Here is a 72089-nt window from a genome sequence, read left to right as displayed (position 1 = left end):
CTCCCTGCGCCTTAGTTTCCTCACCGGTGAAGTGGGAATCATAACAGTTCCTATTTCAGAGCCTTGTGAGGATTAAATGAATAATGGATGTGGAGCTTTCAAAGAGATCTTTGTCATAGCTCAATAAGTGAAAGATATTATATTATTATAATTTGAAACTATAATAGGAATTCACAGCTCACAGAGAACAAGAAGAGAAAATAGAGATGACATTAAACAAAGGATGGATAGAGGAAGGTGCTAGAACAGGCTCACTCCTACTTGCAAGAGCTGAAAAACAGCCTTTACATGTTTCATAGTTTGGCCTGGGTCACTCATGGCATCTATATTCATGGAACAGTAGTCTGAGCTCAGGTGCTAAGATTCAAAGCCTCACCTGGCTTTGAATCTTGGCATCACCTGGGTGTGATTGCAATCTCAACCAATCATTAATTCTAAGGCTTGGGCAAGTTAGTTAATTCTGTTCTTAAAAACCCAGGGATTAATGGGGGAAATGCTGGGAGCACAGGAAGCTACAAGATAAGCAGGTCCACTTTATTTGACTTCACATGCATTCTTAAAACACAAGGCAAAAAATAAAAGTTAATAAAATCCCACTCGAGGTCTACCTTGGGTTAGTTTTGGATCTCTCCTGGAGCACATTCACTGTCTCTGATTTTGTTGGATACTTGGGTGGAAACGGATGGAAGTGTGTCTGTGCACGGCATCAGTTTCTTCATTGGTCAGAAGAGGATGGTTGTCAGAATGAAATGAGATAATGGATATCAACCTCCTGAGAGTTATAGTTAGCTCTTCAGTTTTTAAGAATGTTTGTTGGGTCAATTTATGACCTAGAAACTTAGAGCTAAGTAAACACCCAACCTAGGGTCTGAACTTTGACCTCAGGCCTAAAGTGCTCCCTAAGACCCCTAAAAAGATTCACTACAGATAGAGATAATTTCATTGCCTGAAAGTGTACTTTTGCTGAACTTTATATAAATCAGCACATTGTTCAATTTTACTTTTATTTGATCTGCTTTAACAAAGGAGACATAGTAAACGTTTTATAATAGTCAATGAAACATTTTTGGTTTTTAGGAAAAAAAAGCAGTCCGTATCATCCTGCTAATTCACAATAGATTAAAAATGTGCAACATTGTTATTTTAGTTTTTTGTTTGTTTTACAAATCTGTGTATGAAATCATGCATTTTTTAAAAGCTTCAATATAACTTTTAATTTCTTTTAAAAACCCAACGCATATTTTTGTTATTTTCAAAAGAAGAATAAATCTCATAATACTTAGCTATACAGTGATACTCGAGCTATAGAGTTAAATTTAATCAGAAATTCACATTTTTACAAATTCATCTCCTTGGAAGCAGCAGGTATATCACATCATTGTATATTGTGTTCATGCTGAAAGTACATAAAATTAGCCAAGACCCCCGGAAATAAACCCTCTTTGTGTATATATGGAAGGCACCAGAAGAGAGTGAAAGCCAGTATTATCATTTTTTTTTTTCTTTTAAACTTTTTTGCTTTTGTAGGAGAACCAGCAGTGGAAGAAAAGATCATTTCCTCTGTTGACACTTTATGGGTTTCAGATTCTGTAAACTTTGGCATGTAACTTGACACTAAAGTTAATAAAATCCTGTTAGACTTTCCCTGCCCACCTTTCTGTGTCTATTTTTTTATTACCTCATCTTTTAAAACTCGATTTGTATTTGTATACATGTGCAATCCTCATTTCATTGTTTGGCTTTTTACATAGGCAATTTTCACCTACATCCTTTCTTTCCCTCACTTGGCAGCCGGTTGGGCTTCTTCCTGCCTTGAATACCACATTCTCTAGTTATTCAAGCTCAGTCATTAGCACCCTATCCTCCTACTAAAATTATGAATGAAAAGCCTTGTTGTTCTTTACAAATAACTCAGGCTTCCTCAGTCAGTCAAATTCGAATGGAAGTGACTGCCAAACAAAGGGGCGGGATGATGGACAGTCCTCACAGCAAGTGATCAATGCCCACAGGAAGTTTTTTAAGCCACAGTATAGGTAGAGAAGCTTGGGCGTTCCCCTGAGGACAAGCCTACTGAAGAGGGCTGGGAGGAGGGGCCTCTTTGTGTCTGTTTGGATTTTAGAAAAAACGTCCACAGAGCCCAGAGATAACAATGCACAGAGTCAGTTTTGCCTAGCAAGAATTTAGAAATCTTTCCATGGAGACATCCACACCTTCCAGTAATTCTGGTTTGAGCTGACACACAGACAAAAGTGAAGGCACCGACCATTTACTTGGTTTTGAATGCTGAACTGTGCAAGAGTGGGTTACAAACTTGGAGCTGCACAACTCCCGCTGAGAAGTTGCATTGTCTTGGGCCCTTTTTTCACAACAGGGGAAAAGGTAATTGACAGCCCGATTGTTTGGCTGGGACCCTTGCTGTTTTAAAATCCTGGAAGGCCCCACTCACACGTTGTCAATAATAGCTGTCGGAGGTGACGAGTGAAGAAGGGCTGTTCAGGAAACAGTTTGAGCCCTTCAAGTGGACAGGCCTCAGTGACTTCTCTTGCACTCTGGCTGCCACAAGCAGCTCATTCAAAAGTAACCTTAAAGCAATAAATCAAACTTGTTTCCTGAACTATACAAGGAACAGCTGGTTATTTTTCCTCACTTTTTTTTCAAAGACACACAAAAAAAAGGAGATTTTTACTACAGGAAATCAAGCATGTCAAAATTTGGCAAAGCAATTTGGATGATTTAACAGTTAAACACTTCTCTTTTTAATGTTATGCTTTCATCGGACTTTTTAATTTTAGCTTTTCATTTTTGCATTCTGCTTGCTGCAACCAGTGTCCCTCATCTGTTTTGCTTTGTTTTGTTTTTAACCCTCTTTCGTAAGGAAAATGAGTTTAGTACCCTTGTCCTTAGACTATTTGCTGTGTGATTTCTAATGGGTTGATCAAGTAGCCCCTACTTATTGTGCAGGAAAAATTTGTTTTCTTCCACAAGAGAGAGTTTGGTTTAGATCATCTACAGCTCCCATGTTTGTTTCTCTGGAGAGCCATATTTTTTGTAGTTCTGCTGACAAGGCAGTTTTTCTTCAGTTTGTTAATTTAGGAACCCCAAGCTAGTGCATATGTCAGAACTGAAGTAGTCTGTTTTTTTAAGAACATACATTTTGCATTTTATCCATCTTTTTGGGTCTCTCTTTGTATCTTTCTGTGTGTGTCTCTTTCCCTCCTTGAATATGTTTGCACTCCAGATTCTGGAAAAAACTGCCAATGTCTGATTGACCCTACCAATGATTAGAAATACAAGTATAAATAAGTTTTATGAAAATAATTCCCTTCTGTGATGAACTGTTTATTTTATATTTGCCTGGTATTTTGTACAGAAGTCCATTTTATGTGTAAATATTTTATGATCAGAGTTGTGTATCTTAGACATTAAGAACTAAGAAAGGTATATATAAGAACTAAGAAAGGTATATATTTCAGAATCTGTTAGATTTTAATGCTCTCTATTCCAGTGAATTTAAATATAGTTAAACAGTGAATCTTAAAATTGGGTATAAGGCAATAGGATATTTTTATAGCTATTTAATAAATTTTTTAAAAAGACTTGATTACAATTTGGCAATATATGGGAATTATAAATTATACTTTAGACATATGTATGATACATTTTTTCCTCCATTTGAAAAAGATATCCATTAATAATAAATACTTGTAATGGAAGTTATGTTTAGAGAAAGATAATGAAATTCACTTTATAGTTGAATTAGGTCATTGTGGTCTTCATTTTCTTTTGTATTTGCGGTAAAACGACAATGCCAAATAGCAGAAATAAATTCATTTTTGTGCTATATGTTTAGAGTAACACACTTTGTACTTATACCATGTCTTGGCTGATATATCTGTGAATCCAGCAGTGGGTGTGGTTTTCAAATAAATGTTTCTTCCATATATGGCTGATGTTCACACTGAGCCTATATTTATGTAACATTTCTCCCTTTTCAGCATTTTAAGCTTCAAACCTGTGTTACGTTACTGGACAGAATTCTTTGAGAACTGTATTAACATATTTCAAACAGTGGAATTAACTGAGGTTGCCACCATGTCAGAAAAGTGTTCCTTCAAAATTCACCCAGTAATTATATATACAGTTCATAAACAATATATTATCTAATATACAATATTAAATAATAATTCATATGTGGATTATAATATACAATATTATGTTTAAAATAGTATAAAATACCCAGTTCTGCAGATGACTCCTTTCTTTCCCATTAAGTCACGGTCTTTCTTTTGCTAAGTGATGCTCAGGAATTGATTAGGTAAGTGAACTTTAAACTTGCTGCTGCTGTCCTGCGGCCTCAGCAACTGCTTCCTTTGGTGTCTGTGGACTCTGGCCGCAGGAGGGGTGAGATAGCGAGTATAGACTGAAACTGCTCTGCACAGGCTTGCTTTTTGGCCTCCGGTTCAGCTGCCAGTCTCACAGCTTGCCCTGCGAATGGACTTCCTGTGCTGTCATTTACACTCAGTATCACACTAAGCGCTCTTTGTCACTCAGTCTTTGAGACAGAAGGGGGTGAGATAACAAATCTAGACTGCTTGTGTTGACTTTGTGGATAAAGTAAAGGGCTGGAGTCAAGAACCCTGAGTCTTATATCCTAACTCTGCCACTGCCTTTCCTGTGACATTGAGCCAGGCTTTTGACCTCCCCATTCCACAATTTTCTTCATCTATCAAATGAAGATCACTACACTGCACTCTTATTTTATCACAAATGTGTGGTTATTGAAAGATTTTCAAAACACTTAAAACCCTTACAAAATGAGAAATGAGATAAAGTGACCTCTTTCTGCTTTGGGGAGATGGGAAGGAAACCACAGCTTAATAAGGACTATGCTCCTGGAAATAATTCTCCCTATCCTGTAAACAGTGCTTTTCCTTTCTTCTACCCTTGTCAGTTTTTTTCCCCCTCATTTGTTCCTTTTCTTCTTTTCCTATCTAGCCCTCTCTTTTTTCCTCTACCCTTGCAATGTTTCCTTCCTATCTTTATGCAAACCTAGCTATGGTATCAAATTGGCAACGATGAAGAACTCCTGTAGTAGGCTGTGTGCAATGTGGGTGTTTAGAGACATGGAGGAAGACAAGGAGGGCACTTGGAGTGATGGGGATGGGCAGTGAGTCACTGGTAAGGATGTGAAAGCTGCGGCAAATTTACTGGAATCAGAAAGATGAACTCACACACCCAAGTATCAGTTGGCTTGATGGGTATCTGGGCCATGGGACCACTTATATGGAAGGCTTTTTTTTTGGAAGTGATGGGGTGGAATGGAGATAGGAGTTTGGGGAATGCCTGTAGTCAAATTCAAGCATTCTCTCAACTCTGATGGGATGGAGGACTCTTCTGGCTACATCTATGGCTGCATTCTTTTCTTTCTTTTTTTTTTTTTTTTAAATTCAACCATGCAAATGGGTGGAATGTAACTTTGAGTGGAAAGTGATTTGTTCTCTTACTTCAATGAAAATTTGTGAAATACTGTGATTTCTGAACAACGCACTTCAACATATTTCATTTTTTAAAAACTGAGTGGTTGAGTGTTGTTGCTGTTGTTTTGCTTTGTTTTTGTTTTGTGAGGTAAGTGGTGATACGAATTATAAATCAGAGGTTAATTGCTTAGTATTCCTCATTGCATTTTAAATAGAGGCCTGTATATTCTGGCTTGCTTATTTGTTTTCCCAGATCCAACCATTCATTCGTAGATATGTAGATTTTTCATTTGGAAGGCAATGATATAATTAGGGTGTTGGATGCTTTTGACTCTCTGTGCATAAGCTTTGAAATAAACATTGTGTTTATTTCACATGTTCTATTGAACAAACTACATACTTGCTAGGATATTTCATGCTGTTTTGCTACCAGTAGATAGGCTGGTTGAGTAATTTCCCCTCTCTTTTAGTAAACAAGCAAATTAAAAGATCCTACATAGGGAAATATATGTTTATATGCTTTTCCATAGGCTATTATGAGTACAGTATGAATAATACAGAGGACCTGAAAGGGAGGTGGGAGATTAACTTCTAAAATTTTTTTCAAATTTGTTTCTCTTTTTACAATAAACGTATTACTTATAAATTAAACCATTGATAAAGAGTGGTTAATACCGATTTAACAACAATAGTTAAATAGAACATTTAGCAGTCACAAATAAGATTTGTAGTTAAAAATGGTTTTGCCAATCAAAAAGCCACACAAAAAGAGAGTCTCTTGTTTTTAGAGCACACATACACACAGATACACACACAACAATGGTTGGTGCTCCCTCTGCTGGTTTCCCTGCAACAGTCATCTGGCTGACTTGGGATATGAAAAGACAGCAAAGAAAATTATGGTGGTTCTTTGGTCTTTAAATATCTTTCCTGCATACAAGTTTTATATCTGATTGGCAGAAAGTGTCATTGTAGTTTGTGAAAATGAATCCTTTCCTGACGTTTAATAGTGATACTGAAGTTGGTGTAGATAATTATAATAATTTTTAAAATGAATTTCTCCTTTCTTACATCATGTAGGCCATAAAACACAACGATTTTTAATTTAGTGTGAAATTTTGAGTGGAAATTAATCCTATATAGAACTATATATATATTAGTAACTGGATCTAATAATCAGATGGGTTTTTGAACATCAAATTCACACTAGTAAGCAAAACTGATTGTAGGAGTAGATACCATTGCTGGACAATTCCTTTTTTTTAAGCTCTTTGGTATGACATCATTGTAATCAATATTATCATATATGAGGGATATTTGGGAATTGCTTAGTTAATTTAATTAATCTTGATATCAAAACTTAAGAGTTCTTAGAATTCACTGAATTCATCAGTTTGTTGTCAGGATGTCCTGTCTTTCATGGTTCACAATATGTTGAGCCATATATATTGTTCATTTAACAAGTGCTTGTATTAAATCACCCCTAAGTCTTTATTATATTTTGCTTTATCGTATTTATATTCTGTGTCTTAAAGGTGCTTAATGTGAATATTCTGTCTGTACATGTTCAACTCCTTATACTTGCTTTTGCCTTTAGGTAGATGTCAGTTAAGGTAGTAGCTGATACATTATCTTAACCTATTTCCTCTAGGGAATCCATAAGCTTTCAAAGGAAACATTGTATAATGGTAGGTTTAATGACTTGTAGTGAGATAGAGTAGGCTGAAGAAAGGGAGCCTCTAGAAAATGTTCATGCACCTGGGAATGGGTTGGAGAATAGGAGAGCCCTCAGCAAAGGTGGTGAAGAAAGGGGTGCTGTCCAGCAGGAAAGAACAGGAATGGTATTTCCTTGATAGAGAACTGCTCTCCTCTTGAAAAGTCATCTTTGGTTTTACATATTAGGCTTCTCTATGCTATTTCTCTTGAAGAAAGAATTGTCCTAAAAATGCTCAGAAAACTATGAGGGCAGTTTTGCTGATGATGATCAAATTTATACTTAGAAGGAATTGAATGCAGGGAACTTTTCATTGAAGTCCTAGCTTTCTAAGATAGGCTACTTATAAATCTATTTCCTTACAAATAAATTCTTTATGACTTTATCAGTACTATGTAAATCAATTTACAATTAAATTTGTTTTTCACTTATTTTTAGTCACAATAGCTCTTTTTACAACCACACCTCCTATTGTTAGAAGAACTATTGATCAACAAAGGGTTCATGTGTCTGTAACACTCTTCGTCTTGGGGAAGCAGTTTGGAAAGAGGGAACCCCTTTGCTATTCCCCAGGAGCTCCACATGGAATAGATTATAGGGTTAGACGGATGCACATTTCTCCCACACTTCAACCGGCTCAAATCTGACACGAAGCAAGGCATCAATCTAAATCAAGTTAGGATGCATGTAAGGGATGGTGGATTGATTTCAGACCCTCTTTAATGGAAGGTGCCTTTTAGCTTTATTTATGTTCTCTGAGAAAGGAATGTGAAGTAAGCACGTTTTCCCCTGCCCTCCTTCCCCTCCTGGTCAGGGAGACAGAGATCCTCTAAATCTGCACTGTCCAATACAATAGCCACCAGCCACAGTGGCTTTTTTTTTAAATTCAATTTTATTAGGATATATTCACATACCATACAGTCATCCAAAGTGTACAATCAGTTGTTCACAGTACCATCATATAGTTGTGCGTTCATCACCACAGTCAATTTTTGAACATTTTCATTACTCCACCCCCCCCCAAAAATTAAGAATAAAAAATGAAAGTAAAAAAGAACACCCAAAACATCCAATTCCCCCATTCCCCCTATTATTTGTTTAATTTTGTCCCCCTTTTCTACTCCTCTGTCTATGCACTGAATAAAGGGAGTGTGAGTCACAAGGTTTTCACAATCACACAGTTACACTATGTAAGCTGTCTAGTTACACAATTGACTTCAAGAATCAAGGCTACTGAGTTGCAGTTCAACAGTTTCAGGTATTTCCTTCTAGCTATTCTATAGTACACCAAAAACCAAAAAGGATATCTATATAATGCAGAATAACTTCCAGAATGACCTCTTGACTCCTCCTGAAATCTCTCCACCACCGAAACTTTACCTTGCTTCATTTCTCTTCACCACCCCAGTCAAGAAGGCCTCCTCGATCCCGTGATGCCAGGTCCAGGCTCATCCCTGGGAGTCATACCCCATGTTGCCAGGAGGACCCATACCCTGGGAGCCATGTCCCACATAGGGGGGAAGGCACTGAGTTTACCTGCAGAGTTGGCTTAGAGAGAGAGGCCACATCTGAGCAACAAAAGAGGTTCTCTGGAGGCGATTCTCAGGCACAACCATAAGCAGGCTTAGCCTCTCCCTGCAGAAACAAGCTTCATAAGGGCAAGCCCCAAGACCGAGGGCTGGACCTTCCAAGTTGGTAGTCCACAATGCTTGTGAGAATACCAATAATTCCCCAAGTGGGAAAGCTGAATATTTCCACATTTTTCTCCAGTCCCTTAAAAGGGCCCTGCAAATGCATTTTTTTTCTCTGCCCAAATTACTCACCGGTGGCTTTTAAGCACCGGCAATGTGCTGTAATATATACTGGATTTCCAAGCCTTAGTTAAAAAAATATTGAAATAGCTCATTAATATCTTTATATTGATTGTATGCTGAAAAAATAATATTTTGAATAATTGTAAGACATTGCTAAAATTAACTTCACCTGTTTCTTTTTAGTTTTTAAAATGTAGCTACTCAAACATTTCAGGTTATTTATGTGGTTCACTTTATATTTCTATTGGACAGAATTGCTGTAGTCAAATAGTTCTTGCCCCTTTTGGAAATAAATAAAAGATGCCTTTGAGAAAGTTTAATCAGCTATAGATAGCTACGGTCAGTTCTGCTCTAACCTACCATTGTGTTCCTAAGAAGCCCTGTGCTATGCAAAATAGCAATAGGAACCATAGGGTTGGGATTAGGGGCAAACACTAAAACATTTCTTCAGTGACATGAAATAATAGGACCATAATAAAAAGGGTAGCACAGTTTCATCTAATGGTAAAAGTGAAGAAATACAGTATATCAGTGCTATAATAAACATCACTTTACCTTCAAAAATACTTCAGATTTGTTTGTGGAAGTGGGTGTTTGCTACACCTGCTCCCAAAAGTCTGTCTGCCTTGTTCCCATACCCTCCACCTTAGGCATCAACATTGGGTGCCAGGAGCAGCAGCATATTTTGAAAGGTTCTAGCCTACCTCTAACAGCAGTAGTCTCAGTCACACAGCAGCCCCTTTTGTTCCAGTGGCTAATCTTTTACTCATGCATCATCAGCCTTTCCCTAAGGACTTTGGTTTTTTCCAAGGTCTTAGGGTTACCAGGACTGTAAGGACAGGGAGGCCCAATGAGCAGTTTGTTGCGTGCGAGTGGAGTGAAGAGAGGGAATGTGTTTGGTGGGGGTGGGATCCACGGGGCAGAGGACACATATCGGGTATGGAGGCAGGGTGGGTGGATTCCATTTAGATTCCAACCTGGAATGATCTATCTATGCAAGCTTCTTCTAATCTATACCCAAATTGTCCAAGTAAACCTATTGGTGAATAGGATTATTGAGTTTGTTTCTAGCGACAGAAAAAAAAAAATGCTTGGTGAATACATAAATTCCAAGTAGCAGAGAAAAGGAGCAGATGCTGTCCTAATTTTATTCCCTCACTTGTTCTGGTATTTAGTCACAATTTGCAGAGTTTGGTTCCAGGGAATTCACAGAAATAGTGATTCTAAGTTATCTGTCAAAGAAAAGTGAATTGAGAGAAGCTTCAAGTCCTTAAGAACATTAAAGTAATTTTGAAAATTAAATCAAACTGTTGAAGGTAGTTGCCTATTAGATGTAATGATAATGATGAGGATAAGCTAATATCTATTGGGCCCTTGGTATATACTAACAAATATACCATGTGGTTTATTGGTTTGGTTTTTTTTAATGTTTGCAACATTTGAGGTAGATTCTACTGTTATCTCTTTTTACGGATGTAAATTCCTCAGCCAACATCCTACAGGTAGCAGTTAGCTGAGTTGGAACTTGAACTCAGGCAGCCTAAAGCCAGGGTTTTCTTGGGAACTGCTAGCTTTTGGTCTTATGGGAGGTATTCCTGGGGCTTTTCATATTTAAGCATCTTGTGTATTCCTATACTATTTAAATTTTGTGCAGTGAAATTCCATAACTTATTTTAAAAAAGGAGAAAAACACTGAAAAAAGGATTGGAAAAGGAGATAAAACATAGAAATAATTTTAAAAAGTGAAAATCAGCTTTTTGTCTTATATCCAACATTTTATAATGTGTGTATTTGGGTAGCATGATTTGACAATGTATTTACTTTATGCACTTGTGGAGGGGCTGTTGATACATGCGGGGGCTCACCAATGAGCTCCCTTTGCTGTCAAATGTATTGCACTATTGCCACTTTTAAATTATAGTAACAGTAAGTAATATGGTCAATTTAAAATTACTGTCCAATTATATAGAGGAAAAACTTAATATTAAGCTCTTAAATTGCAAACAAATACTATTTGTTAGTTTTCAGAAATGGATAGAATTAATAATTGTTTTCATATTATCCTAAAACTGTTTCATTTTCTAAAATTATTTTCCATTGTATTATCTTTGCTCTAGATTCTAATTTATATTGAGTATATTTAAAAAGATTTCATATTTATGTTAAATTTATTTTTAAATGCAAATGCAAATTTTTTTTCTGCGGGTAGCTATGGGTAATACCTCACTTGCTTTAGAAATCTATTTTTTCCTGATACTTGATTCTTCTTAGTACATTAGAAGTGTGAGCTTTTCAAAATGACAGCAGAAGACCCCAAGTTAATAATTTTCCCTCATACCCCTTGCCCTTTTATCTCTAATTTCAGATATTACATGACTTGGGACACGTAATTTCACAACCTTTTTTTTTTTTCAGCTTTTTTTCTCTGTTGTATGAGAGGAAATGAGAATATACATTCGCAATTTAGAGTTCCCTAAGTACCTCTGTGTGTGTGTGTGCGTGTGTGTGTGTGTGCGTGTGTGAGAAAGAGAGAGAGAGAGAGAGAGAGAGAGAGAGAGAGAGAGAGAGAGAGAAAGAGAGAGAGATGGGGAGAGAGAGAGGGAGGGAAAATTCCAGTAGAAACACATTTTCTCCTGTTATTGGAGAATAAGACTTATTTAAATACCCAGTGAGACACTCTCTCTCTCTTCCTCAGTTTCCTTTTCCAATTTTCATAGGGAAGAAACCTGTACCTGGTCTGCTCTCCTGCATTCCCTTATCTGGCTGCCCAGACATTCTTGGCTGCAATTCTCAGAAAGATGGTATGTCTGGGATGCCTTGGGGGAAGGTGCAGCTGCTCTCCCCTCTACTACTGGCCACCACTCAGCTCCCTGACGGGAATATTCGTGCATGGCTTCTGAAATGGTGTAACCCTACTCCTCTGCCAGCAGCCTCCTAGGCCAGGGGCCAAAGGAGGGAAAAGAGGAGGGAGTGAACCTCCTGAACCTCCCCACGGATACTTTCTTGCCCTGAATGCCTGAAGACAACTTAGTTCATTCCATAGTGTTATGGATGAAAACTAAAAGTGGTACATGCGAACTAATCTTTGATAAAGGCACATGCTTTTTCTGAAAAATGTGGCACTGCTAACTTCTGATACAATTTGAGTTTTCATGAATTAAAATCAAAGGCCGTGTGTTTGGGATATTTGGCATGCATTTTCCCTTTAAGTCTGGGAAATGCTAGCATTTCTCTCAGAGGCCCACTCTCTTTTCCAGTGTTGAACATGAATTGAGCCATTTCTTGGCTGCCATGGTATTACATTTTAGCTTATCGAGGGGGCCAGGAAAATGGTGCATTACTACACACTTCAAGGGACAAGGTAGTACAAAATCTGGTGATTAAATTGCAGTACCTTTTTTCACCTCTGACCTCCCTCATCCTCCTTCTCTGCCCCTCTACCCACCCCCACACATGCCACCCCCCAGCATCCTCCTCAGGGTCACACTTAGGGTGAATGCCCCGGTGGCATGGAACAATAGCTGTGGTGGGCATGGTGAAGGCGTAGGAATCCCAGCTCTTGTTCCTGTCCTCATCTCACTCACCCCTGTAACAATTCAGGTTGGGAGGGGATTGGGGCTTATAATTTCTTCAATATTTTAACTAATGACTTGCCTCATCTCCTTAGGGAACAAAGAAATAATAATTAAAAAAAAAAAAAACACAGCAACATCTCTAGCACCATCCTCCCATCACCCACAGAAGATCAGAATGGATAAATCAAGGGGGAAATGGTTTTACAGATCAGCTTCTGTTTGCAGTAGAGAAAATAAAAAGCCATCATGTTAATTTAAAGCCATCCAGGCTGTCAAACATTAGGATTATGTAATATAGAAGAAGGTACTGAGTCTTGGTGTATTTATTAAATATTTCATTCCACGTACTAACCATTGAATTCCCAGATTAGACAGAAAAATGTGAACTTCTGAGGTTCTATCTCATGGCAGATAAAGCTTGTGGGGGGGGCAAGGTGATTTACCCCTACACCTGGACCAAGCCTCCTCCCCAGGAGGATGGGAATATCCTGGCAGAATTCCAGGGGACTTTGTCCAGTTGTTGCTCTTCTCCTTTCTAGAGGGCAGTGAGAGGCCAATAAGGATACCGGGCCAGCCTGAAACTTAAGGCTCTTTTATAGCAGGCAGTTCATGGGCTTCTTTTTGTTCCTGAGACTTTCCAGTAAAAAAGTCTCCATTCTTTTATGGGCCCCACAGTCATGGGTACCACTGCAAATCACAGCTAAATTGAATGTTTAAAATTAGTCTTCTATGAAAAAAAACAATTATGAGGCAATCAGAGAATTTTGAACACTGACTGCATATTGGTGATAATAAGAATTTTTTTGTTAATATTTTAGGGGATACAAAGGTACTTTGATTATGTTTGTAAAACATCCTTATCTTTTATAGATATAAAGATAATATATCTATACATAATTACATGTAATAGGTTTAAATATTTTATGCACATCATGCTTATATTTAATATTATTTTATAGTAAATAGGTTAATTTAAAATATTCTAAATTATGTTATAAATATACTTACTATATACTTAGTATTTATAAACTTTAATGGATGAAGTACTCTGATATGAAGGTTTGTTTCATAACTATCCTGGTGCATGCCTTGGAGGTGGGGGATGGGTGGGGGTTAGATGAAACAAAATTACCATGAATTGACAATTATTGAAGCTGGGTGATGGATACAGTGAGGTTCAAGATTCTTTCAATTCTTATACGTATATTTAAGTTTTTCTCATAATAAAAAGTGATAAGAAATCGTTTTCTGTGTCCACTGTTTGCTGGAGATATGTGTGTGTTATAGGTGTGTGTGATGGTGGGGGGGCAGTATTAGGGGACACATGTTTTGGGGTAGATGATGCAGAACTAAGACAAAGAGTTTTTCTGAAAACTTAACATATCCATCAAAGGTATGTTTGGGATAGAAACAAGCAAGTTTTACTGATTGATTGATGAAAAAACATCCCATAATGAATAATTGCAAATTTTTCCTTTCTCCATCATTTCTCCAATAAGGAAGTAATGCATTCTAAAAGGTTGCTTCTTTCTGCATGTTACAATAGTTTGTCTAATTGTATTTTTTGATTGATGATACTTTAAGATTAATTCAAATAGCACTTTCTTTGTGAATTCTTGCTTAGCCCTTTAGGCTGAGTGATTTGTACCCTTTTCTGTGTTCTGCTTTTTAAATTCCCACTCTGATACTTCATTCAATTATACATTCATTCATTTATTCAGTTACTTAATCATTCAGTAAGTTTTGAGGTTCTCCCTGGTGTTGGTTACTGTGTTAGATACATATCTGCAATTATTTGTTTTCATATCTTTTTCCCCAATTGGACTGATCATAAAACCTAGAAGTCGGGAATTGTGCTCAGTCCTTACCTTTGCGTTGCCTATGGCATTGCCCAGCAAACAGTAAATGCTCAATGAATGAGTGTTAAATGAATAGCAGATTGACTAAATCTTGAAAATCGAAACAGTTGGTTTCTTGACAATTAATGAAACAGTCACCAATCACAGAAATCCTTTTGAATATAACCACACCCACTGATGGCAATAAATAGCTTTATTTCCATATTCTGATGATGGAATCAGATGACACAGATATGTCAATTCTTCTCGTTCATATAGGTAGATAAGTGATTTTAAAAACCTTGGAAGTGTCATACTTCTGTAATAAAATAAAATGAACATATATTGAAACTTTACTATGTGCAAGATAGTATTTTGAGTTCTTTATATGTATTAACTTAGCTAATCTTCACCACAGCCCTCCTTATTTGAAACATAAGAAAATTGAGGCACAGAAAGTTTAAATAATTGCCTCATGTCATAGTTAGTAAGTCAAAGAGCCTAGATTTTTTAAAAATTCATTTTTATTGAGATACAGTCACATACCATACAATCATCCAGTGTACAATCAATTGTTCACAGTACCATCATATAGTTGTGCATTCATCACCCCAATCTATTTTTTGAACATTTTCCTTGTACCAGAAAAAATGAAAAAGAGAATAAAAAATAAAAGTAAAAAAAACACCCAAATCATCCCCCCCACCCTATTTTCATTTAGTTTTTTGTTTCCATTTTTCTACTCATCCATCCATACACTGGATAAAAGGTCTGTGACCCACAAGGCTTTCACAATCACATTGTCACCCCTTGTAAGCTTCAAGAGTCAAGGCTACTGGGTTGGAGTTTGATAGTTTCAGGTATATATTCCTAGCTATTTCACTGCACTAAAACCTAAAAAGGGTTATCTATATAATGCATAAGAGTGTCCACCAGAGTGACCTCTTGACTCCATTTGGAATCTCTCAGTCATGGAGACTTTGTTTCATTTCATATCGCATCCCCCTTTTAGTCAAGAAGATGTTCTCAATCCCACGATGACAGGTCCAGATTTTTCCCCAGGAGTCATATCCCACATTGCCAGGGAGATTTACACCTCTGGGAGTCAGGTCCCATGTAGGGGAGAGGGCAGTGAGTTCACCTGCCAAGTCAAGTTAGCTAGAGAGATAGGGCCACATCTGAGCAACCAAGAGGCACTCAGGAAGAGACTCTTAGGTACAATTATAAGCAGGTTTAGCCTCTCCTTTGCAGTAATGAGCCTCATAAGGGCAAGTCCTGTTATAGACGGCTCGGCACAAAAACCATCAGTCCTCAATGTTTGTGAGAACATCAGCAACAATCCAGGTGAGGAAGCTCAACACCTCTGCATTTTACCCCGAAGAACCTAGATTTTGATGCAGTCAGTGTGACTGCAGAGTCTGCATTCTTAACTACTATGCTATACTATAAAGTATCAAAAGTAAGTGTGCCCCATTCTTATACATGCTTATGAATTCAGCTCCACTTTCTTGTGCTCAGAGGAGCACATCAGGCTCAGCCCTGACCTTTGGGATGTTAAGTGGAGTTTTCCCATGGGCCAGTAGTGTGCCAACCATATTATGGATATTATAAACATCTCTGTCCTCTTGATTTTGTATGTCTACTTCCAATCCCATATGTTGATACAGTATCCTGTGCCTGAAGAAAAGACTTGAAGAACTGAGAGAAAGCTTTATGGAAATCATATTCAAAGCATAGCAAAAACAAATTACATTATTCACCCATGACCTTAAGATACCTCATCACACATGGCAGGGTAGGAGTTCCAGCACTCCTTACTTTGGGAATTATTGCCCTTCGTTCCTCATTTAGAATACCCAAGAAGTAGTTAACCCTGGCCCAATCCTTTTCTTTTGAAAAGCAGGATGGCGTCTTCGGAAGGAGCACGACATTTTAAACTAGACTGTTAACAGTATAAATTGTGATTTGGTCACTTACTTTGTTTTTCACTTTGGGCTCTCTGGGCCCCAATTTCCTTCTGTGTAAAATCTGTATAATGCCTTCTTGGGGATCAGATGTAGTAACCTGTTTAAAGTGCCTTCGGCAATGATGGAGGCAGTAAAGTTAGTTCGACCTCCCTCTATTCAAGGATAGGTAAAAATTTCTATGATGACCCAAGGAAGATATTCTTCCCTGGGTCTTCTAGTGTGGGAATTCAATAAATTTCTCCAAGGGAAAGGAAATGCTAAAGGAGGTAGTTGGAAGTAGTTGAAATTCTAGTTTTAGGTGTACCATGGATTATGTAGGCTTTTCTAGGTTAGACTAGGGGACATTTATAGCTCTTTATTTTGGGGAATGATATTCAGTTTGGAAATAGGAAATAGAGTATCAGGGACTAACCATTGGGGACAGGAGATGGCAAGAGTTGGATGGAGAATTCAGGATTCAGTGTAATGATTACTGAATAAACCAATACAGAATAGCCAGTCACTAAGACTGAGTAAGTATTGTAGGGGTTTGAGGGATGACCACAGCTCAATGGATATCAAGGGTAACCACATTCAGACTACTAGACAACTTTCATCTTAAACCTATCAGTGGAGATAGGCTTATGATATATTACTAAGCAGAAATGGGAGAGGTTCACTTGTAAGTTTCAAGCCTTTAGAATTTATCTGAGTAAAGCTGGGAAAGGTAGGATCTAGGTAGTGTTCTGCTAGTTGAGGGCTGGCTAATGAGCATTTTCAATATTATTGAATTTGAGGATATAATGACAGTGGGTTTATATGGGTGTGACGGTAATTATTGCCTGCACGCTTTGGCCATTTATCCATTTATGTCATCCTAGAACTAACAGGCTAGATAATGAATAATTATAGTTTATCACCATGTGTCTTTGGTTCTCAGATCACTTCTAGAACACATTTCTGATATCTTTTTTTTCCAGTCAGAATGGTTTACAGTAGAGCTGCATGAAGAAATAATAAAGTTAAGTAGAGAACTTAAACACACACTCTACTGGTAATTTTCCGCTTCTTGAGAGAAAATGCCACTTTTCTCCCAAACAGTCCAGTCCTTACTCTTATCACAAATGTACATAACATGATCGGTATGGCATATCTGCTACATAAACATTGCTTTAATATTTCTCATTACTTTTGCCCAAATGACCCTGAGTAAATGTAGTATCTGGCACAAGGTGCCAGGGCTGTGGCACCAGTTCAGAGCCAGTGGCTTTGTTACACAACCTGGAACTCTCAGAACTTTGGCATCACAAGAGTTTATTTTTTTCCCCACAAGATTTATTGGGGATTTCACCTTTATTATCCATGAAGCTCTATTGCCTAGTAATCAGACACCAAAGATTAAAGGGAGCCAAGCTAATGAGATATTTTAAACTAATGGGGCAATAATAAAAATAAGACTTCATGTGAACACTCCCCAATAGGTGGCAAATAACTTTTATTCACTCATACACATGCACATACACAACATATCTTTTTGGTAGAAATAGGAATTCATTTTAGCAGGAAAAACGTGCTTCCAACAAAAGAGAGGAATGTTGCCCCTTTATTACCTTTTTATAAATGTCCTCATATTCACTGATATTAAAGTTAGGAGAGAGTTTTTTTAAACCCTTGAGTAGCAGTTACATTCTTATTCAGTGAAGGCTGGCTATCTTTTCTCCTCCTAAGTTAGGCAGATTTGCTTTCCATTTCATATCACAGGTAGCCAAAGTACACATTTTTGTTGTTGTTGTTAGAGTGGAAAATTAAATGAATGAAATGGTTTTGACACAATCTTTAGCAGTCAGATTTTTAAGTAACCTTTATTTCACCTTCTCCATGTCAAAAAATGTTAAGTGTAATATATTAAATGATTCTAGTCACTCAAATCAATTGATGAGTTTTCCTATGCTCACAAAATATTTATCACAATTTTTCCAAAGAATTTATTTTTTTAATGAAAGATTAGTGTATCATTTAAAGAAATCTCTAAAATTTGATCTATAATGCCTATTATGCAACCATCAATCCTCTGAATAATAATAATACACCAACAGTATTCTAAATAGTGTTGGACATGAATCCCCATGGTTGTAAAACTATAAAGAATTACAAAAACACACTGGGAATTACTGACAGTTATTTTAATCTTCATTATCATCATCATAATCTTTATTAATACTTATCATTCTAGGTCCAGTTCAACAGAAAAAATCCTAAATATCCTAATGTCTTAATAATCCTAAGTATCCTAAAATTCTCATGAAATCCAAAGTAGTCCAGTTTTCTTCCTTAATGTTGGCAAAATTGTTTCCCACAAATGTAATTAGATGAACCAAGAAGAATCTGAATGAGAGGCAATGCACATGCTGTAATAATGGAGCTGAAATAAGATGTGAGTGAGGAGTCTCAATTCCTAGTTTCTGGATCTGACTTTGCTGCTTAAAATTGTGTTACCTTGGGTAAGTCAGTTATAGTCTTAGTTTGTACAACTGTAAGACTGATAACTTTGCTCTGCTTAATTCATAGCATACTTGAAAGATCAAATGAGACCATACATGTGAAATGCTTTCAATTTTCCAAATGCTATGCAAATATAAGTGGGTGATATTATTTTTTGAGTAGAGATGCAAAGAGTGCTGGACTTAAAGACAGAAAAACTGAGTCTAAGGCTCTGTTCTTCCACCTACTAGTTAGGAAGACTTGGGCATATTAGTGGTCTGTTTTCCATATTTCTGAAAAAAGGTGCAGAAATACCTATTTCATACATATAAAATATAGAATCCTCATAAAATCCAATGTAGTCCTCTTTTCTTCCTATATAGAGGCAAAGTTGTTTGTAATAAATGCAATATTGATAACAAATTGAAATAAGTGGTAATGTACAAGTTGCTATAGTGTTTACCTGTAAAAACAAAAAAAAAAGTGTTTTTTAATCTCTAAAGATCCTTGCAATGTTAAATCCACTTGCTGACAGCTCCTGAACTTTTTTATTAGATGAACTCAGGGTGGGATGGGGCTTGAAACAGCATCTGCATAGGACTTAAGAGTGAGCAGATACAATAGTTCAATTATAAAATGCTGGTTCATGAATTATAACAAATGTACCAAACAAATGCAATATCTATATCTATCTATCTATCTATCTATCTCTGTTTTAGTCACTCTTCTTATTATGTTAATGATAGAGTTGTATTTAGGAACTCTATTTTCTGCACAGTTTCTCTGTGAATCTACAGCCGCTCTAAAAAAAAAAAGAGCAAATATCCATAATCTTTATCAAGGAGTGGAGGGGGAAAGCCAGGTGGAGATTAATTGGCCAACCCTAACCCTAACCCCTCTGTTGATGCTACTGGGACCCTCTGTTGAAAGTTAGGCAGAGGATTGGAGGATTTCTTCTTATAGAAGAGTAGAATCTAGTTCATTAAGAGATGATTTAGAAAACAGTGAACATGTTGAATGAAAATCTTTAATTTCCATTCCTTTTGACTAAAACAGACAGTAAAAATGAAATAAAAGTGATATATGAAATAGAATATGCAGTTGGTGATAATGAAAATCAACATTGTTTCCAACTCTAATTATTAATAAGTCATTGCTAATATTTCTTATATTGAATTTGGTATTAGAAAATTATTGCTAATATTGCATTTTATACTGCAAAATTCAAAGGGGATGTGTGTCAGATATATTTGAGGAGCTCCATATATTTGCATTGGTTTCAGACAGAGTTATGAAAGCACCAGTACTTTCCTGGCTTTTTCCTCAGAAGGTAGTTCTCATAGTTCTCCCTTTCTGTAATCTTCCTACTTCAGCTCTTTAAACTAACTTTGCTGCCAGCAATCAGCCTATTTGGCTCTTGGTATGTTTTAATAAATGTTGTACTATTTAGCAATAGGAAGCAGGCAAAGAGTCAGAAGACCTTCAACCAGTTAGCCTTTTATGGTTGTGAAGATACTTACAGATAATGCCTTTCCCCCCATTTTCTCTTTTTGTGTTTCTTCTGATAAAAATTATCATAGTGAGAATAGAATTACAAACAACAACAACAACAAAAGATTAAAAAGAATTTGTATTTCTGTACAGGATAAAAGGAGAGATGGCTGGTGTCTCTTCAAAATAAATGACCCACCTTACTTGCTTGCCATAGTTCAGCAAGTGCAGTGTGCTTGATGCACTTGCAAGGTACCCATCTGAAAGCGCACCATCTGAGGCTCTGTGTTATCTGTTCTGGCAGATTTTAAAAAGTTAACATGACCACAGATCAGCAGCTGTTGTGGCCAGAGAAGAACAAATACTGCCTTCATTTTGCAGGGTGCTGAGTTCCTGTAGGAAGAGTGACTAAAAGATAGATAGAGAGATAGACAGATAGATAAATAGATAAATAGATAGATAGATAGATAGATAAATAGATAGATAGATAGATAGATAGATAGATAGATAGGTAGATAGATAGATAAAACAGTCAATTCCAGACAGCATTCATACTTCTGAGTAGAAAAGATACTTCTAAGTCGGTCACTATATTATTTATCAGAGAAATTGTAGATTTACTGAAAAATCATTCATAAAATATACTGTCCTATTATAAACACCTTGCTATAGTGTAGTACATTTGTTGCAATTAATGAAAGAACATTTTTCTAATTGTACCCATAGTTGATGGTTTACTGCAGAGTTCACTGTATATATTGTACCATACTATGGATTTTTAAAAAACTTTTATTCTAGAAGCATATGTACAACCTAAAATTTCCCTTTTTAACCACATTCAAATATATAATTTCAGGGCTGTTATGTTCACAGTGGTGTGCTACCGTCAGCACCATCCAGTACAAAACATTTCCATCATCCCAACTAGAAACTCTGTACAATTTAAGCATTAACTCTCCATTCCCTGTCCTCACTTGGCTCCTGGTAAATTATATTCTAGTTTCTGACTATAAATTTGCTTTTTCTAATTATTTCAAATCAGTGATATCATACAATATTTATCCTTTTATGTCTGCTTATTTCACTCAGGTTCTTCCATGTTGTTGCATGTATCAGGACTTCATTCTTTTTGTGGTTGAATAATATTCCATTGTATGTATATGCCACATTTTATTTTTCCATTCATTGGTAGTTTAGTAGGAATGGGTCACAGTTTTTTCTGTGACTTTTGGTTAGACTATAGCAATTACTGTCAGAGAAATTTATGTCTTGGTAGGTTGCTCTTCTTTTCAAGATCCTTTGACTAGTGTCAGCAAGCTTTGTTGAGTCTTTTATTGTCCGTACCTGTTGGAATTTCCTGGTTGCTGACTTCTTCAGCTCCAAGTCTGGGATATATCAGGCAAAAATAAAACCCAGGTAACTCACCTTGTTTCCCTGTATCACAAGGTCCCTAGTTGGTTAACTTCTCTCCAACTTTTAGTGTCTTCTTACATGTGTTTCATATATAATATGCAGAGATTTCAGTTGTACTTAGAAGGAAGAAGAGGAAAAGCTCCTCTACTCCATCTTCTTGGAGTTGTAGTTGCTTACTGTGCTGGTTTGAATGTATTATGTCCCCCAGAAAAAGTCATATTCTTTGATACAATCTTGTGGGGCAGACATATTAGTGGGGATTAAATTGGAACATTTGGATTAGGTTGTTTGCATGGAAATGCGCTCCACCCAACTGTAGGTGATAACTCTGATGAGATAATTTCCATGGAGGCATGGCCACACCCATTCAGGGTGGGCCTTGATCAGTGGAGCCATATAAATGAGCTGACAAATGGAAGGAACTCAGTGTAGCTGTGAGTGATGTTTTGAAGAGGAGCTACAGCCAAGAGGGACACTTTGAAGAAAGCACAGGAGCTACAGATGAGAGACAGTTTGAAAACGGCCGTTGAAAGCAGACTCTTGCTCCGGAGAAGCTGAGAGAGGACAAATATCCCAAGTGAAACTAAGAGTGACATTTTTGAGTAACTGCAGCCTATAGGGGAACATCCTGGGAGAAAGCCATTTTGAAACCAGGACTTTGGAGCAGATGCCAGCCACGTGCCTTCCCAGCTAACAGAGGTTTTCCGGACACCATTGGCCATCCTCCAGTGAAGATACCTGATTGCTGATGTGTTACCTTGGACACTTTATGGCCTTAAGACTGTAACTGTTTAACCAAATAACCCCTTTTATAAAAGCCAATCCATCTCTGGTGTTTTGCATTCTGGCAGTATTAGCAAACTAGAACACTTACTCATATGTTATTTAAAGGTTTCTTTTTAAGTTTTCAAATATTTGAGGATTTCTCTAATTTCTTTCAGTTGCTGATTTCTAATTGAATAATTTTAATAGTTTAAAATTTATTGAGACTTTGAGAAAGAGCAGAAAATTTTAAAGCCTTTATATTTGACAAAAGAAACTTGAAGTATGTTCGTAAAATGAAAATTTGCAATTCAAGGTTGAGAGTAACAAGCCAGAGGCATAGTTGACTTTAGTGAATAGGCACCATGTGTACTCCATGTAGATTTTTTACATATATGATGCATGTTCATGAGGGTGGGTACCACATGAAAGATGCCATCTGTATATGAAAATTAAATAATCACTTTCCTAAGTAGGTGATTAATATTTCTTTGAACTTTCACAAACATCAAATATGATCTCAAATTCCTATGTTACTGTATGAATTTTCAAACAAGGTGGCATATTCCAAAAATTCAAAATCAGTCCTTTAAAACTTGTGAACATGAGTCAACACCTCTCACAATTGCATTATCATGTTGGTGGCTCCAAACTGCTATGTTTGCCAACTTTCCATATTTTAAAAAGACAATGTCAAGAGTTGCCAGGTGTCAAGGTGATCAATTAGGACAAGTCAAACTGAAAGCAATAATAAAGTATTCATTTATTCACTGTGATAGTCTAAGCGAGAGTCACAAAGAAAGAGGGTGTCATCTCTCCCTATTTTCTATTTTTTCTACAGAATGATACCAGGAGCGGGTCAGATGTACCAGTGCAGATGAGGAGCATTTGTATCACTCCAGAGGGACCCCAAAGAAAGTTCTCCCACTGTTTTATGAACACAGGTACTGGGAGAAAGAGAGGTGCTAGGAGGAGAAAAGTACTTTCGTACAGAGTCAGAGTGGAGAAAAGTGTCTTCTTCATTTTTTCCAATAAGGAGGTCTCAGCAAAGGTGCCTGAAAAGGGCTAAAGATCCCTCCATAAAGAGGCCTCCAGATGGAGGCATTTGGGCTAGAAGTACAGATATGCATAGAGCTTGTCCAGCCTGGGACCCCTGATTCCTTGACTGTAAATTCCTCCAGGCTGTGCACCCAGTCTGGTATGGGGAAGACAGCTTTCCCATTGAAGTCAATCAGATGAAGCCATTGTAATTGCTTACAGTCAGGTCTGAAAGATTACACATAGGATTCTGGACTAGAACCAGACTCTTTGAAGTCTTACCAAAAAAAGAAAATTGTTGCAAGAATTTATAAACCAAAATTTGTATGGGTAAGAAGATAGTGAAATTGTATATATAAATTATATATATATATATAAATTATATATAGATAAATATATGTTATATAGAAATTATATATACAAATATATATATAAAGGTGTTCCATATGTCTAGATATTTATTGAAGAGTCATGCCTTCTTAGTCTGGGTCCATTTTAGGACTTCGTGATCTCCAGGAATGGAATTAGACCAAGAGTTGGGATCATATTTCATGTCTGTGAAAGTTCAAAGTAGCATTAATCACATATTTATGAAAATGATTATTTACTCTTCAGTTACAGATGGCATCTTTCGTGTGGCTCCTACCCTCATGCACATGCACCATACACGCAGAAAATTATATGGAGCACGTGGTACCTATTCACTGAAGTCAGCCATGCTTCTGGTTTGTTGCTCTCAGCCTTATTGCATATATATTTTTTCCTATTTTGTTACTTTAACCTATCCACATCTTTCTATTTAAATTGCAAATCTTACAAAGCAGTCAGTTAGATCTTGCAGTCTGCCCTTTAGTTGTACTGTGTGATCATTTACATTCAATGTATTTATTATTATGGTTATGTTTAACTCTATCATCTTGCTATGTTTTTCTTTTATCCCATCAATTCGTTTCTTCTTTTTTCCTCTTTTCCTACCTTCTTTTGGATTGATTTTATTTGGCATTCAATTTATCTTCTCTATTGACTTATTAGTTGCAACTTTATACTTTTTTGTTATGTTTTGTTTTTTTAGTGGTTGCTCTCTAAGGTTCACAATAATGTGCAAATGTAGTTTACCAGAGTATGCATTCAGACAGTGTTATACCACTGGATATAGAAGTCTAGTTTCTTATACTATGACCTGAAAATTGTCTACTGGAAGAAAGCTAGGGCAATTGTAAGGCACACCTTATTTGTTTGACTTCTCTAAGAGATCACACTCCTGTACTGCCTGATGTCCAATATCTGAAAATAATTCTTCAATATACTTTGTCCAGTTTTCTGATATTTTATCATGAGTCCCATAGAATTTTGTTCTTCATAGGTAGAAGTAGCAGTCTTAGTAGTGCCTTTTGATGTTTATATTTTCTTTTTCCTCCAATTCAGGGAATATTTTTCCATTTTCTCTTGGATATTTTTCTTATTCTATTTGTTGATATTAGGAAGAAATACATATTACTGGTATTTCTTTCAATGTTGAGTGAGCTCAGTTAGAGTAATTTTACTCCTTTATTCAGTCTGCCTCAGCTAGAAATCAATGATGTATCTGAGATCAACATTGGTGAAGAATAAATGAACCCTGCTTGGCTTGGTTTCCACTTTTTTGCTGTGGGGAGGAAAAGCCTGCAGGAAGCAAGAACCAGAATGTACAATATTTCTGCTTTCCATGCAGTGAGTCTTACTGGAAGAGACCACCCAGCTCCCACCATGAAAGGCCAAGTCCCATCAGTACTGTTATGGCTTGAGTAAATAATTCTGCCTAATTCTAAAGTTCTGTTTCATCTAACAGGCAAATTTGATTCTTACTGTAAATTACATTCTCTAGCTTTGCCTTTATCAAACATAAAGTGATATTTTTCTTGACTATCTGCTGCTGTTGCCTTCAGTTTCAATTTTTAAAATATTCTCAGCAGGTGAGAGGGGAGCTATTTATTGAGGCCCCTTGAAAATACCAGCATTTGGTGCATAGCTCAGAAACATTAAAAGATATGCCAGAAAGTAGACTTTGCAGATAAAAATAAAACAAGAAGATTTTGGTATGTCTTGGACATTTGATTTTAATGTGTGGGGATATCCTTTTGACTTTGGCACTTTGTGGAAGTGTATATTGCCTCAGCTTTCCATTGATACTGTCTTTGGGCACATAGTGTATGACTGGTGTGTGTGCTTGTAGAGATTTGATACACAAGTGAGTGTTTCTATAGACTCAGGGATCTTCTCAGGATTTTAAAAACCTGCCCATGGGCTGTTTGGGTCCTTATCGAGAGTGTGTAGAGACACCTTTGGTGCCAAATATGTTCAGGGCAATGAGACAATTGTCAAGAGCTTGTGGGAGGAAGAATTTCCTGACATGGGTGCACAGAGGAAGAGAGGGACTTGACAAAGTTGCAGAGATCCTAGAAAGTAGGCTGTGTATTGTTGTCAGCAGATGTTAACCACGCAGGTGGCTAGAACTATACCTGTGTGTGGATTTCGGAGACGGTCTTAGAATACAGGCTGATTTGGCTTTCTATGCAAACTTAACTTTTTCTAAGCACATTAGTTGAGGTAAGGTACGTGAATTACACTACTGGTCCCATTGTTTCTATGCCCTTTGATAGTGCTCTCTCACACTGATTCTGGTCTTGCCCACATAACTTTCCTTGGCCAATGGAATAGTAGAATATCTGATAAAAACAGAGGCTTAAAAGTACTTGTGTGATTCTGCTTCCTCTCTTGGAACCCTAACACTATCACAAGAATGAGCCTGGATAGTCTGTGATCCACATGATCTTATCATGTGATAAGAGATCACATGAAACAGACATGAATGATCCCAGTGATGCTATCCTAGATCACCTATCCCTGCCTACTCCTTCAGCTGACCCCAGACACATGTAGCAGCTCAACTGAGATCATCTGTACCCAGCCCAGAACAACAAAACAGTCCAAGTGATATGTAGACTCGTGAGAGATAGTAAGTAGTTGTTTTATGCCTCTAAGCTTTGGGATGATTTGTTACACAGCGATAACTAACTGAAATGACTCCAAATTCCAAAAAGAAGAACAAGAAGCTCTTTAGAGGCCTTTTAAGCATTATTGGCAACTGTGCCCTCCCCTTGCCCCAGCAATTGCTTTAATTAAACAGCAAGGAATCTGAAATTTTGCCTTTATATTCTTAATTTTAGCTGCAAGTAGTCAGTACTTGATGGGTTGACTCAAATTCAGTTGAATCTTCCTGAAAGGAGTAGAGGGGAAAAAACATACCTGAGAAAAAACGATATTGAAGAAAGAAATGCTTCTGAAGGTCTGGAACATTATGCAGGTACTATTCCTTGCAGGCCCTTGAGAACCCAGACTTAAAAACCATCAATAGCTGCTTCAGATTAGTAATCTGTTAAGGGTGATTTTTCCAGTTAAATGTAGAGACAAGATGAAAACTTGATTAGGAGTTTGGTTTTTTATGCCTAAGCCATTCTATAGCAAGAGGAAATATCCACTGAAGGGTAAAGCTGAACTGTCTTGTCAAGAGAATTTGTAGATCCTGTCCTGCCAGATAGAATTTATGTTAAGTTCACCCCTGAGTCAATGAAAATTAAGAGGTTTTTGCATGTACTAGGAAGAAAAGAGACACCTCAAAGATAAAAATGATTTTACTGGAGCTGCCTCTACTGAGATTTCTGATTTTTGCAAGAAAGCAGCACATATGTCAGGATGCAATAGATTACACTGCAGTAACAAACAACCCTCAAATCTCAGTGGCTCTTAACCCACACAACCCTATTTCTTTCATTTGTCACATGTCATACATGGGTTGGAGGGCCTCTGCTCAATGCAATCTTTCAGGGACCTGGGCTCCATCTCAACACATGATTTCGTAATCACAAAGGCAAAAAAATAGGGGGTGTAGTGTGGTGAATTGTATACTGACTCTTAAGGCTACCATATGGAAGAAACATATGGCATTTCTATTCACATTTTGTTGGCCTATTGAAGTCAAACAGGAGAGAGAAATGCAATCCTTTCCCTGGTATGAGAGGTACAGCAGAAAATATCCCAATATCTTCCACAGTCATTCTATACAAGAAATATTTGTTTCATTCTTCTTATGTGCAGAATACCCTTACTCCCACCCCATGGGAAACAAACAAAAAGTCCTATACAGTCATGCCATTGAATGCAAAGTCCAGGATATCTGGTGATGTGCTATAATCTCTACAGCAGGTCTAGATGTGATGGTTCTTGGTCCAGAGACCCTGGGGCCAAAACAGTGAGTTTTTTCTCCTTTACACACCCAATACACAATGAAGGTATAGGGATAGGGAACTACAATAAACATTACCATTTGAAAAGGGGAAGATCGGGAGATGTGTAGTAGAGCATTCCTAAGATCCCACTAGATAGATATTTTGAGAGCTCTCTCACTGAGAGTGGGCACTGGCCTTCCTTCTTATGGTGCATGCTCAATTAGTATAATGTAAGCCTCTGTCTATCCCCTGACTTGCTCAACCCTGATAAAGTGGGGATGCTTACGTCATCTCTGTCCCTCTTCCTCAACCTTCAGGGAGTAGACATTCAACTCTACTTCTCCATGTTCCACCTGATCAGGTACCTCATCCTCCTACCCCTCTGGTGAAGTGGTCTGCTCTGATTCAGCATCACCTAATGGGTAAGGTAATTATGCCAAATTCTGTAGTTCAGAGAGAAGGTCTATTTAGCTGTATAACAAAGCTACATGCTTAACCTTTATCAACAATAGTGGTGACATGTTGAGTCTTGTTCATCAACACTACTTTATTTCTAGTTGTTTTTTTTTTCTTTTTCCAGAAGGGAATATTGAACAGATTTCTCTTGGAGACTCCAACTGTTGGGTTTTCTATTTCAGGAAGGCCAGTTAGCCTTATGTTGGAATGTCTTTATCATCAGTATTTTGTTCTCCTCTCTAACTGCTCTGATCTTTTTGCTTTATTCTGTTCATGATTACTTTTTCTGGAATTTCCTTAATGTTAGAAATTACCTTTTCAGTGTGCCTATTCTATTTCCATTTCTACTTTTTAAGTCCTACAATAGTGCTCTTTTTGTGCTAAATTAATTTTCTTCAGACCCTTCTTTTACATTACTTTGCTGATATTTGAGCCATAGTCCAGATACAGAGGAGAGATATTAGTTAATTTCTGCAGATCTTGACCAATTCATGAAGGGAGATGAAGGAGATGGAAGAATGAAGATAACCCACAGATCTTTGACTTGAGTAGTTGGGTGTTCTAGTTTGCTAATGCTGCGGAATGCAAAACACCAGAGACGGATTGGCTTTTATAAAAAGGGGGTTTATTTGGCTACACAGTTACAGTCTTAAGGCCATAAAGTGTCCAAGGTAACACATCAGCAATCGGGTACCTTCACTGGAGGATGGCCAATGGCGTCCAGAAAACCTCTGTTAGCTGGGAAGGCAGCTGGCATCTGCTCCAAAGTTCTGGTTTCAAAATGGCTTTCTCCCAGGATGTTCCTCTCTAGCAAGCTTGCTCCTCTTCAAAACATCACTCACAGCTGCACTGAGTTCCTTCTGTTTGCCAGATCATTTATATGGCTCCACTGATCAAGGCCCACCCTGAATGGGTGGGGCTGTGCCTCCACAGAAATTATCTCATCAGTGTTATCACCCACAGCTGGGTGGGGCGCATTCCATAGAAGCACTCAAAGAATTACAATCTGATCAACCCTGATAATGTCTGCCCATACAAGATTACATCAAAGATAATGGCGTTTGGGGGACATAATACATTCAAACTGGCACATTGGGTGATACTGTTCATCAGTGTAGGGAATTAAGCTGAAGGAAAATGTTTAGATGCCAGAAAAACTTTCTTTTACACATTGTATCTGATTGCTTTCTCAGTAACATCTCTGTGGTAAATTGAATCATGCCTCCTACAAAGAGAAGTTCAAGTCCTATCCCCTACTCCTGCAGGTGTGAATTCATTTGTAAATGGGATCTTCAAGTTCTAACTCCACTCTTGGTACTGAAAACTGTCTTCGCCAGGGCGAACCACAGACTGGTTAGCTCAAACAAGAAGAATTCACTGGCTTACGCCTTGGAGGCTGGAAGTCCAAACTCAAGGTGTCAGCAGGCCATGCCTTCTCCAAAGCTTGTAGTGTGCTGGTGGGGACTTTGTCTGTCACCTGGTGATACCTCTCTGTCTCCTTCTGTGGCTTGTACTTCCTTTTCTAAATTTCCTTTGCTTGTCTAAGGACTCCAGTCATATTGGATTAAGGTTCACCCTGATTCAGTTTGGCTATAACATCTTCGAAGATTTTATTTACAAATGACTTTTGTTGCTTCAGCAAACAGTTTCTGGTACTTTGTTATAGCAGCCCAGGAAAACTAAGACAATCTCAGACCTGGGGAATGAAGAATTTTGATTAGTAAAATAGGGGAAGAATAGATCAAAGGGATACCTGAATGGGCTGCTTGGGGCCAGGGATAGGACTTAAAGGATCAGTAGATACTGAGTTTCTAAAGAGAGACTGTCTAGAATGTTGGGAAGAAAAGTTAGAAAGATTTTTGGAAAGGTGACAAACATTGAAGTGAGTAAGTTTCAAGAATTTACATCAGCTTTTAGAATCCAGAACCCCTATAACAAAGAAACCCTCTCTCTCTTTCCCATGGTTCCTAATTTTTGTAAAATGTGAGCCCAAGCTCCCAGAATCCAGGACTCCCCACAGTACCATAATACATATTCCACCTGATAGACTTGTAGGCTGATCTTAGATTCCAGGACTACCTATAAAGTAGAGAAGATGATTTTCAAAGAGCAAAAAGTAGGCAATACGTAAGATAATACTAATTGTATTGCATGGCAAGATGAATTCAGAAAAGAGTCAGACCACTCATTATCATAACATTTTTATATTGCTACATAGTCCCAAAACCATCTTTTGAAATGGCTTTAAACTGTCCTTTGGAAGGGAGATATGGGCTGACACTAAGTTATTTTCAATATTTTCCTATCTCAAATAATACTCTTAGGAGAGAACAAATATAGATAGGTTCTTTTCTCTTTTGGATTTTTACACAGAACAAAATTCCCACAAGGAAGATTACTTGGTAGGAATTATTTATTTATTTATTTATTTATTTATTTATTTATTCTGTGTACCAGAAAATTTCTTTCCAAAGGATTGTATAATTTATATCACCAGCAACACTGTGTATGTATACTTTGTTACTATGGCATTGTATAATTTTAATGAAAATAATTATTAGGTATAAAATATCTTATTTTTTAAAAATTGTGTAATTGTGATATGAGTGAGGCCAAATCCTTGGAGTGCAAACTTTGATCCAACAGAAAATGTTTTTGTATATAATGTGAGGTCTCTCTCTCTCTCTTTAATAAGTTTGTGACCATTAATGCTATGGAAGATTCTTATAATAATCAGAGCTGTCCAGGGATGGGGTGGTTTGTGGTTATTGGAGGGGAAAGTGTACAGGGCATTTATTCTATTATGGATAACAAATTTCAAATCGGTTGAATTAGAATATGTTTTGAGAACTCTTTCAAACTTAAGGATCAAGCAAAAGATGAGGTTTGAAGGGAAACTAAATGTATCCATTTTTTGTTTATGGGAGATTTCCTAAGAGGAATAAATTCTTCATTGCTGTTCAAATGACTAATAGCAGAGGATTATGATGAAAAGAAATTAAAAAAAAAAGCAGAGCTAAACTAATGATTTCTTTTATTTACAAAGCAATTTTCTTTCAAAAAGCAATAATCTGCCCAAAGTCACAAATTGAACTCCTCACACTTGATCTGCTGCTAGTCTTTAAAAGAGGCTCTCTTTGAAGTACTCATCATTACTCCCTACTGCTTAATATGCCACAGAAAAAAGACCAAGGATTCATCTCAGGGGAACTAAATTAGAATGTTTCTTTGGTCCTCTAATGGAGAATTCCCCGAGTCAGTTACAAACCTCTCTTCAGTGGAGTATATTACTCGTTGTCCACAATCTGAAGCAGTCCCTGCTGGAATGTTGTCGCTTCCACTTTAGATTCCACTCTAAGTGCCATTGGCAGTCCATTCATTGCTCAATTCCTTGTGCAATGGAGGGCAAGTTTTATTTGTTGTTGTGGCGGTGGTTGTGTTTTTTTTGTTTGTTTGGGTTTTTTTTTGCCAGACATCTTTAGAGCCTCATCTTTAGATAGCACCTTTCCTGTATCTGGAATCCAGAATGAGCCAAAAGATAAGATAATTCACTCATTAGAAACCTCCATGTTGTAAGGAGCACTGGTTATTTTCTCTATTTACAAACAGAAAAACTGAACATGGAAATGCCGAGATCTGATCTTTATTGTCAGTAGCAGAATCATTCATTTTATTGAACAAATACTTAAATAGTGATTATTATGTGCCAGGTATATAAACTCATTTAATCCTTATGGCAACTTTATTAGGTAAGTATTATTTTTATCCTCATTTTAAGAAGAGAAGGTGCAGAGAAGTTAGGTAACTAGTCCAAGTCACACAGCTGGTAAGTAGCAGAGCCAAGATTCAAAGCCAGTCTGGCTCTGGAGATTGTATTATTTACAACCTTGTAAGGCTAGAATGAGTAGTAAAATCCTCTGACTTGGAGATTGGGCCTCTTTCTAATAAACTAGGAAAGGGCACATTTACTATCCACTGAGTAACCAAAGCCATATTCAAATTTCTGCTTGATGTACCCATTCTATCAATATTTTATCCTGCATTCTTACAAACTGTACTCCTAGCACTTGGTCTGCTATTGGTCTTTATGACTATACCACAAAAGAAAAAAAAAAAACCAATTTCCTTCTAAACTGGTACATGAAATCACAAAGTACTGAAATCTCATGCTGTTATCACATTCATTACACAAGACTTGCCAAAATGATAAAGGTGTTAAAGCAGTATTTTACTAGCTTGACTCCTTAAAAGAGATCAAAGGAAACCCAGCACAAATGTAGTTAAGCTAAAAGGGATCGGAAGACCCCCGTGTTTGCCTGTAGACAGTTGGAAGAGGACCCTACCAACCCCCATCAGTGTTCTTGCTCACAAATGAACAAGGACAAGTTTAACCCCTCAAAAATCAAGAGAGAAAGAAGAGTGTCTTAAAACTACATTATTTAATAGACTAAGAAACAGGGTTCAGATTAAATAAAATAGCTAAATCATTATAGTGACTATTTCCCCCTTCTACATTCATCTGGACTTCATTAGCACAACTATAAAGTATCAACTAATTTTGTGACTATCTGTAAAAATAGGAAGGAGCCATGGATTATGAAAACTATCTTCCATTTCTACTGAGTTATAATTCTGTGATTTCTCACTTCCTTCTTAATTGACGTGCAAATCTTAAAGCATTACACTAAAATGTTTGACCAGCTCAGGATTCTTTGAAATATCTAATTTTTAGGTTTTTCTGATATAAAAAGAATCTGAGAAAACGGAATGCCACTTAATGTCAATATTTGTAACATTCAATGGTATCATTATTGTTATTAGAATATCCCCTTTTCATAGAAAAATAGTTTATTTTCTATATAATGAACTAAAGCATTTCTTTAACCATCACTTGGAGCTGCATGCTTAAGAGAACTGCAACATATGGTTTTCCTCTTCCACTTTTTAATATTTTGGTCTCCAGTGAATCCACATACAAAAGCTTCCTTCCTTAGTTGGAGTCTGCAAATGAAAGGCTTTTCTTTTTCTGATTGTAGATTAGCCTGCCAAGAAACAAACACGAGCTGGCGAACATCACTTTAATTTATTGATGGGATACAGATGACAAGGAAGTCTGTCCTCTTCTAGGCTTTTGGGAATGCTTTAGGCTGACCCAGCACAGCCGAGTTCATAAGGCAAACACAGACTTTGCCAAAAACCGAAGCCAATAGTCATTGCAAACCTCTGAACCAAAACATTCCTTTAGTGCTTGAATTTCCCTATAATTTGTGTAGATTCTCTTTTTGTCAATGAAGCTAGCAGTGGATAACTAGCCTAGTGCAATCAGACAAAACAACTGTGCCATTCATTCAGTAATTAGATGATAGCCTTAGTGCATGCTTTATGGTTTCCGTTCTTCATTCTTCCCTTTCTTTTCAAGTCCTTGGAGACAAACTCTGGGATGTTTGGCAAAGTGGAGGCCCTTGTTGAAAAATATCCTGTCTTTTTACTTTAGGGCTGCTAATAAGTTCTGTTCTCAGAGGCATAATATTAGACGCACACAGCAGGAGAGGATAGGCCACGTTAATTTGGTTCTTATGCATATTACCTTTTGCCTTGCTCCAGTTTTGCCTTACTCAAGAGTGAAGAAGGTTTTTCTCTTCTTCTATCTAACAGCATGCAAATGAATTTGATATGCAAGCTAAATGCTTATAGGAGGACTAACATGAATTGCTTTTGAAACTTTCAGACCTAAAAAGTTTATGAGAAGTGAAGCAGAGCCAGACAAGATTGGAAAATTTAATGGAGAGGAAGGCTGTGTGATAAGAGTTAACCTGTTCTGAACAGTAATTAGCAGATCAAATTACTGGATGTGAAATTGGGCTAAGAAGTGTTGTTTTGCCAATACTTTCCTTCTGTTTTCATTTTTTTTTTTTTTTTTTTTTTTTAATTTCCTAAATGAAACTCAGGGAAGGGAAGGAAAGTTTCTAAAAGAAAACAGGGATGCTATTTCAGGTTTTGTTGCCATTATTGCCTCTTAAGGCATAGATATATCATCACTCACAAAGTTAATATTGTTTGTGGCCTTTGCTGAAAATTGTCTGGTCCTGTGAGTTAAGAATCTTGGTTGCAAGTAACACAACTTGAGCTAGCTGAAGGAAAAGAGGGACATTTTTTGCCTACCCTATCTAAACTACAAGAAAGGAATGTGTGGAACTATTTTTAAAGGTGACTGGAACCAGAGACTTAGGTCCTTGTCTGGATTCTCTTTCTCCTTGCTTTCATCTCTGCTTTGCCTTTATCTTGGCCTTTTTTTCCCCCCGGACCACCTGGAACCAGAGTTAGAAATATGGCAAATGAAATTTTCAGCTTTAATTATAGCTCTGAGATCAACGAGTTGAAAAAGATTACTCTAGTCTCAAACTCCAGATTGGCTTGGGGTCTTTCCTTTCCCTTGGACCAATCACTTTGGCCTCTGAGATAAGGCATTTGTAACTTGCCCCAACTAGGTTACAACCTTATCTCTGATCATGTTAGGGACTGAATCATGTCCCCCACAAAAGGCCTTTTTAGACCTAATCCCTGGTCCTGTAGGTGTAAACTCATTTGCAAATAGAACCTTCAAATATATTACTGATTAAGGTGTGCTCAAACTGAATGAGGGTGGGCCTTAATCCAATATGACTGAAGTTCTTATAAGCAAAGACAATTGGACATAGAGAGAAATCCGCAGGAAGAGTAAGAGGCTGGAAGTCAATGGAACTTGGAGGAGAAGGGACAATATGCCGCCATGTGCATTGCCATGTGTGATGTTCTGGAGTTACATACACCCCAGAAAAACATGTTCTTAAACTTAAGCCATTCTTATGAATGTGAACCCACTGTAAGTAGGACCTTCTGATGAGGTTACTTCAATTAAGGTGTGGCTCAATTCAATCAGGTTAGGTCTTAATCCTATTGCTGGAGTCCTTTATAAGTGGAGTGAAATTCAGACCGAGTGAGAGAAAGCCATGGTAAGCAAGAAGCTGAAATTCAACAGAACCTGGAACAGAGCAGAGAGGCCACAAGAGGCCACCATATGCATTGCCATGTGACAGAGGAGCCAAGGACCAAGGATTGCCAGCAGCCAGCCCCAAAACCACATTCTTTGGGGAAAAAAAATTATTGTCTTGATTCAGACTTTCTCTTAGCCTCAAAACTGTGAGCTAATAAATTCCCACTATTTAAAACAACCTATTGCATGCTATTTGCTTGAGCAACTCAGGAAACTAAAACATTATGTGACAGAAAAGCCAAAGACCAAAAGATTGCTCCCAGTCCCAGAACACCACTGCCTTTGGGAAGAAAGCATCACCTTGCTGATGCCTGGGTTTTGGACTTCCCCTAGCCTCAAAACCATGGGCCAATAAATTCCCATTGTTTAAGCTAACCCACTGCATGATATTGTTGTAGCAGCTGGAAACTAATCTATGAGGCAGAAATCATAGGCCACGTATCGAGGAGAAGAGAAAGAGGGCTGGGCAGACAAGAATAAGAGCCACTAGAAATTTCTGCCTCTGTTCTTTAGTTTATCACTTGAAAATAGTATTCTATATTTGGGGATGCCATGGTTTGAGATACTGCACTGAAAATACAGTAGACATGAACATAACAAGTATATCTTAGTTATACCATTGGGAAGTCAAAGGTATTGCAAAGGAAACGGTATTTAAAGTCCTTGGTCTGACATCTGAGCACAAGAAAATTCTATAATTGTATTGAGATTAAGCTCTCCTTCCACTCTAAGGAATATTTTTTTTTTTCTACAAGTATTACCCCAATGGGGAAATATTACTTATGATACATTACTGTTAAAAGATAGTCTAATTTTTCTCATTATTAAAATGGAAACAAGTTGGCCTGAAAATAAGCTATAGTGTATAAAGTGATAAGGGGTTGATAAAAATTGCCACCTTGCTCCAGAGCAGGGGTGCACAATCTTTTCTGTAAAAGGCAAGATATAAGTATTTTCAGCTTTGCAGGCTTACATTCTCTAAGGAAACTACTCAACTCTGCTTTTGAAGTGGAAAGCAGTCATAGGCAAAATGTAAATGCATTGGTGTGGCCGTGTTCCAATAAAACTTTATTTATGAAAACAGGGTGTGTGCAGTAGTTTATGGACTCTGACATAGATAATGTATATCAAAGAGATATGTAGAGTGAAATAGTAAACAAATCCTATTCATTATTAGCATTTAGAAGTGTTCTCGAGTTACCAAACAGTAGATTTATAGAACTAGCTTGATCAGATTAGTATTAAATATAATAAATATAAGTTTGAAATAGTATTTCTGATATAAAAACATCCCACCATTAAACCATTTCCATTATAGAAAATTGTTGGCAGATTCACAGTTTATTTTATGATGTTGAAAGTTTTTTTTAAGAATGAATATAGCATTGATTAAAAATCAAATCTAATATAAGCCTTTTAGAATCAAATGTGCTTTTTTCACAGGAAAGGGCCATACCTAAAGTTTTACCTATTTTACTTCTGGGACAAAATGATTACTGACAACATGTGTTGTGAGTAAATTTGTTCTTTTTTTTGTAATGTGTGCTGTCATCTGAGTGTGCTATTATTACCTGACATTTGAAAAATGTCTCATTTGAAACATGAAACTTGTTATGAACTGAAAAACTTGGAAACCCTTCAGGGAAAGGATTATATTTATGATATAACATTCCTTATTTCCATTATTTCCCTTTATTTTTTAAACATTTATTAGTTAACTATAAAACATCACTTTGGGACCAATCTTGAAGTGTTTCTTAAATGTGATGATTATATCTAATAAGAAAATGCATTTTCCATATTTCATCAATTCTAAGGTGCACTTTTTTTTTTTTAATACATTTTAGTACTGCTGAAGTCAGTCTTCTTCCAAAGATGGCAGACATCTTACAAATTGCTGTCTGCCAGGTTGTGGTCATGAAACAGCTTTACTTACCTGTGTGACATGGGTCTGAAAATGCTCTGTTGAAAACTTACAGTAAAACCCATGGAGTCAGCATGAAAACTTACAGTATGGGATTCAGTGTCCTGGGTGGAACTCCTTGTGACAACGGTGGATGCTCCTTTAAGGAATGCCACTGGCTTTGATGTTGTAAAGGAGAGTCTTGTCTGGAAAGTTAGACGTCAGTGATGCTTAATCAAAGCGTGACTTAGAAGAGAAGCCTTTGAATGCAAAATAGTTTGAGCTATTCCTTTTTACAAAAGCATAAGAGTAATATATGATAATCTATATCTAATTAAGTCTAAAAGAGCTCTTCTTAAGTATAAAAAGTCTAAGTGATTGAACAGCATTGTGTGATAGTTTAGTTGGAAGTATTTAAAAATTATCAGTATATAATATAATTTTCTTTTTACAGTCAATTATGTGTTAGATGCAATGATATAAAGTAATGCATAGTTTTAAAATTTCATGAATAAGCAATTTTATTTCCTATATTTGATGTTATGGAGAACCTTTACTATTTCTATTAAAATCCATCTTCTTAAACCATATCATCCACTTGCTCATTAAACTCTGAATAAGTCTTCTAAAACACAGCTTGAAAAGTTCTAGCATGAATGATAATTTCAGACATCGAATTTAAAACCAAATACACATTTTACAAGCATAAAAGCTGGATTATAAGCATCATCAGCATCATTCATATTTTCTTTTCAAAGTGTTTGATAATTCATTGTCAGTATTTTGTATTGTCACTGATTTAGTAGTAATAAGAATATTTTTGAACTGAATTAATGATGGATTAATCAGAACATTTTGAACTGCAGTGTGACGGTACTGATGATTTTATAGTTGTAAGCTACTAACTATAATTATTGTCAGGAGCCACTACCTTAGTTGAAACAGACATAGATTGTAGAGGTGATAGACCTAGTCCGGGAGTACTAGGCCTGCTAGAAACCAAATCCACACTTAAGGAACTGTTTATTTTTCCCTCAGAAGTGGATGACTTTTTTGGTAAGGACTTGAATCTATAGTTTAGAGTGGTTAAGCACTATCTGACACATGGCAAACTAAGTCCTGACTTAAATGTAGTCAAAGAAGTTTGATATTTTTGCCTTGAAATATCTCATAAATAATTTCTCTGGAAGAGAAGCAAAAGTTTGGTCAGAGTGACACTGGACTGAGTGCCAATCACACATCATCAACATCAACAATAGTTTCGTTGGCAAGATTTGACTATGTTTTTTGCATGATATAGAATATGGTCACATATTGGAAGAAACATTCCAACATCTGATTTATAAGTTTTGGATCATATTCTATGATCCCCGTATCCTTCAGGATTTGTGCTTTCATTGGTGCAACTTTTGGTGTGCTTTTGGGAGACACCATGTTCCCAGAATCAATGACAGCTGGTTATTGTACTTCTTTAGCTTAATCACACATATTAATGTGTTACAGCCCTTATTCCAATGCAAGTTCTTTGCCTAGTGTGGTTTTTCCTTTATGAGCAAGATGTTGGCCTGCAACATGGTCCTTGCAGTGAAATAATATATTTTTATCTAAAATAAAAACCAGGTATTAATTTTTCTTTATGATTTAATTCTTATTTTAATTACTATTAGGAGGTAACATGTTAACTCTCTTGGAATCATCCTAATTTAATAAATTGGGGAATTTGCTTCTGCTTTGGCACCTTGGAAAACTGGCTTTAATTTTTCACATTGTAAATGGATTGTGCATTCCCATTTTTTGCATGCAGATCAACAGATTTGATGTAATTGGGAAGTGGAGTTTTACTGTAACAAATAACTAAAATGTAGGAGTGGTTTTGGAACCAGAAAGTGGGTGGAGGCTAGAAGAGTTCTAGGGAGCATGACAGAGAAAGCCTAAATTTCCTCAAATTGACTGTTACTGGAAATCTGGGATTGGAGGACACTGCCTGGTGAGGACTCAGAAGGTAGCAGGAAGCAACTGCAGAAGGGAGTCTCCTTACTTAGCCATTTTGTCTCTTGCAGTTATATACAAAACAGAACCTGTAAATGAGGAACTTGGTTATATAGTTAAGGACATTTCCAAGCAAAATACTGAGGGAGCTACCTGGTTTCTTCTTGCTGCTTATAGTAAAATGTGAGAGCTGAGAGATGGAGGGAAGAGCTCTTAAAAAAAAAGGAAATAGGATTTGATGGTTTTGAAAATGCTCAGCCTCCACAGACTACAAAAATTACTCAATTAAGTTATCACCTCTGAGCAGTGTCAGGAAAGCATGCTTTAGAGAAAATGCTGAGGATGTGATGGTACAACCTTTTGCTAAAACCTCAGAAGGATCAAAAGGACAGTATATTCAATCACACAAAGGATCCTTTCAAGAGATTAAGACAGTGTCTCACAAATCCTCTCATTCAAACCATAGAGGCTCTTAGGAAGCTTAAGGGTATTGTCCCTCAGCCATATCAGCAGGAAGCAAAGGTAGAGAAGGGTTTATCTCATGAAGATCTGTGGAAGCAGCTTTTGTCTACTGGAGTGAACCCCACTGAAATCTATGAGAGATCCACAAAGTTCTTGAGAAAATAATTTCAATAGAAATGCTGCCAGCTTGGACTAAAATGGAGAGAAGGAGTACAAAATGAAAAGAGGCTGTCAGACCCCAAAATTCCACTGGCAGGCTGATAAAATTACTCAGCTGCAAACATCTGCTACATTTCATGGAAGAGGAAGAAGAATAGAGAGCCCAGAAGGCAGAGCCATAATATATTATATACAAAGTAGAACCCATGAGAAAGAGAGAGAGCAGTCCTCTTTGCTAAAGTTATTCCTAGGCCTTGAAATTTAATAAAGGAACTCCTAACATTTGCATGGATGGATTTCAGAATTGCTGTGGATCAGTGGCTTCTTTTTACTTTCCATGTCTACTCTTTTGAACACGAATATTTATAGCTGTTATCCTATACCTGTCCCACCATTGTATGTTGGGTGTGGTGAGGTTAGATGATGTGTCACTTTAGTTTCACAGGTCCAAAATGGAGAGAAATTGTGCCCAAAAGCTGTATTTAAGGATTATACCTAGGAGCCTCATCTACACCTGATTTAGCTTATAAGATTTTAGACCTTGAGCTGATTCCAAAATGGGATGAGATTCTTATGAACCTTGGATGAAGGGTAGGGGGTAGATGTATTTTGTATTTTGCAGAGTTTTAAAACATTGGGAGTCACAGGATTGTTTGTGGTGACAGAATTTAAGGGAGCTCCCATGGTCCCCACCTCCTGGTATTCATGCCTTTGTGTAATCTCCTTCCCTTGAGTGCAGGCAAGACCTGAGACTTGTTTTAACTAATGGAAAGTGGCAAAAGTGATGAGATGTATAGGGTTACTTGTACAAGACTACCTAGACATGCATCACCTGTCTTGTTAGAGTTTCTCTCTTTCCCTGTGGAACTGGCATTGAGGAAGCATGCTGCCATGAGTCTTAAAGCCACAGCCTGTCAACAATGTGAGGGAACTTGGAAATGAATCTTTTTCCAGTTGAGTCATTGAGGAGAACTTAGCACAGGCCAAAAAGGATTCAGGGCCACTAGTTTGTGCTCAATTGAAATGATTTATTTTAAATTCCAGCTTTCTCCAGAGCTGGGAAAAAAAGGAACCTTGCCCTCTGCTGCTCCTAAATCATCTGAGATATCTCAGTCTATATTTGAGCATCATTCAGTTTTCACAGGAGTCATTGGCATTTTTTTCTGTGTTTGTTTTATTATTTTTAAATTCAGTTTTATTGAGATACATTCACATATCATACAGTCTTCCGTGGTGTACAATCAGCTGTTCACAGCACCATCATATAGTTGTGTATTCATCACACCGATCTATTTTTTGAACAGTTTCCTTATACCAGAAAAAGTAAAAATAAAAATAAAAAATTAAAGTAAAAAAGAACACCAAAATCATCCCCCCTCACCCTATTTTTCATTTAATTTTTGTTCCCATTTTTCTACTCATCCATCCATACACTGGATAAAGCGAGTGTGATCCACAAGGCTTTCACAATCACACTGTCACCCCTTGTAAGCTACATTGTTATACAATCGTCTTCAAGAGTCAAGGCTACTGGGTTGCAGTTTGACAGTTTCAGGTATTTACTTCTAGCTATTTCAATACACTAAAACCTGAAAAGTGTTATCTATATGGCACATAAGAGTGCCTACCAGAGTGACCTGTCAACTCCGTTTTGAATTTCTCAGCCACTGAAACTTTGTTTCATTTCACATCCCCCTTTTAGTCAAGAAGATGCTCTCAATCCCATGATGCCAAGTCCAGATTCATCCTCGAGAGTCATATCTTGCATTGCCAGGGAGATTTACACCCCTGGGAGTCAGGTTCCACATAGCAGGGAGGGCAGTGAGTTCACCTGCCAAGTCAGGTTAGCTAGAGAGAGAGGCCCACATCTGAGCAACAAAGAGGTACTCATGGGAAGACTCTTAGGCACAATTATAAGCAGTTTTAGCCTCTCCTTTGCAGTAACGAGTTCCATAAGGGCATGTGCCAAAATAGAGGGCTCAGTATACCAAACCAACAGTCCTCAATGTTTGTGAGAACATCAGCAACAATCCAGGTGAGGAAGTCCAACATTTCCGCATTTCCACCCCCTCCCCGGCTCCTCAGGGTCCTCTGCATATGTATTTTTATTCTCTGCCTGTGTCAGTTTGAATGTATTATGTCCCCCAGAAAAAGCCATATTCTTTGGTGCAATCTTGTGGGGCAGATATTTTAGTGCTGATTAGATTGGAATTCTTTGAGTGTTTCCATGGAGATGTGCCCTACCCAACTGTAGGTGGTAACTCTGATGAGATAATTTCCGTGGAAGTGTGGCCCTGCCCATTCAGTGTGGGCCTTTATTACTGGAGCAGTATATAAGCTCAGACAGAAGGAGCCAGCTTGCCACAGCCAAGATGGACACTTTAAAGAGAGCACAGGAGCTACAGATGAGAGACAGTTTGAAGATGGCTGTTGAAAGCCAACTCTTGCTCCGGAGAAGCTAAGAGAGGACAAATACCCTAAGTGCAACTAAGAGTGACATTTTTGAGGAACTGTAGCCTAGAGAAGGACATCCTGGGAGAAAGCCATTTTGAAACCAGAACTTTGGAGCAGACGCCAGCCACGTGCCTTCTCAGCTAACAGAGGTTTTCCTGACACCATTGGCCATCCTCCAGTGAAGGTACCCAATTGCTGATGTGTTACCTTGGACACTTTATGGCCTTAAGACTGTAACTGTGTAACCAAATAAACCCCCTTTTATAAAATTCAATCCATCTCTGGTGTTTTGCATTCTGGCAGCATTAGCAAACTAGAACACCGCCAAAATTACTTTGGGATGTGTCACTATTTCACACTAACCTGTGCAAACATACCAGGTCTCACATCCTATTCAAAGTTCCATGTCATTATGGTATTTGAACATACTGTACGAGTTAAATTGTTTAGGAAATATAGATCCTGCACCAAAGAAACATCTTTTCCCTTGGTCTCACATGGAAGTTGAAGTTTTAAAACACAGTCATTATTGCCCTTTACCCTTTGGCCTGATTTGCCCTAATCCTAACTAGATCTGCTTCATTCATATCTCTAATTGATGTCTGGATTCTTTTTCAGCTTTTTTTAACAGTTGCTGTATGCACTACTAATACTGACACAGTTGCTCTATGAACTAATACTGACATTCGTATCTGCTGAGCTCTAGCTCTGAGTTTCAGGTGTCACACAGATACCCAAAGTTCCAGGGATTGATCAGGTTATACCCAAACAAAGGGACCAGCATCTCAGAATCTGGAGATAGCCATTACAATTCAGGAATAGATGAGCCACTGGTATTTTTGCTATGCTAATGGATGGAAAAAGTGTGTGTGTGTGTGTGTGTGTGTGTATGTGTGTGTGTGTGTGTGTGTGTGAGAGAGAGAGAGAGAGAGAGAGAGAGAGAGGGAGATAGATTTTGGGCTATTGAATGCTTGTTCATTCACTGTTGCACATGAAAGGAAGCACTTGTCTCTATATACATAAGAAGAGATTCTTGCTTTGGGTTTATGAAAGTTCATTTATCACCTTGCAAGTTGGATGATTAGACTTACTGATTGGGAGCTCATTTATTTTCTTCAGTCCTTTAAGGAAACACTGGTTTTGTGTATTTTACAGGTGGAATCTCCTGTCTTCTTGTATTCTGCATATACTGCAGCTCTGAATCTGTGGCTGCCAGGAAAATGAAAGGAGCTCAACAAAATCTAAAACTACATTTACTTCATCGGAGGTGAAGTAGACAATTGAATTAATTATTCATTGTTTGTGTATGCATGCTCCTGGAAAGACACTGAAAACTGAGGTACTACCATACTGTGTGCCTGGCCCTGTTTCTGCTCTTTTTTAGGCCAATTTTCCCTGTGATTATCATGCCCATTCTAAGGTATACATTGCTGATGTGACATCTTATAAACCCATGTCTCCATGTAGTAGATTTATGGATTTTTTTCATTAGCTTTCATCAAACTTTTTTATCCTTACACAAATGATTGAAATCTTCTGCCACACACTACCTCCTACCCTTGGGAAAGGGTTGCTGTCAAGATCTATTACCAAACTGAACTTGAGGTGAGATGAACACAATCTGGATTTGAGCAATATCTGCATGTGGATGGAACATTGCTCAACCTTTTCCCTCCCTCTGCTGCCCTCTCCTCACCCCTCTCCATTTCAGAGTTCAAGACACTGAAAGAGAGAGAGGGTGGCTGTATTGTGCAAGTGTATCTAGCACGTCTGGAGATAAAAGTCCACTGGAAGCCTCCTCCTTGGGTCTGTGCCCGATTCCGTACTGTCTCTCATAGCAAAATCATTGTATTTAGAAAAATAAGCAGCTCTATGCCAGAAATCTTGGTTTCTCCAAACACTGTGAGGGAAGGTATCTATATTACAGCCTCAGATTTGAGCCTGTGCTTGCCTCTAGCACCAAATAGCTAGTTTTTGCCAACAGCTTGGTTCCAAACTTTGTTTCGGCTATTCCTCCACATACTCGAAATGGTAGCACAGAAACTTGTATAATACCAGGGAGTGAAGCCAGAGTAGTAAAGACCAGGATACACAGTGACAGCTTTTCTGGAGACATAGCTATTTAGAGATGGTTATCTCAGGGCTTTACCCCTTTTATATATTTACCTAATTTTAGAAAATGAACTGTAATTATTTTCCTGTTAGGAAAGCTCTATGTGCCCATTGGAGGAAAGTTCTGAAATACAAAAAAATAAAAAATAAGAAAAAATAGTGAAAACAAAACATCCATAATCTTGTTACTTGCTATTTTACAAGTTAACAAGTTTCTTTTCATGATTTCTCTAGCCTTTTTTAGATATTTGAAACCATACCACATTTACAGTACCGAATGCAGCTTTATTCACTTAACATTATACAAGATTCTCCAGTGTCAGGAAATACTCTTGAGCATATTTTTTAATATCTACATCACATTCTGTTTTCTTTCATATACTGTTCATCTAATTTGGGGAATCTATTAAATCCAAATTTGTAATTATAAATCCAAGCCCTACTGATGGCTGACAAGGTACTATTGATCTGCTATCTGGGTACCTCTCTGAGTTCATCTCCCACTTCTCTTTCCTCTTTATTCTCCGGCCATACTGGCCTCTACCTTGACTCTTGAAACTGCCAATCTCCCTCAGCAACTTTGTCTTTTTCCAGAACGTTCCCTTCTCAAGCTCTTTTTCTGCCAACACTACAATTTAATTCCTCCCACAGACTTTCCTTAACCCCTTTCCCTATTTACTTTTTACAAAATTTTCTCCATAAAGTCTGTCACCGTCTAATGCAACATTCTTATTTATTTATTTATTCACTTATTTGTCTCTCCCCCTCACCCAAAATAGAATGTAATCATAGAGGGAAAAACTTTCTGTTTTGTTTACTGCTGTATCAAAAGAGATACATAGAACAAGACCTGGTTCTTTTTTTTTCCTATTAGAGAAGTTGTGGGTTTACAGAACACTCACACATAAAATAGAGGATTCCCATACATTACCCCACCACCAACAATTGCATTAGTGTAGAAAATTTGTTACAATTGATAACACTTTTTTTGTAATTCTATTTTTTTTAACAGTGGTTACATTTGTTAGAATCGATGAAAGATTATTAAAGTAATACTATATCTATTGTTTATAGTCCACATAGGAGTATTTTCACCCATCTTCCTGACCTATTTTTTTTTTCATGCATGTGTTACTTTGTTACTCATCTACACATACACTAGATAAAGGGAGTGTCAGTCACACGGTTTTTTTTTTTTTTTAATCTTCATTTTATTGAGATATATTCACATACCACGCAGTCATACAAAACAAATCGTACTTTCGATTGTTTACAGTACCATTACATAGTGGTACATTCATCACCCAAATCAATCCCTGACACCTTCATTAGCACACACACAAAAATAACAAGAATAATAATTAGAGTGAAAAAGAGCAATTGAAGTAAAAAAGAACACTGGGTACCTTTGTCTGTTTGTTTCCTTCCCCTATTTTTCTACTCATCCATCCATAAACTAGACAAAGTGGAGTGTGGTCCTTATGGCCCTCCCAATCCCATTGTCACCCCTCATAAGCTACATTTTTATACAACTGTCTTCGAGATTCATGGGTTCTGGGTTGTAGTTTGATAGTTTCAGGTATCCACCACCAGCTACCCCAATTCTTTAGAACCTAAAACGGGTTGTCTAAAGTGTGCATAAGAGTGCCCACCAGAGTGACCTCTCGGCTTCTTTTGGATTCTCTCTGCCACTGAAGCTTATTTCATTTCCTTTCACATCCCCCTTTTGGTCAAGAAGATGTTCTCTGTCCCATGATGCCAGGTCTACATTCCTCCCCGGGAGTCATATTCCACGTTGCCAGGGAGATTCACTCCCCTGGGTGTCTGATCCCACATAGGGGAGAGGGCAGTGATTTCACCTTTCAAGTTGGCTTAGCTAGAGAGAGAGGGCCACATCTGAGCAACAAAGAGGCATTCGGGAGGAGGCTCTTAGGCACAACCATAGGGAGGCCTAGCCTCTCCTTTGCAGCAACCGTCTTCCCAAGGGTAAAACCTGTGGTAGAGGGCTCAACCCATCAAACCACCAGTCCCCTATGTCTGTGGTCATGTTAGCAACCATGGAGGTGGGGTAGGCGAATACCCCTGCATTCTCCACAGGCTCCTCAAGGGGGCACTACATCTTTTTTTTTCCTTGTTTTTCTTTTCTTTTTTTTTTTTTTTTAACTTTCCCTTCTTTTTTAAATCAACTGTATGAAAAAAAAGTTAAAAAGAAAACAAACATACAATAAAAGAACATTTCAAAGAGACCATAACAAGGGAGTAAGAAAAAGACAACTAACCTAAGATAACTGCTTAACTTCCAACATGTTCCTACTTTACCCCAAGAAAGTTACCTAATATAGCAACATTTCTGTGAACTTGCTCCTACTATATCCTTCAGAAATTAACAGACCATAGTCATTCCTGGGCATCCCCAGAACGTTAAATAGCTTATCTGTTCTTCTTGGATTATTGTTCCCCCTTCCTTAATTGCTCTCTATTGCTAGTTCCCCTACATTCTACATTATAAACCATTTGTTTTACATTTTTCAAAGTTCACATTAGTGGTAGCATATAATATTTCTCTTTTTGTGCCTGGCTTATTTCTCTCAGCATTATGTCTTCAAGGTTCATCCATGTTGTCATATGTTTCACGAGATCGTTCCTTCTTACTGCCGTGTAGTATTCCATCGTGTGTATATACCACATTTTATTTATCCACTCATCTGCTGAAGGACATTTGGGTTGTTTCCATCTCTTGGCAATTGTGAATAATGCTGCTATGAACATTGGCGAGTCACACGGTTTTTACAATCACATGGTCACATGATAAAAGCTATATATTTATACAATCATTATCAAAGATCAAGGCTACTGGATAACAATTCAACAATTTCAGGTACTTCCTCTGGCTATTCTGATACACCAGAAACTAAAAAGAAATATCTCTATAATGAGACAGTAGTCATAATCATTTGTTAGATCCTAACTTTTCCATTACAACTCCTCCCTCTCATTTGATCATTCTCTCAATCTTCTGAGATATCTGGGCAAAGAACATTTTAGTTTCTTCATGCTGGTAAGGGGTGTTGACCTTATGGGGCAAAGGAATGAAACTGGTTGATGTTCTTGGAGAGACTGGTACTTCTGGGTTTCAGGGTTTATCTGGCATAGGAACAATCCAGAGAAGGCCTGGTTCTTAGTCCTCAGTTAATATGTGTTTAATGAATGAATGAAGAAATAAACACTGCAATAAATATCTTTGTAAATTTAACGTCTAGCATTATGGGACATTTCCTTAGGACAGATTCCCAAAAATGAAAATATTAGATTAAGATTTTTGAATATTTTTAAAATGCTTCTTTTTTTAGATCGGTTCTTTTTACCAATTTACATTCACTTCCGCTGTTTAAGAGTGTGATCATTATATTTTGATAATTGTCTTACTTGGAAATTAGCTAATCAGAAGAAATAATCAGGTATGTTTCACGTGGATCTTTCAATGTTATTGTTGATGCTTGCTGGGAACTATTAATAGTTAAAAGGTCATATGATATAGACATGAACTTCCATACCTAATATAGGTTTCTATAGAGCATTTGACACAGGTTAGTGCTTGGTATTGCTAATGGGAGGAAGATATTTACATATTTAGAATAGAGTTATTATGTAATTGACAGCAAATTACTATCTACTTTTTCTGCCAAGGGCATATTTTGATTCAATTATTTAATACAGACTTTGGCAAAATACAGCCCACAGGCCAAATACAGCTTGTCTCCTGTTTTATTGGATCATGTCTGATCCATGGAACTGTCTGTTCCATAACAGAAAAAGTTGGCAGATTTTCTGAATTAATAGGAAAAACCCAATAATGCCTATCAATTTAATAGACAGTAATGCAGGGACTCATGCTTATGCAGAGACTCACCAAATATGTTGTTTACAATTCCCAAGTGACTCCTGATCTATAGTTTTTCTGATTCCTATTGATCACATTGCAGATTTCAACTTCAAAGACATTTGTGGACTTCTCTGCAGTGTTAACTATATTCTAGTTAAATTGGAATATACCAAAGTCTGTCCTTAGCAATGCAGAATAGCACATCACCTTTGGATCCATAGCTAAAGCTCTGGCATCCCTGTTTTGGGGCTGGCGTTTGATCTTTTCTTTTTTTTTACTGAGAAGTGGATTTATTTATTGTTGGGTATTTACCATGGGCTAAACACTTTTCATTGACAAGGAGCAAAAAACAATAAGAATAATTTCTTTAAAGTTTGTTTTTCCTTTAGTAGAAAAGATAAGACACAACCGTCTGATAGAAGGTGAAAATTGCTCATGAGAAAGATACAGTACTCAAAAGTCGAATGGAGGAAGAGAGTGTCTGAAGCTATCAGGGAATGTCGTTTGATTTTTGAAAGGAGTAAGGGAAGTGAAGATTTAAAAAAAAATACATTCCAAATCTAGTTCTATGCATCAGGTCTTTATATCATGATACCTAAAGAGCAAATTGTTCCAAAGGAACAAATGCAGAGAATATTTACAGGTTTACTGGAGGTTGGTTTTTACCAGTTCAATGTGTTGATGTTTTGGTACAGTTTGCCTCTATGGTTGGTTTTCTAATATGTTAATAGTTCCTACAGATTCTCTTCATTTTTGTAATGTCAAACTATGTAAATAGGGACTTGTTGAACTTGTGACATGTGCATTTGTATAAGTGTACATATATATATGTATATAAATATATAACTATTAAATATTTAAGCACATAAATAGGGAAAAAGAAATTTTTCCTAATTTGTAAATTTTTAAAATAAAATTATATAATTTAAGCCATTTAAGTCATTTAGTTACCATTTAAAATTACCCTTATGTACAGATAAGAATAATATTTGATGAAAGAACATTTACAGAAATATATATTATTTAATACATTTTTCCTTGTTATTTTTAATTGTAGACTTTTAAATAGCTGGCATATTGTTTTACTTGCCTGTTCTTGAAGAGATCAGTTTTCTAAGTATTACTTTTCTTAATATATGTTTCACATCTTTTGACAGTCACTGAGTAAAAAAAAAATGACATTAATTTTGTGTTTTCAAAAACCATTAATGACATATTTCAAGGACACAATTATCATGTGACAATTTGAAGTAAACAATATAGAACATTGCTAAAAATTTGAGACTTTACCGTTTAATGCCATTTTTCAGCTGAATCAAGGAAAATTAACAGAGGGTATATATATGTATGTATGTATATATATATATAGCTTTTAAAAAGTCTAGACTGTTCAGATAACTACTGCAATCAATCATTCCCTTCATGTGATAGAGGAGGTTCAAACAACCATTGAATTCCATTTATAACTACTTTCTTTTCCAGTTCTATTACAACAAATAGTGAACATTGGAATATTCATATGAAACTTGTTAGTATGTCCTGACTTTTTATTACATATGTCTTTATCAAAAATAATGTGAACATATGGAAGTACCTGTATTTAAGACCAAGTTAAGAGCCTTTGAAATATTTATTAAGAAAAATTGGAATTATTTTTCCTGTAAAATGTATGATTTTAGTGGTTGGAACATTACTGATGTCCTTTCAAAAACAGAAATCACTATCAGAAATCTTATATTTTAAAACAACATAATTTATTAATTTATCTCTACTTTGGCTCACTTTATTTTAGTTCCTAGACTCATAATCAAAATATAAAAAATTAAATATTTGAAACAGGGACAACTTTCAAATTATCTGGAAGTACATCACTGAAATACTCATTAATGTAATCCTTGCAACCCGTGCTAAACCAGCCAGATAAATTTTGCTGGATAGATCTGAAAATTTCTGTCCATTTTTTTCTGTGAAGTTACTTAACCAAAAATTATGTGACTAAGTTAGCTGTAGGTCAGAGGTAATGCGGTTATTTATGTAAAACCATATTCCATTAATTCTTCCATGTGCCAGGATTAACCCAATTGCATGGAAGGAAGCCCAGTTTTGTGTTCTTATTTCCTAATACTTCTGGAGGTATTTGAAAACAATTTCAGGTTCTTTTATTACTCAGTAGGTTGAAAGAGTTTAATGAAGATTTTCTACCTTGGTGTGACTTCCTTTCCTCTATCTCATCTCTCCTCCCCTCCCCTCCCCTCCCTTTCTCTCCCCTCTCCCTTTCCATATACATGTGCACATGTATAATTTACAGCATTCATATATGCATCCATCCATACATACCTACTCAGCACATGCATAAAAACACACAAACTTTATACATATAAACATATATATCAATAATTGGGTAGACACCATATCAACATTGGGAATTTCTCAAGTAACTTCAGCTGGAAAAGTCCTTTGTCTCACTTGATATCACTGGTCTTTTAAAATTATTGTTCTTGAGTAGGCATCTAATCATCAAGGTGAATTTGCTTCACTGGTTAACATCTTAGCATTTCTCTGTGCTCGTTTTTCCTTGGATCATAGAAGCAGCAGGAAATTCTAAATCATCACTATCTTAGTTGTTGCAGACACTGTAATGTGGTGTTCTCAGTACCCATTTCAAACTCTTTGTTCCTTGATGTCTTCTATAAAGTCTAGTTAAAAATAACACTCAAGATCCCACTTCTTGTAAGCCGGAGTGACTATGCAACAGGGTTTTGGCAATGAGATATGGAAGGAAATTCTAGGGGAGGATTTCCCACCTGCTCTTACCCAATAAAAAGGCAAAGCCACGTACAGGAGCCATCATATGTCCGTGAGAATAAGAGTCATCTGGTAAAAATTGCAGAACAGAAAAACAGAAGCATTCTGATTCCTAGAACAGCAGTATTTTTGTTAATTGGTGGGACTACACCTCTTTTTAAGTCATTGTTTGTTGTTTTCTGTTATTGACCACCAAGCCCAACCCTAAGTGGCCTTTACTTTTGCCATCATCTTTCTTCTATGCTGGCACTTGTCCTCATCCCAGGCTGTGTTGGTTGTCACATCTCCACCTTCTACATTCTGAGGAGGTGCCAGCCAGAAGGATGGGTGCTTTTCTAGCCCCACTTCCCACTTGAGGCATACAATGTCAAAAAACAAACAACAACAACAAAAACACTGGAGCAGCAGGGATCATTATGGGGCAAAATTTAACTTATTTTACTGTCTTTTGATGTCTTCTATTTGTCTATTTTTAACTCTCATGGTCAGAGAAAAATTGGCTCTCTCTGTTGCCTCCGCCCTTAGTCATCTGATGCTTCTCTCTGGTACTATGATACATAGTTTTCACTTGTTTCACCTGGAAATATGCTGAAACTATTTCATATTAACACCAGAACCGTAATGTAAAAGTATCTTGTAATAATGGAGGGGAACGTTTGCTATTTAGAGTCACAATCACATTCCAGGAGAGCAGGGATGAGGTTGGATTTTGATAAATTTTGATCATGCAAAGATAGGCTTATAACTAAATTTGGGCAAGAGGCTGGAGAGGATGAGGAACATCAGGGTTATACAGAAGGGATGAATAAAGAAACAGGATGAAGAAGGAAAGGTCAGAGAGGGTTTAGGCTGGAGTGCTAAGTTGGATAAAATAGACCATGGGGGACAAGTTCACTGCTGTTAGGGCAGCCATAGATCTTTTTAGTAACGTGGAATGGATGTTTGCTTAGATGTGAAAACCTTCCCTGTGTTGTCCTCACTTAAATTGCTACATTCCTAAGTGACTTGAGTGGTTTTTGGTGAAAACTACAGGAAAAATCTGACTGTCACCCTTATTCAACATTGTGCCAAATAGGTGTTGGAAAAGCAGAGCGATTTCATGAATTCAGTTAAAACTGCTGCTTAGCGCTGACATTCTAAGTCTTGCTGGAAATCACTGAAATCTTGGGGAATGGGGTTTGAGGTAATGATATGTACCTTAAAAAGCAGTGTGAATCAAGTGATATCTAATTTAGACCAAGATAAACTGCCTAAATACATTAATTCTTAGAAGAGTCAATCATAATAATGAGGTATAAAGTTTTGCTTGAATTTTGTTTGAGATTTGAGAAAATTTGGGGGAGAAAGTTTTATTTTCCCTATAACTTTTTGCTTTTTTTCCATGTACTCAGGTATAATGTAAGATTTTTGAGGGGAGAAACCATGTCTGTTTTGTTTGTCAATACATCCCCAGTATCCAGGGCAGTGCCAATCATATAGTAGATCTCAGTAATACTTTTTGAATGAATAGAATTAATTTAGAAATTAATTCTAAATATATGAAATTGGGGGTCTGTATAATTTGATAAGCAGTTATGATTGCTTTTGTCCCAAGTGTCATTTAAAGAAAATAGATTAAAAGAAATGTTTTATTGAAGCCCTAGAATTCACAGTTCTATCAATGCATTCAGATGCTTTGATAAAACAACACAAAACTTTCTGCAATATCCCACTCATGGGTGAAAAATGTTACTTGCAGATGTCACTTTTCTTTTTCTGAAAAAAACTGCTTTGCCAAACCTCAGTCATGGGAGAGTTTCTGGTTCTCACTCTTTGCACTTAATTTTGAAGCTAAAAAGTGTTATTTTTAAGGAATTTGGAAACAGGTTAAAGAAGTTTTTACCAAGGCAAAGTACCTATAAGTAACTTTATATAAAAGAAACTTGGAAATAATCACCTTTTTAGTCACCTTGATTTTAAGCCAGCCCACTCTGAACTGCTGTCACAAATTCTTTATATTATCACATGTTCTCAGGCTTATTCCCAGAAAAGCATGATACACATACACAGTGCAAACAAAAGCCACTAGTGTCTTACTATGGACTTCTTTGTATGCAAATTTTTTTGAAAAATCCTGATATTTTTCTAGCCTGTGATTCACCACAACCTCCTCCTCTGAATGTAATTTTTTCCATTATACTTTATTATCTGAAGATGACCATTTTTTCCTCAAAAGTAATAGAGGCTATCAGACAAAAACTTCCTCAACTAATCAATTCCATTGTCTTTAAATTGGTTTCAAAATTCAAGAAAAATGGTGCATTTTGTCAATGTCAATGTCAATATCCTAGTTGTGATACTCTACTAAAGTTTTATAAAATGTTACCATTAGGGGAAAATGGGTAAAGCCTATAGTATATTGTAATATGAGGTATCCTTCTTCCACCTAAAGATAATCCTCTCACTTTACTATTGATTTTATCTCCTCTTTAAAATCAGTTACAGAGTCTTCCTCCTTTGAATAATTCCTACCTTAATATGTCTTCAACGTCTCCCTTTTGAATATTATAGTTGACATTTCTTAATTGCCCTCTAAATTTATTGGTTTCGTACAACTTCCCACAGCTTCTTATATCTCAATTTGAGAATCCATTGAGAGGCTGGGTACAATCTTGAAAAAAGTCACTAAGACTTGGTCATGTTGTCTGCCTGAACTTAGTGATTGGTTCAGTTGAAAACATATGTCAGTCACAGGTCCAATCCTATTCCAGAAAATAGAGTTGAGATCCAGGATCTCTGTGGTATGCAGACATGAAGTTTGCCTATCTTTTGCTAATATAGGGGAACCAGCCAGGGGATGAAGGCCATGCTCAGAGATGAGCAGATCTAAGACAGAGCCCGAGAACTGGAGCCTGATTAAAAATTGTCTATACTGTCTCTGGACTTTTTCAAATGCAAGAGAATTAAAACAAAAACAAAAACCTTTACTGTTGCAACATAATGAGTGTTAATTACAGAATTCAGTAATAGAAAATAAAGTGTTGTAAATAGATATAGAACTAGCCAAACCAAAGAAGGGTGTAGGTAGTGAAGAGAATCTCTCTGTTTCATGCTGGAAAGTTAGTCTTACTTATTTGCAGTTATAAAGAAGTTTACTAAACTATGGTCTGTTGTCCTTTGGGATAAAGAATGTATGAGAAAGTTTAGAAGGTTAAAATGTGTTGAAATTGTCTTTTTTTTTTCTTGCGGTTTTATTGAGGTATAGTCACATACCATACAGTCATCCAAAGTGTACAATTAATTATTCACAGTATCACATATAGTTGTGCATTCATCAAAATTTTTGAACATTTTCATTACTCCAAAAAAATAATAAATTTTGAACATTTTCATTACTCCAAAAAGAATAATAAAAAATAAGAATAAAAATAAAAGTAAAAAGAACACCCAAAACAACCCATCTGAAATTGTCTTTTAATGTTCAGTAATGTTTATGATAAAGAGCTAGGTTTCCTTTGAAGATAGGCCTCCTTAAAGAAGAGAAGAAGAAAAATATATTTTGCTAAGGAATGCTTTCTGCCTGGAGTCTGTTTATCAAAAATGACTTGAAATCTCATTATTTGGATACTAGTAAGGTTGGAAAAGCCAAATTCCTGTCCCTAAGCTGAGATGAATGAACAAAAGCAAGGAGAGAAGAGACTTAGTAAGAGATCAAATGAGGGAGCAGGAGGAGCCTGGATTCCCACTCTTCTCCCCATTTTTTTTCTGTTGATCTCACTCTGCCAAAGGGTAAAATTTTTCCTATTTTCACAATATGCCTGGTATGCAGTCTGGTGGCCAGGAGCACACTGTATTTGCCTTTTCTAGTCTTATCATTTTGGGGAAAGCTTTTTTACTTAGGATTAGGTGTATACGAACAAATTTCCAGGCCCAGTTCTGGGTTTAAAAACTCTAATTAGACAATATTTATGGCTTCAACTACTAGCCTTTAAGATGGACTGGAAACAGATAAGAAGCTTTCTTAGTTTCCAAAATAAGCAGTATTGCCCACAAAACCAACTAAACCTGGCTAAAAAATGGCCTATATTTGTTCAACTCTTTGATCTATCCCAGGACCCCAAATTTACATTGTCAGAAGGCTACCTGCTAAAGTAGTCAGGTCCTAGGAAAGGAAGAAATCCATTGTTCATCTCTAGTGTTGCAATGGAGTGGACAACTTATCAGGTAGCTATGGGTACCTGGACCCTACCTCAGGGAGAAGACTGCATCTGATACAGGCATTCTGGGTTTGCCCTAGATACAGTAACTGGAAAGGAGTTGAATCCATTTGGGAAGGGAGAGGGTTGTTGTCTCTCCAGCATTGATCACCTCCTTTTCCCTCACTTCTTCAACAGTCTCCAACTGTGGAAACCATAAGGTGAAGGAAGCCTACTCCATCACTTTCTCTAGTGATTAGTGCTTACTAGAAAAGCAGACACTCTTATCAAACCATTCCTAAAGCTTACTCTACTTCTGGATCACTTCACTTTCAAGAACCAATACATTTCCTTTGTTGTTTAAGCAATTCAGGTTGAGTTTCATATTTGTCACATGCAAGATAAACTATAAAATGCTCAAATCTCTTTCTGAAAGAAGAAAGCCTCCCTCAGCTTTTATCTCCTTCTAGCTACTTTTTTTTCCTCTTCACCTCCACAGTTCTTGAAAGTGTAGTATTTGCTTGATATCTCCAATTCCTCTTCTCTCATTTACTGACCAACCCACTGCATTCTGCTTTCTATCCTCACTACTGTACAGAAACAGCTATTGACAAGGGCATAAATGTCTCACTAATAGTCAAACAGTGGACATATTTTTTCTTATCAATCTCCTTCCATTGGAGTCAGTTGACACAAACTTTCTTTTCTTCCTTGGCCTTCTTAAAGCCCTGCTCTCATTACTTTCATATAACTCTCAAACAGCTTCTGCTCAACCTGTTTGTTTTTTCTTCTTCTGCCTATTTATTAAATTATGTTATCCAGAGTTCAACTGATGCTATTTCCCGGCCCCTTGACTTTTTAATGCAATTTTTTTGAGATATATTCACATATCAGATAATCATCCAAAGGGTACAATCAGTGGTTCATAGTATCATCATATAGTTGTGCATTCATCACCACAAACAATGTTTGAACATTTTCATTACTCCAAAAATAAATAAATAAAAATAAAACAGAACACCCCAAATATCCCATTCCCCTTATCCCCCCCTATAATTTGTTTATTTATACTTCTTTGTTTTCTTACTCATCTGTCCATACACTGGATAAAGGGAGTGTCATTCGCAAGGTTTTCACAATTACACAGTCATACCTTAAGACCTATACAGTTACAACCATCTTCAAGAATCAAGGCTACTAGATTACAGTTCAATGGTTTCAGGTATTTCCCTCTAGCTATTCCAATACACTAAAAACTATAAAGAGATATCTATATAATGCATAAGAATAACCTCCAGAATGATCTCTCAACTGTATTTGAAATCTCTCAGCCACAGAAACTCTATTTTGTTTCATTTCTTTTCCTCCTTTTGGTCCAAGAAGGCTTTCTCAATCCCACAATGTCAGGGCCAGGCTCATCCCCGGGAGTCATGTCCCACGTTGCCAGAGATATTTACACTCCTGGGAGTCACGTCCCACGTAGGGGGGAGCCCTGCTCCTTGACTTTTTTTTTTTAATTCAGTTTTATTGATATATGTTCACATATCATACAATCATCCGTGGTGTGCAATCAATTGTTCACAGTATCATCATATAGTTGTGCATTTATCACCCCAATCTATTCTTTGAACATTTTGCTTATACCAGAAAAAGTAAAAATAAGAATAGAAAATAAAAGTAAAAAAGAACACCCAAATCATCTCCCCCCACCCCCCATTTTTCATTTAATTTTGTCCCCATTTTTCTACTTATCCATCCATACACCGGATAAAAGGAGTGTGATCCACAAGGCTTTCACAATCATGCTGTCACCCCTTGTAAGCTCCATTGTTATACAGTTGTCTTCAAGAGTCAAGGCTACTGGGTTGCAGTTTGATAGTTTCAGGTATTTACTTCTAGCTATTCCAATACCTTAAAACCTAAAAAGGGTTGTCGATATAGTGTGTAAGAGTGCCCACCAAAGTGACCTCTTGACTCCATTTGGAATCTCTCAGCCACTGAAACTTTATTTTGTTTCATTTCACATCCCCCTTTTGGTCAAGAAGATGTTCTCTATCCCATGATGTTGGGTCCAGATTCATCCTCGAGAGTCATATCCCACATTGCCAGTGAGATTTACACCCCTGGGAGTCAGGTCCCACATAGAGAGGAGTTGTCCCTTGACTCTTAAGCCAACAAAACCTTACCACTTATCATTATATAAATTATAAACACGTGCCTGTTTGTGGCAATTCTCAGTACTCTTTCTTTTTCCAATATGGTTATTCTCTAACCTGAAATCTTTAATTTGTGTACTGAACCTTTATTTTAATCTCTGGATACTCTGAACTTGGTATTCTTACGTGTGTTTCCCTTATCAGAATCTCTGCATAGTCCTATGCTTCCTTTCTCAGTTTTCCCGTGTCCTATTTTCAGCCTATGGAATATAATACTCTTTTCCTTCCTTCCTCCACACCAAGACAAAGGAAAGAGGGAAAATTTGAACTTGCATTCATTTTCTTTCTCATCACCTCTTCTCTAATAAGTAAAGTTGGCTATGTTGCAGCAACCATTAAGTCCTAGGGAGGCTAGTGACTTCATAACCATAGGTGACTTTTTTTTTTTTTTTTTAATTAAGCCAAAATTTTAATTTTATTGAATAAAGAAAGTTCCTTCAGGGCTTACATAGATCATAAGAATAGTTTAGATTGTAACAGCTGAGAGATCAATAGCTGTTTGGAAGGAAGAAAGGCAGTTCATATTTTCAGTGTAGAAAAAAATCTAATTGCTACAGATGTCTTGTAAAATTTGAAAACAAGATCTAGCCAAGTTTAATGTTCAGTGGCTTTTCCTTTTCTTTAAAAGGGATGAAAAGTAAGATTCAATGTGTGTGCTACTGGTTACAACTAAGATAACAGCTTGAAAAAAATCATAAGACAGAAGCATACATGTAATATAAAAAGACAAGATTTTAAAATCATATTGAAGGAGTATTAGCTATAATAAATGGAAAAGATACATTAAAACCAGCAGTGTGTTACACTAGTTCAAAACAGAACTCATGAGGCAGACCAAAACTGATGCTAGTTAAGGAAAATGGTCTGTTTTTAAGCAGTGCTTCCAGACATACGCCACCACCAGACATACGCCACCACAAGGCAATGCCCACAGTGACTGTGTGGTCCCTGTGTGTTAATCAATGAAGTGTCAAAGGTGGAGTGATAGGTTAACAGCTTAAACTTTCTCCAAAGTTCTGTAGTACTCCATCAGCACAGTCCGAGCCTTGGGAGCCATGAAACCCTCAGGAAGTTTCTGGCCTTCTCAGGCAATTTTGCGCATTTGTGTTCCTGAAATAAATTCAAAGTCTTCATGGTGTCCAGAGTTATAGTAGTCCATATGCTTCTTCTTCTTCTTGTAAGCTGCAACTCTAAAGGGAACTATTTCCAAGGTGATTTGGCCAGGGGCCATTGTCAGCACTTTGATGCCATGAGCTGGGTCTTAGAGATCCTTCCCTTTTTCTGGATAAAGCATGCCGGCAGGGTCTTGTCCAACAATGTAAAAATTGGCCCCTGCAATGTAGGTGACTTTTTATGAAAACTCAGTCCTCATATTTGACCAGTGATAACTGGTTTGATATAAGACAACAAAGACCAAAAATAAGGTAAAAAAGTGTAGGTAAGAACTGGTGGAGTCTCGTGGGTCAGGCAGATCCTAATTGGATCACTGGCATAGGGTTCTGCCCCTCAAGGACCCATAAACTCAAGGTGGTGCTGGGGGAAAATGGAAAAAGTCTGTCCATATAAAGGACGTACGTAGATGTGTGGTGACAGATAAGCTAATCCCTCTGCTGCGTTACCTTTAGAGATTTGCCCTCTGACAGAATTGCCTAAAAAGTTTTGTTATTCTTCAGATCCTGTAGGTAGTTGGTTGACAGCAAAGAATGTGGGGACTGGATCTTGGGTTAGAAACTTGAAGTAGGTAATAAGTATTTGAAATCATTGCTCATGGGGAAGGAGCTGCCAAAGACAAGAAAATTACTTTCAAGTAGCACTACATGTTCAAGGAAACTAGAAAAAGTAATTAAAGTCATACCACCTCATCAGGGAAGGAACTGTGGTCCAGAATGATGTGATTTATTTCCTAGGCTTCTCTTCTTAAGCTCGTCTCTTAAATTATGGTGTTCTCCAGATGTCTATCTGTGACCCACTCTTCTCATGCTAAGAAGTCTTCCAGAGTGATCTCATTTCCTCTCATGATTTCAATTCCTGATGACTCTCAAATCTCTATCTTTATCCTTGACATTTTCCCACAGATTCATACTTTTATCCTTCTGTCTGCTCTATGTCTCCCATAACACTGTCTCATAGAAGTCTCATACTCAACTTTTATAAAATGGAACTAATTATCTTCACTACTCTGCCCCCACCCAATTCCTTTAAATTTTTTCTCTATTTTTTGTTGTTTTAGGAAGTACCACCTACCACCTCATTCATCAGGCTAAAAACTATCATCTGTGACTCTTCTCTTTATCCTAATATCCAATACACTCCTGTGGTTTTAACTCCTGATGCTTTTTCTATCCTTGTCCTTGCTCACCATCATGATGCCCTTATTTTAATTTGGGTCACTTTCCTCTTTTACCCTAAGCCATTGCTCCCAATTGGTCTGTGTCAGTCAGAGTTTGCATTGTAAGTGATATGTAATTACTTAGAATGCAAATAATATGCATTGCTAGCATTGCATTGGCTAGCTTGAGCAGCAAAGAATTTATTATACAGGTTTGGAAATACTTATGAAATCAACAGGATAGCTGGGAACGACTCTAAAAACATGTGGAAACCAATGGAGTCTAGGCAGCTGAGACCACAGCCAAGGTGATGTGTTGATGCAGTCTGTATAGGATGCCACCATGGGCACTGAAACTACTGGAAAAACTGCCATTCCCATCTGGAATCTGCTGACATTACATCTGCTAAACAGTCCTGTTGCTGAGTGCCATAGATAAATGTCCTTTTACATCATTTGCTCCAGATTTAAATTCTTGAGTATGGGTATTAAACTGGCCAAGCAAAAATGGAGTGTCCATACTCTAGGTACTAGATAATGAAGGGCAAAAATCGATCCCCCTTCAGTTCCTATGGTGGGATTCCTCCCTTTTCCAAGCTTCACATATAGGAAACTTCTCTAAATTTGGAAATATTGAAAAATCCAGCAGCAAAAACATTGTTTTTATGTTTTAAAAAAGAAATATCTAATAGTTGGCTGCCTCTTCCAGTCTTTTCCTCTCTAATTAATCTTCTGCATGGACACCAGGAGGAAGAAAGCAGGCAGGGGAAATAGGAAGCTCCTGCAGAACTCCAGGCAAGAAATTCTGGCCTCCTGAAATAAAGTTGTGACAGAAGGTTGGAGAGAACTTTGCAGATATGAAGGATTTATTGGAGCTAGAATCAGCATGACTTTGTGATTGTGAGACAAGAGAGAAATTAAGGTTGATATTGAGATTTCTTTCTCTAGCAATCAGAAAGGAGTGAGAGATTCTTTTAATTTTCAAGGTATTTATTTCTGGGCTTGCAGAACATCAGTGAAAATGTTATATAAGTATATGGCTATGTGAGTCTGGGTTCAGAGGGCAGAGAGCTCCACAGAAGATACATTTTTGTAAGCTTTTGATTCATAATTGTTATGCTCATATGAGCTGTTGAGATCATCCAGGTGTGGTATACAAAGCAAGAATACCCAATTCCACTGAAGCTCAGCCAAATAGTTTCAGCCACCCAGTATGCCTCAACTGTTATCCAAAGACACTTGGGCTATTTCACCTCAATTCTTTAAGATTTAGCACTTGGCTCATAGCTTCTCTGTGTTAACATCAATCCTGCCAAATTCATGGTGATTTCCATATGCCTCTACTGAGTGTATTTCCACTAGCTTGTTCTCTCAAATCCTTGACCTCTTCTCCAAAGATTTTGTCTTAAACCCATACCAGTCACCCATTTTTCACTCTCAGACCCTGGACTGGTGTTTATCGATCATGACCCCTTAGTGGATCATGGAATCAATGAAGTTGTCAAAATAGGATTTCTTTTAAATGAAACATAATGGAAAATATCAGCATACTTAGCATAAGCTTAGTGTATAAACCGTTATACATCGATCATATCTAATTGTATAGAGGATTTATACTTGTTCACATATTGTAAAAGAAGAGAAGACAGATTATAAATGGATGGCAGATTTGGGTGGGATTATTTTGATTTCCTCAGTGAATTAAGAAGCACAGTCTTCAGGGATGGGACAAGTGCAGAAATAATGTCTTTGGGTAGTGTTACAGTTTGCTAATGCTGCCTTTTCACAAAACACCAGAAATGGATCGACTTTTATAAAAGGGTTTATTTGGTTACAAAGTTACATTCTGGGCCATAAAGTGTCCAAGGTAAGGGGGTACCTTCACTGAAGGATGGCCATCGGTGTCTGGAAAACCTCTATTATCTCGGAAGGCTCGTGGCTGGTGTCTGCTTGCTCCCAGGTTACGTTTCAAAATGCTGTTCTCCAAAATGTTGCTTTGGGGGGGTTTTGTCCTCTCTTAGCTGCAGCTCTTCTTCAAAATGTCACTCTTAGTTGCTCTCAGCTTTCTGTGTGTTCTTCCAAGTGTCCCTCATGGCTGTAGCAAGCTCACTCCTTCTGTCTGGGCTTATATAGTGCTCTAGTTAACTAATCAAAGCCCAGGCTGAATGGGCGGGGCCACACCTCCATGGAAATTATCCAGTCAGAGTTATCACCTACAGTTGGGTGGATCACATCTCCATGGAAACACTCAAAGAATTACAATCTATTCAACACTAATATGTCTGCCCACACAAGATTGCATCAAAGATAATGGTGTTTTGGGGGACAGAATACATTCAAACTGGCACAGGCAGGCAAGCGGGAATGAAATCAAGTACTCAAAATATTAGTTCTGCTGTTTTCTCTTTTTCCTGCAGGGTCAATTTTCCTTGTCTACAAAGTTATTCTCACCCATTAACAAATATTCCATAATTTCTTCTGTCATTAAAAAATGTTTCAAGTGACCCCACACCCCAGTCCACCTGTTTCACTTCTATTTACAGAAAATTTTCACTGAATAATTTTCTATACCCATGGTTTTCTTTTCCTCTTCCCTTGGCACATTATTGTGACCATTGGAGTCAGCTTTTCATCGCCACTTCACTGAAATTGCTCTTATTAAGATTACAGAGATCTCTGTTTTACATATCCAATGGCTGTGTCTCAGTCTTGATCTTCCTTGATTCATCAACATCCGGCATCATTGATCAACATCTCCTCTTTGCAACCCCTCCCTCACTTGACTCTGGTTCTTAAGCACTCTCTCTCTGTTATCCTCACACTTCACTGACCACTCCTCTGCAGCATTTTACAGGGTTCACCACTTCCTGTGGCTCAAAGCAGTAGCTTCTCTTTGCTTTGGTGATACCAGCTCTTCTGGTTTCCTTGCTGCCTCTCTTTTACAAGCCTCATTATTATTTCCAAAATCCCCAAACATCATGGTTCCTTCTGGGAACCCTCACTGGATCTCTTTCTCATTATTTCATTTGTTGATTCAACAAATATTGAGTCATGCTCTATTCATAAAAATTGGGATATATGAGTGAACCAAATCAGCCAAGTTTATTTAAATAAAGTAAAATCTGATAGGAGACAACAGAAAATAAACATATAAGCAAAAAATATGGGGTAAGTGGGAGGAAGTAAAAGGATGAGAAGGTAAAATCATTCTGTGGGTAGGCAATTTTATATAGGGGTCAGGGAAGTCCCAGAAGTAAGGAAATATACAGGTTATATTTTGGAGATGGTCATTTCAGGAAAATGAAACAGCAAAATAAAAAGAGCCTCAAGTAGGAGCATGCCTGGTGTATACAAAAAAGGTAAGGAGGCCAGTGTTGCTGGATTAGAAAGAGGGAGAGGGAAACAGAGATAGGAGGTGAATAAGATATTAGAGTATGAGACAATGAAAACCTTCTGAACCTCAGTGGAAACTTCCGATTTTACTCTGAGTGAGATGTAAAGCCACCAGAAAGCTTTGATCTGCAAGGTCCTATGTCTTAGAGATTTAACTCTGTTTGCTAGGTACAATATGAATAGCTTTTGTGAGAGAGGAGGAGGGAGGGAAAAATGAAAGGAGAAAAAACAATCAAGAGGTAATTGAAATTGTCCATGTGAGAAGTGATGATAGCCTGTACTAGGATGGTGGTGGGAAAGAACTGGTCAAATTCTGGATATATTTTAATGGTGGACATGATTTCTTGATGTCAAGTCTTAGAATAAAAAAGAATTCAAGGATGACTCCCTAAATTCTTTGGCTGAGCAAACCAGTAGAATGGAGCTTCCATTGACTGAAAAGAGTATGACTGGGAAATAAGCAGATTAGGGGAAGGTGTTGGGAAAATCGAGTTTGATTTTGCTCATTTTAAGTTTGATATTCCTGTTACATGTCCAAGTTACATATCAAGGAAGCAGGTGGGTACATGAGTCTAGAGTTTAAGGGAGAGATAAGTGCTGAAAATGTATATTTGGATATTGTGAGATGATTTTTGAAGTCATGGAACTAGATAAGAGTAACCAAGTATGAGAGGGTTAGATACTAAATGAAAGTGTCATAATCCTACCTTTTCTTTCCAGCAGGACTGGTCCCTCATAGCCTAACCCTCCTCACTTACACCTATTGAGGTCGTGAGCCTGAGCAATGTCACTGTGCTATGGCCACTAACTATTGTGAGGTCAGTGTGGAGTCCTCAAATGCGTCTGTCACTAAGCTGGTCTTGGAGCTGACAGTCGTGGAATGATGGCAAATTTCTGTTTCAGGAGAAAATGAAATAGACTCAGCTGTAAATAATAAAAGGCTGCTTTTAAAATATAGAGCCAGACATTTGTCATGGAGCACTGCCAGATCCTTTTATAGACTGCTGTGCTAAGAAGGAAGTGGGAGGATGAAAACAACAATGCAACTCCATGTTTGAGGCTCCCTGGGGTGTTGACCCATTTTGGGTAAGGCTCACAAGATTATCAGGCTAGGCTGGACCCAAAGGGATGAGCTTACCCAGATCCTGATAGACCTTTTTATTATGCCAGAAGAGAATCACTTGAGGAATGTACAGCAATTGAAACATGGGCTTATGTCCTTTTGGTAAATTTAAGTCTTTTACTTTGACTGCTGTTCCTGTGTTGCCTTTGGCTGGCATCCCTTCTGAGGTGATGTGCCTTCTGGGTTCTGGAAGATGGTGCAGGGGGCCAGTTTCTATGTCAGCTGTGACTGGGAGTATGCCTCTTGGCATGAATGTCTTGGAAATGTCAGTTGAAAGAATCACACTTATTACCTTGGAGCTTGGAGTCAAATCTCTGTGCATCATATTCTCAGAGGTCCTGTAAGAGCACACATGTATTTGAGGAAAATGTTTTGTTTTTATATATTTAAGGAAGTGCAAAAACAGAACAAATGATAAAAAGTGGAGACCTTTGAATGAAGATACAATCACGTAAAGAAAACTATCACCTGAAAGATATAATAATGCCCTGCTGCATCAACTAAACACATTTGGAGAGTGTTCTTCTGTTTATTAGACGATCCAAAGAGCAGGATGCTAAAATATTTTGTGGTGGAGATTTGTACTTCTCCAGAGATGCAGACATAACATGACTTATGTGAAAGAAGAGATTTGGGGGCCAGTTACCTCAACTTTATTATATAGCACCAAGGTTCTAAAGAAAGCCAATGATACCAGTTTAGATAGGCTGCTTCACAAGAGACATGGAAAAAGCTCCCAAAGCAGTGGATAGACATCAGGTGAAAAATGCTCCACTAACAGTTTTGGTGTCAGATATTAAGTTGCCCTTTAATAGGTAAAATGCTAGGATTAGACAGAGAAAAAGGTTGCGTGACATTTTAATATTGTTCATAAATAAGGACAGTTTGCATGAAGATGGGTGTTATGGGGTCTGCATTCTGAAACACTGGTGTGAAAACTGTCAAGGTTGTCAAGTTTTAGGATAATGGTAATGAATGCTCCTAATGGAAGTGATATAGATGAACTATTTTTTTTCTGTCATAGATCTTTTCAGCATAAAGAATTAGAGCATAAGGAAGAGAACAGTTGACATTATTCAGCATTCTTCACCTTATTCTAATTAATAATTTGAATTAGTACTTTTAGAAAGCAATCAAGAATTTCTTCACAATGAATTTCTATTAATTCTTAAAGCCCCTAGCTCATATGGAGAGATTCCTGAATTAGATGATGCATTTGTCATGGTTCTCCAGGGAAACAGAACTGATTTTATATATATATATATAAAATATTTATATATGTATATAGTGATAATATAATTATTGTAATATTATGAGGTTTATTATAGTAATTGGCTCATGTGACTGTGGGGATGGGCAAGTTTGAATTCCATAGGGCAGGCCACAAGCTGGGAACGCCAATGAAGGTTTTTGATGAATTCCACAGGCATAGCTGGCTGGCTGAAGTAGAGACAGAAATTCATCCTTCTGATGCTGAAATCATTACTTCTCTTTTTAAGGCCTTTAACTATTGGATGAGTCATCTCTTATTGTTGAAGGAGATCTCCTTAGTTGATTGTATATGTAACAAGTTGTTCTAGTTTGCTAATGCTGCCAGAATGCAAGACACCAGAAATGGATTGGCTTTTTTAAAAGGGGGTTTATTTGGTTACACAGTTACAGTCTTAAGGCCATAAAGTGTCCAAGGTAACACATCAGCAATCGGGTACCTTCACTGGAGGATGGCCAGTGGTGTCCGGAAAACCTCTGTTAGCTGGGAAGGCACGTGGCTGGTGTCTGCTCCAAAGTTCTGGTTTCAAAATGGCTTTCTCCCAGGATGTTCCTCTCTGGGCTGCAGTTCCTCAAAAATGCCACTCTGAGTTGCACTTGGGGTATTTGTCATCTCTTAGCTTCTCTGGAGCAAGAGTCTGCTTTCAACAGCCGTCTTCAAACTGTCTCTCATCTGTAGCTCCTGTGCTTTCTTCAAAGTGTCCCTCTTGGCTGTAGCTCCTCTTCAAAAGTTCACTCTCAGCTGCACTGAGTTCCTTCTGTTTGTCAGCTCATTTATATGACTCCACTGATCAAGGCCCACCAGGAATAGGTGTGGCCATGCCTCCATGGAAATTATCTAATCAGAGTTATCACCTACAGTTGGGTGGGAAACATCTCCACAGAAACACTCAAAGAATTACAATCTAATCAACACACTGATACCTCTGCCCACACAAGATTACATCAAAAATAACGGCATTTGGGGGGGACAGTAATACATTCAGACTGGCACACAAGCCATAGATGCAATCAATTTACTGATTTAAATTCACAAATAGCCTCACAGTAACAATCAGACCAGTGCTTGCTTGACCAAACAACTACAGGGCACCATAACCTAGACAAGTTGATGCATGAATTTAACCATCCCAGATGGACTTCCATGGTTTTGATATTCATATTCCAACAATATCAATCAACTGTGGTTTCTATTAAAAAACTTATCTAATTGCATGGGATCCCACTTATCTAAATTATACCAAGAAATTCAGTATCACCTCTTGAGCAAAACTCCCTCCACCTACCTCTGAATTGTACTAAACATCTATTTTGCCTCCAGACAGAGAGCGAGCTAGTAAATCTGCACTTGATTCTGTTGTTATGCTACACAACCTTATGGAAACTTGCCCATGACCTCAGTGATACCCTTACTGTCTTAGAGCCCTCCCCAGAACTTACAGCCCTGCCAGTGCCCTCCATTTAGTGACATAACTCTTAAAATTCTCATTCACATGCTTATCCTTTTTTCCCAAAGAAGATTGTTATATTAGTTAGGGAATTTAGTTTCAAGTCCAGATACAAATGGAGGAAATGAATGAATTGAAAGTATGTCATGAGTCTCATAGAATCACTGGGAAGGCAGGACAAAAAGGTTTAGATTGGATGCAATGAGAACCACAATCAAAAACGCATCATATACTTAGTGTGGTGAAACTATGATTTCTGCCATGACTGAGATCTAGACCTGGTATGCTCCAGCTTCACTGCTGCTGGTGATTCCTGGATTTGGCTGCCGGCACTACAGGTTCTGCTGTCCCTGAAAATAGATGCTGATGCCACCACCACCAGCATCAGAGCACATTTTCTTCCGTTCTTCCTTTTGTTGCTAATTCTTGATTCATTTCACAGGATGGGTTCCTCTTATTGGCTGAGCCTGGGAAATATGCCCATACCCTAGCTGCAATGGTGACTATCTGGAATATGCTTCCCATAATGATTTATAAGATGTTGAATTCCCTGAAGGAACAGAAAAAGGTTCAGATGCTGGGCAGCCAGAAAACATGATAAATGTCTATAATAGTACACACCCTTTGGCTGCCTAAAATCAACACACACTTCCTTCTACACTTATACTTCTAAAAGAGAAAATTGCTTCCCTATAACATAATAAAAATATTCCACGTAAAACTGAGAATGCACTCAGTGCCTTCCAAATGGGAGACAACTGAAATCCTTATTGGATATTTCGTCTAGCTCAGGCCACACTCTCTGGATAATATCCATTCCTCTCCTCATTCTGTAACCAGAAATTCTTTCAACTACAGACTCATTTGTGAGGTTAATCATTTTATGTAATATAGTGGGGAAAAGGGAGCAAAACAAGTAGAAAAATTAAAGTGTATTAGTATATATTTGGCACAGAAAGGAAGATTTTTTTTTATAATTCCCAGAAGAGGATTCACCGAGGTGCTCCTTTACTCCTTTTCTTTCTGTGTTTTTATTTTTTTGACTCATCCAACTATTGCTCACACATGCAGGAAAATAATCACTCTCTTATTGGTAAGACTTTCTTAAATTATCACAACATCTTCAGCTTTCTCCCCCTCTCCCTTTGTGTTCCAGTGACCCTCATGTCTCAATTCCTCAGAAACACCATTCTCTTTCCAGGCTCAGCGCCTTGCAATGATATTGTCTCTGCTTGGGATGTCCTTGCCAACACCTTCCAATCCTTCCATTCTTCAGGTCTCAGCCATATTTTAAATATTTAGGCTACCATGACACATTTACCCTCTGCATTAGTTTCCTAGAGCTGCCATAATGAAGTGCGAATTTAGACACGCTCTCAATCTTAACCGCATTCCTGTGGGTGTGAACCTGTTGTAATAGGACTTCTTGAAAATATTACTTAGTTTAATTTAGCTATTTAATTAAGGTATGGTCCAGTTGAATGAGTGTGTCCTTAATCTGGATATTGGAGACCTTATAAAGAGAACCTAGAAGTCACAGAAATGAGAAAGGAGAGGACATCATGTGACAGGGGGCAGACAGGAACCCTAAGAATTGCCAGCAGCCAGCACCAGAATGCTAGACTCTGGAAAAAAGCAAGGTTAACCAATATCTTGGTTTTGGACTTCTAGCCTCAAATCATGATGTGATAAATTTTTGTTGTTTAAAGCAACCCATTGGGAGGTATTTGTCATAGCAGCCTGGCAAACCAAGACAGGGTGACTTAAAACAAAAGAAATTTATTACCTCACAGTCGTGGAATCCAGAAATCTGAAATCAAGGTGCAGCAGGGCCGTGCTCTCTCTGAGGGCTCTAGAAGAAGAATCTTTTCTCATCTCTTCCAGCTTCTGTGGCTCCAGAAGTTCCATAGCTCATGGCAGCCAACTCACTCTCTCTCTTCCTCTGTCTTCATGGGGTCCTCTGTGTACATGTCTTTTATGCTTTTCTTATAAAGATACCAGTCATATTAGATTACGTTCCAACCCTAATGCAGTATGATTTCATCTTAATGTGATTACATCTTCAAAGACCTTATTTCCAAATATCTTCACATTCAAGGGTACTGGAAGTTAGGTTTTGAACATATCTTTTTGGGGGTCACAATTCGATAAACACCACCTTTCAAACCCAAGCAAGCAAGGCCCCCACCTCTGCTGCTCTTTGTAGCACTAATTGCCATGAACATTATCTCTACTATTTGGTAATTGCTTGTTTTGACCCCATAAATCTAATCTCCATGAGGAAATGGACAGTGTTGTCCACAGGCACTGCTGTCTCCTCATTGTCTAGGGTACTAGCTAGCCAGCCCATGGTAGGTGCCTGTGGTGGTTTGAAGCTGTGTGTTTCCCAGAAAAGCATGTTCTTAAATCTAATCCATTCCCATGGATGTGGACCCATGAAATAGAACCTTTTGATGATGCTACTTCAGTTAAGGTGTGATCTACCTCATTCAGGATGGGTCTTACTGCTATTACTGGAGTCCCTTATAAGACAATGAAATTCAGACAAAGGAAAAGAAAGCCAAAGAGGCAAGAAGCTGAAAGCAGTGAAACCCGGAAGAGAAGGGAAAGACCAGCAAATGCTGCCACGTGCCTTGCCACATGGCAGAGGAGCCAAAGATTGCTGGCAGGCAATCTTTGGGAAGAAAGCATCGCCTTGATGATGCCTTGATTTGGACATTTTCATGACCTCAAACTATAAGACAACCCATTGCTTAAGCCAACCCATTTCATGGTATCTGCCTTAAGCAGCCTAGAAAACTATAGTAGTGCCCAAAATGTAATTGCTGAATAAATGAGTAAGTGGAAAGGTCCTAGATTAGTAGTTATTAGACCAGGCATTACATGTAGCTGTTTTAAAGTGTCAATTTTCTCTTCTATTACATAAGTTCTCTTCAATTATTTAATCCTCTGATTTTATAGGTAATTGAAGTTTGGCTATGAAAGGTATTAATAGAATTTTGTATACATTAAGGTTTGAATCTCATATATGCACGGAGAGGTGGGACAGTCACTTAACAACTGATCAAATGTCATTTGTTTCCCAGCATTAAACTTTGGCAAGAACAGTTCTTTGCTAATTTGAGTGACCAAGAATTTATGCAATTTCCTCTGAAAAAAATTATCCTTTCGAGAGCATGAAGGAATATTTTATTCCCTTCACCTAAACTTAATCGTTCTAACAGGCTCCATTTCTTCTTGCACCAGATTTTCTTTTTTTCCATATAGAACCAACTATATCTGCCTTGTATAAATCTCTTGCATTTCAAATGTTGCCTTCTAAATGCATGCTGTGCGAGTATGTGTATATTGAAAAACCAGAAATAACTCAGTGACATATTCTTCTTGCTTATTTCATACATACTTCCAACTAGTGACTCATTGGTTTAAAGAGGACAAATGTGAGCTAAGAGCAAAACAGAGGACTTGATGTACTCGCCTGAGAGGAAGATGAATCACTGTGACTGCTGGCAAAGCATCCTGGGTCAGGGTTGCATGTCTCATGGGTTTGAATGACCCCCACTGTTCCCCGTCCTGGCCCCACTCACAAACTCACATGCAACCTCACACAAACACACATCCAAAATGCCACTGACATCTTTCTTTAGAAGCCCCACAAAACTATTTTAGGCTGGAAGGTACGCATATAACAAAGTGACTGTTTCGGAGGCTATAACCTGAGATATGAACACATCAGAGGGACCCAGAATGTTAGCAGTGACATTTTTATTCTCAATTTTCAAAAATTTTAATTTTTCTCTCTTCTTCTATCATCTGTTTTCTTGCTGTTGCAAATGTCATTTCCTGTAGAGTTTAAGGATATGAAATGGAATTGTTTTAAAGTGAATTTTGGTGTAGTTTTATGGTTTTCTTGAGAGTAGGCTTCCTTCCTTCCACCTTTCATTCTTTCCTTCTTTCTCTTCATCTTTTACTCCTCCCTCCCTCCTCATTCCTCCCTTCCCCCACTTTACTCAGAAAAATAGAGCTAACTTAAATATTACATTAATCATGGGAACTTTCAAATATGTCCTACTTGTTTACCTTTAAATCTGACAGTAAAATGTGTGAAAAGACAAAGTTCTTAAATATGTGAGCTTTATTTTGCTTATAACAAACAAAAACTTCCAGAGTGGTTTTCTACTGAATTAATAAGCTAAGGATTTCAACTTATATTGAGGAGTATATGTGTGTTGCGTGGCCTGTGTGTGTGTGTGTGTGTGTGTGTGTGTGTGTGTGTGTGTGTGTGTAAAGGAGAAAAGGGGATTGAAAGTAGAAGGAAAAATGTAAGCAGGAAATGCAGGAAATAATAACAATACACTTACATAGCACGTCCTGCCAGGCACTATTCAAATGCTATAGATAATATATTTAATATATATAAATATATTTAATTCTCACCAAAACCACACAATGGAGATACTGTTGCCTTCTCCATTTTACAATGGAGCAAACAGACACAAAGAGGCTAAGGTAACACAGCTACTAAGTGGTAGAGCTAAAGGATCCATCCACTAAAGGATTATTACACTCTAGTTTTTTTTCTCCCAACTCAGACATAAGTATAAATCTGTAGTGTAATGGAAGAGAAAGCCTTTCATGAAACTTTAGAATCAGATTTCCTGTCTTCCTTGGAGGAAGAAAAAAACCAAAGAATTTTTAACAACTCTGCTCACCACTGTAAGGGAGAATTCGAGAAGGCAAGAGCCTTGCCTATGAGACAAGGTGGCTGCGTGGATCAATGAAGACTAGTGGGGAGAAGCAACAAAGAAAACTCATAGTATTTGGAGAAAGAAGTGTAATTGCTGAGGCTCTATTGATGCTGAACTCCGCAGCTTAAGAAGAGGGATGCTGTAATGTCCGTGCCTCAAAAATTTCCAAGGCCCCAATTCTTTCCTCTCCAATGACTGAGTCGATGAAGATTTACTCCCTCACTAGGAGGATAAGGATTATGATGGGAGGACAGGGCTCCATCTGCTGAGAATGGCTCATGTTCCTGGAGCTTCTAGGAAGGGAGGTGCCACGAGAAG

General features: G+C 37.5%; 1 pseudogene; it reads right to left on the bottom strand.

The window, feature by feature from the left end:
* Positions 1-37941: 37941 nt before the first annotated feature.
* Positions 37942-68931, bottom strand: LOC119506853 (annotated as a pseudogene).
* Between the last annotated feature and the right edge of the window lie 3158 nt (positions 68932-72089).

Source organism: Choloepus didactylus, chromosome 12, assembly GCF_015220235.1.
Source record: "Choloepus didactylus isolate mChoDid1 chromosome 12, mChoDid1.pri, whole genome shotgun sequence".
NCBI classification, from domain to species: Eukaryota; Metazoa; Chordata; class Mammalia; order Pilosa; family Megalonychidae; genus Choloepus; species Choloepus didactylus.
Note: the sequence above shows the minus strand (reverse complement) of the source record. Positions and strands in the feature narration are given on the sequence as shown.